This window comes from Cucumis melo, chromosome 2 (genome assembly GCF_025177605.1).
Source record: "Cucumis melo cultivar AY chromosome 2, USDA_Cmelo_AY_1.0, whole genome shotgun sequence".
NCBI lineage: Eukaryota > Viridiplantae > Streptophyta > Magnoliopsida > Cucurbitales > Cucurbitaceae > Cucumis > Cucumis melo.
This window is the reverse complement of record NC_066858.1, coordinates 10,245,574-10,317,662: the sequence shown is the minus strand read 5'-3', so window position 1 is coordinate 10,317,662 and position 72,089 is coordinate 10,245,574. Positions and strand designations below refer to the sequence as shown.

Genomic DNA, 72,089 nt, shown 5'->3' with positions numbered 1-72,089 from the left:
CACTGATAGCTTAATAAATGCGAATTGATCATTGATAAAACACTTTTTGACCATTTTTACCCACAAATCCTAAAACTCTACACATAGTCGCCACGTGGTCATAATACAGTAATTTTATAACTGAAATCACATTTTTAATTACACGATAGGTTTAAACGGTCAGTTAAGATCACACAATAATATAGACAGTTATATAATCAAAACGATATCTATTTGAAATGCAAACAGTCGTTTCGTTAAACCTAAATGACCGTGCTAGTTTATCTAAATGATCCGGTTATATGTATTACGTGATGGTAATATATATGTTAAACGATCGTGTACTTATTTCAAATGATCTTTGAGTACGTTAACCAATCTCGTTATTACAAGTAAACTATAAATGATTAGGTTGTTAGTCTTAAACTATCTTATTGTACTCTATAAACGATCGTTTATGTGACTAAACAATTTGATAATAAACCTTAAAAATCTTCAAAGCATAATTGATGTTCAGGATTAAAAATTTGATCTAACATTCGATTGATAACAACCAAATGATAAAGTTAACTATTATAAACAATTGTTTACAATATACAAGCGATAATGTTAATTTTTTTAAACGACTGTTTGAAAACATCTAATCGCTAACGTTAATTATATTAAATGATCGTTTTACAACATTTAAGCGATGATGTTATACAATTTAAACGATCTCATAGTTAATGCAAAATGATTAAATGTAAATGTTTAATAGGTATAAAACAAAGAAATTCTGAAAAGTTCTTATACATTGATTGTAAACGTTATTACATGTTTTCATTTATGTAAATTTTACAGAACATGTTCATGCACATAATGTGATGAAAATGGAAAAATGTTTAATATAATTGTATCGCCATCCATCATTATTTTTGCAAAGATTTATCCTCAACCATCTGCTTCATAAGTTTTTCATTAATTGCAATAAACATTTTGACATTTTTTCCCTTCTCAAGAAATTCAAAGGCTTCAAAAAGAAGGTATTCGTTGATGCTTGACAAAGTTCGTGCACAACCTTGCAAGAATCGTACACCAAATACCGCGGATATCTTTCTTTTGAATCCTGTCATCTTCCAACTTGGTCCGGAAGAGGCCTCAGAATCTAGGAAGTTGTTAAGAGCATACCATAGTCTTTTGTAGACATTTTTTGAAGCACCTTGCGCGTCTTTTTTTTCCTTGATCTTATCGTTCTTTGTCCAAATAGCAGCATTTTGATTTCTGCATTTAGACTTTTATTTTGTAAGAATGGAGAAAAGTTTGAGAGAATAACTTTGAGGCGAAAACTTAAGAATTTAATTGCTTGTGAGAATGGTTTTAAAGGATGATGAAGATGAATTGATGGAAAAGGAAGCATTTTTTTTTTTTTTTGTGTTATACTTGCTGATAGGTTAATAAACGGGAATTGATAATTTAATGATTTTTAATGAATGAGGAACAATTTGACAGGAAAAGTTGAGAAACTTAAGATCTAGTGGTTTGTGAGAATGATTTTAAAGGAAGATGAAGATGAAGGGACGGAAAATGAAACGTTTTGACCATTTTTACCCACAAACCCTAAAACTCCATACATAGTCGCTACGATCGTGCTAGTTTATCTAAATGATTCGGTTATACGATTTATGTGATGGTAATATATGCTAAACGATTTACGATTTTGATTATTTACAACATGCGTATTGACTATTTTCACCCACAAACTTTAAATTTTATACATGGTCGCTACGTGGTCTTAGTTCCCTAATTTTATAACTGAAATCACTTCATTAATTACACGATAGACGTAAACGATCACTGGTTTTTAACCAAAAGTGTTGTTGTATATTCATGAAGTACATGTTATACGTAAACAATGTTGTTATATATTTTACATGTAAACGATGTTGTTATACAATTTTATATATCAACGATGTTGTTATACAAGTTACGCAATCATGAAGGATATTATTTAAACGATTGTATAGTTATACGATTAAACGATAGTATTGTTGAATGTAAACGATCGTGGTAATAAATGTAATTGATCTCGTTATACGTTATACAGGATAGTGTAGGATATAAAGAGTGAAATGGAATACAAATTTCTCGAGTTTAAAATAAAGAAATTTGCAAAAGTTAAATTTAAAGTTTTGAAGCTTTACAAACATTATAAATCATCTGTAAAATATTGAGAAATTTTTAGGTCGAAGGATGGAGCAGAATCAATGTATTCTTGAGTTGACATTCTTCTTTCGTTTTTCTTCTTTTTTCTTCTTATGTTGAGATTGGTTGTCTCCATATCATTTTTGAAACTTTTGTCTTTTTTTTTTTTGCTCACCACCATTATTATTTTTTTTTTTTTGCTTTTCTTTAATTTCTCTTTTGTTTCCTTTTGTTTCTAGTTCTTAACTGCTATCAATGTCAATTTTTTCTTCAGTTTTGTTATTATCAACCTCATCATCTTCAATTAACTTTTATTTCCCTTTTGCTGTATCATTTTTATTTTCTTCCCCTTGTTTTTATATTTTTTCTTCAACGATTACAATATTTCCCAATTGAATCTAGCCTCATTTTGTTTTGTGTTCCTGCCTCCTATTTTCAGCTTCTTCTTCTTTTTCTCCATCTTTAACTTTAATTGTCTGAAGATAAAAAGAGAATGTGCTGTCAAAATGATTGTGCAAGAAAATGTAGACAGTTGTGCAATATAAAGATCGTTTAAATATGTGTACACTCTTGTGTAAAATATATAAACGATCGTATAACATATATACAAGATCATGAAACCAGTTGAATAGCAAAGAAATTAAAATGTGTGTAAACTAAACGAATAGTCGTGTGAAATATATAAACGATCTTGTAAAATATATATAAATGATCGTCTAACATAAACAAACAATCGTTTAATATAAAGAACCGATCAGTTAACATAATTAAACGATTGTGAAATCAATTGTATATTAAACAAATTAAAACCTGTGTCAACACTTGTGTTTTTGTTGTTTCTAAATTTATGATTTTGTTGTTCTCTTCTTCTTCTTCTTCATCTATCTGCAAGCACACAAAGTAAGAATGTTAAAAGACATCATGAAGAAAACACATCAAGGAAGAGTTAGACGTCTATCTTTATCTATACGATATAAATTATATTTATTGTTTGGAAAAGAATTAAACCTGCAGCAATATTTGAGTTTTAGGTGTTTCTAAATCTGTAGTTTTTATTGTTTCCAAACTACTTTATATTTCCAAAACAACAGTTTTCTGTAAAGAAAAAGAAACAACATAATTGTGTTTTATTTAGAAATCAAGCAACATTAAACAAAACAAAGGAGTACATAATGAATAAGGCACTAACCGTAGAGCAATGTGTTGCATACTTCATTATTGTATTAACTTCTTCATCTTTATCAAGAAGATCAAGGCTACAAGTAGGTGGTCTATTTTGTAACGCCCCGAATTTTCGAGGTAAACTTTTACCGTTTTATGTAATTTTTCGGGAATTTTAAATTTTGGATTTATTTCTGAAATTCTGAAATTAATATTTGTAAATTTATATAATAATAATATAATAGTAATTATATTATTATTATCATTAATATTTATTATAATCTTTATATATAATTTAATATTAATATTTTCTTTTATTATTATTATTATAATTTATTATTGTTATTATTACTATTATTTAATATTATTATTATTGTTATTTAACATTATTATTACATTAGTATTAATTAATATTATTATTTATTATATTATTATTATTATCATTATCATTATTATTATTATTATTATTATTAAATATTATTATTATTATTATTTATTTAACTTAATATATATATATATATATATTCTTTTTAAAAAAAAGAGAAACCCTACTTACCGCGCGCGAGCCCCCCCCCCCATCCATTTTCTTCGTTTCATCTTCCTCGCGCGCCGCAGCCATCTCTCTCTCCTTCCGTTCAGCGCCGCCGTCCACCATCTCTTCTTCCTTCGCCGCCGCCGCCCGTTTTTCTCTTCTTTTTCCTTCCATCGCGCACATCTCCATCTCCGTCTCTGTCCACGTCGTCGAAGCTTTCCAGCTTCGACGTTCAACCGCCACGGCCTCCCCTCTATTCTGTTTTCCTCTCGGGCTCACGACGCCGGCCACCGGCGTGCGCCCCACCTTCCGCCGACGCCCAGTCGCTCTCCGTCGCGTTGAAGCGAAGCTTTTCCGTCGTCGAACGCCGGAGGCTGATGTTCGTGGTCGCCCCAGTTCCAAGCTGACCCGACCCGAGACCCATTTCCAGCCGAGCCGCGAGCCACAAGCAGACCCAGCCGAGCCGCGAGCCACAAGCAGATCCAGCCGAGCCGAACCATAAGTTGACTTGAGCCGAGCCGCGAGCCACAAGCCGAGTCGAGCCGAACTGTAAGCTGACTTGAGTCGAGCTGCAAGCCGAGCCGCAAGCCGAGTTGAGCCGAGCCGAGCAGTGAGCGGAGCCGTGAGCCAAGGCCGAGCCGAGCCGAGCCACCTAAGCCATATTTTCCTCCCTCCACTTCGGGTCACGGTGAGTCTTCGGTGAGGATTATTTTGATGAACTTCCTAATGTTGCTACGTCCGATTCGAATTTGAATATTGGAATAAGATTTGGTCCCACCTTTTCTCCCTTGAAGGTATTAAGGAGTTGACGTTTAAGTTCTCGGGTTCCGCGGCAGGCTTGTTTGGAGATAGTTTTCCTTTCCTCAGGTAAGTCAACGGATGTCGCTTAGGACCATTTAAAATGACTTCTACTAGTGTCATCGATTAAAACCTTCGTGTTTTCGTTTAGGTGGATCCGTTGAGCGTGGACTCGATCGAGGGGCATAACCGAGTTTCAGGTAAGGGTTCTCCTACTACTGGACCTCGGAGCGAGGCTGGAAACGTAGTAGTCCACAGGGGATTACACGTTAGTAATTGTACCGAATAAATATATGTGTGTTTGACTTCTAGACATTGTTGTTATATTCTTGTCTGATGTAAGAGAAATTCGACCACTAGTTGTAACTTGTGCGCTATCGGGTATAAGGAGCTTCTTGTTAGTAGACCCCGACGCTAGATGTCCGGTATAGTGTGGTTATGTTAACGGGCTACGAGGTAGATTGGAATTGCATGTCGATGGACCTTGAAGTTACGGTTACGCGTATGGCAACTGAGGATGTAGTTGTTTAAATCTATACTATCTGACTGGCAAAGCCTATGGTGAAATTGTAATATGAGTGTTGATGGGGTATGACTGTTGTAGACGGTTTAGTATGGACTGAGGGGTAACGGTTAGCTTCATCTATGGGGTAGTGTGCCTTACTGATATGTGCATCCTTCGGGAGCACTAGACTGATATGTGCATCCTTTGGGAGCACTAGACTGATATGTGCATCCTTCGGGAGCACTAGACTGATGTGTGCATCCTTCGGGAGCACTAGACTGATGTGTGCATCCTTCGGGAGCACTAGACTGATGTGTGCATCCTTCGGGAGCACTAGACTGATGTGTGCATCCTTCGGGAGCACTAGACTGATGTGTGCATCCTCCGGGAGCACTAGACTGATATGTGCGTTCTACGGAACCACTAGACTGTTAAGTAGGGTACCCCTGAATAGGAAGTTAACTGTTGTTCCCTAACGGGCCCAGTAGTGGGTCCCTTACTGGGTATGTTTATACTCACCCTTTTCTTTTCTTAAACTTTTCAGGTAAGGGCACAGCGAGGGGCAGACCGACGAGAGGCAGGAAGGACGTGTGAAGGCCATATGGACGCGTCTGGTTTTCTTATTGCTTCCGCTATGTATTTTGTCAGAATATTTGGTTTGTGATTTTGAACTGAGGACTTGAGTTTTTTTTTGTTGAAACTTTTGTGACTGATTTAAAATAGGGCCCGAAACTGTTTTTTTTGTAACGTTTCTAACGTTTTTAATGAATCGTAACTGGTCCGTTTTAAATTTTATGTTGTGTGGTCGAGTTTTGGTATTTAGTAGTGACCTCAGCTTAGTCCGGAAAGTTGGGTCGTTACATATTTACTCCACGACTTTTGTATATGCAATTTCTTTCTCATTCTGTTGTTCTTGAAGTTTGGCTGATGGTGGTGGAACATACAAGCTTCTCATAACCATTGTCGAACATGCTTTTTATTTCTTTTATTCCTTTTCTTAATAATATTTGTTCTTGATTTTCTCTGATTTCACTTATTTCATTTAAGATTTTGTTTATTTCACTATTTTTTTTCCATTTCTTTCTTTTTTTTATGTTGCTCTGCCTTTTCTTTTCTTTCTTGCTTCTCAATATCTTTGAAATATTTTAAAATTGTTTGAGACTCTTCTTCTGATGAGTCTAGAGGTGTCATAGAGAACTACAAATAAAATGATATTAGATTATTAGTGAAAAAGTAGCAAATGTATTGATAAAAAGTGATAGATTTATATCATCATCTATTCAAGATAAACATGGATAGAAATCTTTCATTGTCTATCTAGATAGACATATATAAGACATGCTCTAAATTTACTTACATTCTCATATACAAAAATGTTGATGTTTAGAGTCCTCCAGTCACTTGTTTCCAAACATTCCCATATTACAATTGTTGGTCCTTCAATTGCAAGCTTTCTTCCAAACCCAACATCTAAATTGGAAAGCTTTGGTATTGCCTCAAAAGCCCAATAGACTAAAGCTAGGGGAAACCCTTGAAGGTATACAACATCCTTGTCACTGTAAGATGGTTTTTTCAAGAATTGATATGTTAGGATGTATGATAACCTTTCCCATGGATACTCTTTGAAGATTTTTTCTTTATCTAATATGTCTAGATGTTAGAGATTTATATGGTTGTATTGTTGCTTGGGAATTAAAAATGCTTCTAATATATAGAGGTTAATTAGTTTTTCTTTCAACGAATCTTTCTCATTGCGTAATGCTTTGAAAGTTCTTTCTATATCTCTTCTTGTTATAAAATCATCATGATGGAAAAGGGCATTTTTCAGATCATTTTCTTTTCTTTCTCCATAGAAGTTGTATGACACATTTGTGAAATCTGGGTTAATTGTTGCATTTTTTCCACACTTAAAAGTCTTATCTTATGTAACTTGGCTTAATTCAATGATTTTCTGAAGGCTTCTTCCTATCACACTGATGAATCTCAGTCTATATTAGACGAAGTTGCACTAAGATTCGTTGAATCTGTCTTGAGATTTCGTACACTATTGAGTTTTATAGTTGTTCTCTGTATAAAATTTTAGTGCATATGTAGTTCGGAGTTTCCTTAGTCTTTATACAAAATGAAACTAAAACCCTAATCTTATGGCAAGCCGGTGTAAATGTCTTGAATTCTTTATTAATAATGTTTGATTGCAGTCAAGTTTGCCCTGAGATTTAGGATAATTTTCATATAAATGCTTCTATTTTGTTCTTGTCTTCTGTATTTGATTGTCCTAATTAATAGTCCAACATGCTTTTTATTTTTTTGATCAGATGGCATTGGTAATGGTAACTAAAATCTGCACCTTTGACTACTTTCCATCAAATTTAACTTGTTGTTCACATTTAGGAAAATTTGTAACAAATATTGAGAGCAAGTTAACACCTAGGTAGTTGTACATGTTTAGGCAAATAATTTTTTTTGTCATTTTTAGATGATGTTAAGTTAGAGTTTAATGGGCTTTTGTGTTATTATATTCTCTTCAAGGGTGGTGAAGGAAGATATAGAAGATGCTATTAGTTTTAAATTATTAGGGAAGAAAGTCCCTTTTGGTCATGATGAGTTTGATATGGTGATCGGGTTGAGGTATAGGCTCAAGTGTGTAGTTGAGTTTGAATAGGGTAAAGCTTTTTAGCTTAAGTAGTTCTATTTGCACGATAGGCTGAACATGAATGGAACTAAGTTGGACAAAGATTTTTCGAATCTTGAATTGAAGGGTGATAAGGATGCGTTGAATTAAATGATTGTATTCTATTTTATTGAGTTAGCAATGATGGAAATTAAGGAAAAGAAGGCAACATATGGACTGAACCATGTTGGTGCTCATAAATGACTTGGAGGTTTTATGTAGCCTATTATTGGGAGAAGCGTGGTTTTCTTTAAAAAAAAAAAAACAATGAATAGTTTACAGGCAGCACTTAGCTATAAAATGACGATGTACAAAAAGAAGCTTGCAAATAATAAGTCACCCGAGTCATACGACATATGTGGATTTTTTTTCAATTTCTAAGTTCGTTTCTCTTGTTTTATCATAATTGTTGTTATTACTTTGACTATTATGTGTTGGAATTTATGTCCTAAATACATACTATTTATAAACAATTTATAAATCAATAAATTGTTATTTACTTTTTTTACAAATAAAGTGTTATTATTTAATTTGCATCACTCGAATCCAATACAGTAAGATCCAAGGTCATGTGATGTAACTTAAACAATATGTGGTTGATATACAAATGGATTGTGTTCAAGTATTAACCTAAAAAGTCTATAGTACATGGATAAAGTTGGGTGCCTGATACTATGGATATGACCCTCTTTGTAAATGTTACAAACACTTGTAAGTGCTACAAACTATTTAAGTCAAATCGTTTCTGTATAAACATTAGAGTGAAGGTATCCTATACAATGAGATTGTATAAGAACGAACGATGAAATATATAATCTCTAATTATAACACTACTCACTAAAGAGATCAATATTTCAACGAAAACATGCAATTTTATTTGAATCTTGAGTGAGTTATGAACTCATGCTCATAAGGGTTGTTGGATTTGTATGGGTGAAAGTGACCTTAGTTTCAAACTCAATAAGCCTACCATTTTGGGGCCTATACCAAGTGGAAAGCTAGGAACATAGTGTCATAAGACGACATTCACTTGTTCCCTTTTTAGGATAAGTTGATAGATTATTTCCTTAAGTGCTAACACCGAGAATTGAACAATAAGGCCTCACCTTCTCACTAGCCTGAGAAAGAAATTGTTTATGGTTATACTATAAACAGATTGTTCATTAGAGAATCACTGTTACTTAAGGAGAAAGAAGTAAGTATAAAAGGTAAAACGATAATCTAACTTAGTTGTAGTTGCGAACAACCCGTGGAGGATTGACTTGCAAGAAATGGTAAAAATCAATGGACACATAAATTAGGATTGGAATTATGACCTCAAATTGGTAAGCAAATTAAAGGAATTAATTAAGGTTAACTTTTAATTAATGATCTTAAAGAATAAAATTGTTAATTAAAGTGTTATGTTTAAGGCATTGATTTGGGAATTACATTGCAACCAAGGATTAAATTTTATAATTTGAAGTAAGAGGTTAACTACAGGATCTTCGGCATGAGTAAGAATGGATATGAATTGAGATGGCTCAATGTGCTTTGACAATATGACTGCTAACACTTAAAGCATGATGGTTTATTATGGAATTTCTTAAAACATGATGATTATGTGATTAGAATGAGAATGTCGTCTCTCAGTTTAATTTTACATGATATGTTTATGACTAAACTAGATTGAGATTGATTGAATTAGAATGTTTTTGGACCGATGGTAACTGCTAAGTTTAGCTATTAAGCTAGTACACCTTGTGTACAGTGTCTACAGGATCACCACTTATAGACTATTGACTGTATAGATTGATAAGTTTACAGTTGGGTTCACTTTTACAATTGATGTGTCTGTGAAACCCACGTTCTGAAGTAAGCAGGTTGTGAAGAAAGAAGCTATAAAAATTACTAAGTATAAGTACTACGTGTTCTAGTTAGGTGACACGAGGAAGGGTAGTGCGTGTAATAATGCTAGGCAACACGCAAGATTACGCAAGAAGGAAAGTTCAAAATGCGTTTTGAGTTAGGCGAGGAAGAGCCAAGTGATAAAGAAAGTTAAGAAGGGAAGGCGGCAACGAACACTTAACCAATTTATCAGGTGACAAGCCAGGCAAAGAAGAGTTGGTTAAGTGTTAAACTTGAATGATTAGTCAATTAAACACGTGTTCAGTTTAAGTTAAGCATGATTATAGGAAATACTAATCCTGTATTTGTAAGGCACTAAGTTAGAAGCTGGAGAGCTAAGATCAATGAGTTTAAAGATTGACTAATTCAGTATAGGATTAGTATAAATAGCCCTCATGAGTTCAAAGGAAAATATAAGGAATTCCTACGTATTGAAACTCTACCAAAAGAGCATTAGGTGAGGAGAAGAAGAAGGAAAATCAAGAAGGGGGTTAGGAGAAAACGTTTTAGTTTTTGTGACTGACCCTTCCAAAGAAAAGAATGAAGATTTCTAAAGTTTTTCTTTCAAAGTCATGTTATGTTATGTATAGTATAATGCATGTATGACTTATTTACAATTTATAAGAAAAGCATGATTCTTTGAAAATATGTTTCCAAGTTAAAGTATTCATTTATGTGCTTGAATGAAATCTTATCATGAGCGAGTAAACTGTTAGCTTTATTCGTATCATGAGCTAGCTATTATGTACACATAAGAATTAAGGCAACTATGCGTTGACTGGTCAACATGACGAGAAGGTGGTCAGTTGTGTTGAGAGGTCTGCATTCGAGTTGATCGCCTAAGCAACCTGAATTGAATGTGAATTCTCTAGGGATACTATGTTGGGTTTTATGTCCTAAAACTCGTAGATAGTAAATATAATCCATTGATCGTCATTAATAAAGTGATTATAATTTCAATAAGTGTTATTGATTATATTATTAGTTTTGTCTTAATAACTTAAATCTAATAAACTAACATCCTAAGTTGTTTATGAATCTTGAACAGTATGTAGAGACATACAGGGATCAATGTTCGAGATACAGCTTAAATGGTATATAGTATAGGGATAAAATGGTTACCTTATCCTGGTAACATTATGGATACGACTCACTTTGTATTTGATACAAACGCAATGATTCAACGCGTTTGTGTAGGTAAATGCAAGTGAAGGTATCCTATGAAATGAGTCTGCATAAGATTGGAACACGAAATAGTAACCACTAGATGGATGAGAGTGTATTATGAACTCCTGTTCGCGAGGGATTGTCCATTGATTTGTATGGGTGAGAGTGGCTAGATTGTCAACTCAATATGCTTATCATTTTGGGACAAGACCAAGTGGAGAGCTGGAAACATAATCACACAAGATGGAATTCACTCATTTTCAACTTTAAGGTAAGTAGATAAGTGTTACCTTAAATGGTGTCTTCGAGACTTGAAAAAAAAGGCTCTACCCTCTCTATGACACAAGAGGGGTTTCTATTTAGTAGTTGGACCACAAACAGATTGTTCATTAGAGGAGCACTGATATTTAAGAACTAGAAGTAACCAAAGGGTAAAACGCTAATTTGACCCAATTAGTGTTATGAACACTTTAAAGAACTAACTTACTGTTATTGGTCTATATTGGTGGACACGAAAATATTTCTATAGTGAGAAGAGTTTAAATGTGAATCTTTAGTGGAGTGTACACACAGTTAACAAATATTGATTAATGTGGTAAATGAGTTTAATCAATTAATCTCATATCGTTGTAGCTATTGATATGTAGGTTTATTAGATTCCCTTCCTAGTTTGTAAAGGGTAATGATATTTATTTATAGTTGTTGTAATTTGAAATGTTCAGATTTACTCTAGGAGTTAATATATATGATGATACATTGTAATATAAAGTTTATATTTTGATTAAACTTTATTATGTAAATTTAATTTTGGATCTGATTCAAAATTAATTTATGAGAAAATAAAATATTTGAATGAGTTCAAATATTAATTTAATGTGAATTAGATTCATATTAAAACTATAGATTAAAATTTAATGTGTATATGTACAAAATAAAACTATAGGTTATGAGAGAAATTTATATTTGAATATGATTCAAATTTGGATTAAATTAAATATAAGATATTTTTAATTTAGAAATTAATTATTTGGAGAACTAATTAATAGTTTGGTTTAATTTTATTTAATTAAATTAATTAAATTAAAACTATAGGTTATATGAGAGATATTCATTTAAATATGATTTAAATGAAATATTAATTAAATATGATTTAATTAATTATTAATTTAATTAATTATTTGATTTAAATTTAATTAATCAATTTATTTATTTTATTTTATTTTATTCATTTTAAATTAAATTAATTAATTATTTTAATTTTAATTTAATTTGTTTATTTTAAATTAAATTAATTAAATGAGAAACGTGGGTGGTTATCCCACGTAAGATAGAGATCTCTCAACTCTCTCTTCTTCATCTTGAAGAAGTGGGAGGTAGGAGTACGACTGAAGAGTTCAGTTTTTCTTTGAAAGTTTTTTGTGTACTTTGGAAAAATTCTCTAAAAAATTATTCTATATAAAATTCAAAATTTCCATTCCGATTTTGGTTTCCACAAATCAAAATTTCATTCTTAGATAATAGGAAGGTCTCTAAGTGGTGGTACCTCAATTTGACATTTTACATATGCAGAGTCGTCAATGAGAGTAAGTTTTCTTCTTTGTAATTTATGTTTTTATTTAGAAAGCATGCTTAGTCTTATAGAAATTAGAAATTAGTTTCAGTAATTTGCCAATGTACTAATATTTTTAGATCCCAATTAAATTGATTAATGATTCTATTTAAAATTTATTCTACTGCGTAAGGCTCTTATTCCTACATACTAGTGGTGAAATAAATCACCACAATAGTCTATGCGTGGGAAAGGTTCAATGTAAACCGCGAACCCTTAGGAAAACTTTTGTCTTTTAAAAGATTGAAAGGTTAGGTTTTGAATAGGTTAAGATTTAAAAGTTTACTCAAGGAAGGTCTTAAAAGATGTGTTATGGTTGTTGGAAAGAAGAAAAAATAAGTTAAGGTTGCTAAGGTGAGTTTTATTTTTAGGTTAAAAAATAGGAAATTTTGGCTAAGTGTCAAGGATTTTAGTATTAAGCGTTTAGACGTTATAAGTGTTACGCCTCCCCCAAAAGTCACTCTATGCAATAAGCCAGGGATGTGACCGCCTAGACATTCTACGCGAGTTTCTCTGCGAGATGTAACGCAGAAAGCCTAGTAAGCGAAAATAAACACAACCAACAACTTAAATGTAGAATGTGAACTCAAATGCAATAAGAAACCTTCGTTGATATTTCAAACAACAGAGTACATTCAATACTTAATACAAATTTCTCTCAAAAGAACTTGTAACACCCTAAAAATAAAGGTAATTTTGAATTTAGTTATCTTAATTTTATTTATTTACGTGGGAATTATTGGGTGTTATTTTAAGATATTTGAATTAGTATGGATTGTTTGAAGAATTAGAATTAATTGAATATTTGTTGGATGAATATTTACTTAATTATTAGAATTGGATTTTGGTATTTAAATTTAATTTGATTAAATAATTTTGGGTGTTTATGTAATTAAATTGAAGAGTATGTAACGCTCCGAGTTTAGGAATGGGACATGAATGAATTGATATCACATATGAACGAGAGAGATTTTGAGGACATGAATATAAGGTTAAGAAAGACTTAAAAGAATTAAAAGTTACTACCAACACCAACAAAGTGCACATTCCTTTTTAGCTATACTAGATTAAAGTGGAATCCTAGCGGTGAAGCCAAACTTGCCCGTGACACACTGGAGAGCGTATCAAGTGAAGAATGCACCGTAACAGTCTTATAAAGGTGATTTTGGAATATTCTGTACGAAATATTTTTAATACCATGTCACCTAGATCACTTCCTAGATACATTTAGTCTAGATAAAATTCCCTTATTTCGTCATCAACTAACCATATAGTTACGAGCCAATAAAGTCTTTTTGCAATTGTTTATGTATTTACTTTCGTATTTAATATAATGTGTAATTTACTTAAATGTCCACACTTAGTAATTGAACGTACTTAATACAATTTCATTCAAAATTTTACGTAAACCTGGTCAAGTTTGCATGAGATTACCCGAGTTTGAAAATTTATAATCATTATAATTTAAATCTTTATGTAAGTGTTGCCTAAATGACTCAAGATTTTTAGAAAGCAATGATAACTTGTAGAAATACAAGTTATTATAGCCTTTTAGATAGAATAATAAGCCAAAATGTATAAGAAATGCATCAAAATGCGTAGCTTGTGTTGTAAATTCATAAATATTCGAAAATACAATTCACATAAGTATTTATGCCTGTTTCACCTTGTTATAAGTGTCTTAACGCAGGATTATGAACAAAAGAAGAAGCTAGCGAATCACAGAGGAACTCACCTGAAGACTACGCGAGAAGACCTTATCAGTAGGCGAGAAGAGGCTCGTTAGAAGACAAAAGTGGTAGTTGGAGATGATGTGAATAGAAAGAGGCAGCTTTTGGCCCAAACATGTTCGAAAGACTAGATTTTTCGTCTAAATCTGCCTATAAAAAGGACTCCATCTTTACCAAGAAAGAGAGGCTCGATAGGTCAAGAAAGATGGCTGTGTGAAGAGCCAAATGTGTATACCGGCCAAACCCTAGAAAGTAGTGGAAAGGAATAGCCTTTCCACCGTCTATAAAGTAATGTCATTTCTATTCTTTCCATTCTTTGTATTTCGTTGTAATGTATTTGTTCATATTGTACAGTGGTCGAAAGCCTATATTTTTTAATACTTGCATATTTATACCTTTTCAATCCATTATCTCTTTAATGTTCACCTATCTTTGTGTTATTTGTAGTTTAAGTCATATGATAAGTTCTTGATAAGACGGTTAAGCTTATAACCCTTATCGCGTTAGCTGAGCTATAGTCATCAACTGGTCAATATTTATCGCCAACTACCGAAGAGAGCAAGTAGTAAGGATATGGCTAACGCGTGCAAGGAGAGTTGGTACACAAACTCCACCTTGGCGAGATAACTTCCATCATTTGTGTTTCGAAAAGAGAACAAGTGTGGGTAGATGGCGTCGAGAGGTTGTCACCCTTAAAAGAGAAACTCTATAAGTCTTGTAAGTGAAACATTCTAGATATATCTTTCTTAACTCAGCTTAGTCATTTGGATCCTGAGAGGTGAGCAAGTGTAGCATTTAAAGACACCGAGAGGTGTTCACCTTAATCATAAGCTAGTTAACTAAGTTATATCGCATCATGATTCTTTGATTACTTAGTCACCTAGTAATGCATAGATTTTCCTTCACCAATTATTTTGTGCAAGTTAGTTCACAATCTCATCTCACATCCATCTTAATCCTCCTTTACAGATTTTCTAGTGTCGATAAGTAGATATAGTTTAAACTTACACTCCTTTACACTATATAGTTTATTCTTTTATAGCGTATAAATGAAGAGTGAACCCTAGAACTAAGCTTTAATATCAATTCCTTGTGTTCGACTCTAGATTACCCAAGAAACCTATTGCTTCGCTTATACTTGGGCAAGTAGTAGGAAAGTTTGTACTCAACAAGGACTTAGTAACTACATGAGAACGCGAGACATAGAGAGCATACAGAATGCCATGACCATGTCTCAATGCATAGAATAAAATACACAACACACAACACTGCATGAGGCATACTTAGTCATGAAACTAGCACTCCAAGCAATCTTTTTGTTTTAAATCTCGGTGTTATTAATGGGCCTTGATCGAGCATCCTTCAAAACTGCATTGATACACTATGTGATATTAATGGTCATCTATGTTGGAATTTGTGTCCTAAAACTCGTACTTTGTTATTTGATTCAATAAAATTTATTATTGAATGCTATAAATCTTACACTTGAACTTTATGTAGAGACATAAACATGGATTATGTTCAAGTTAATAGCTCAAATAGTCTATAATGTATGAATAAGGTTAGGCGTCTTATTCTGGAAAAACACTATGGATGCGGCCCGCTCCGTAGTTAGTACAAACGACGTAATCCTAAATCATTCATGTAGAGACAGGGGAGTGGGGGCATCCTATGTAAATAGTTTACATAAGACTGGAACCACGAAATAAGTCACTTTTAGTTATAACACCGTAAACTATAAATTGACTATTTCAATTATGATAACCTAAGATAACTTGATCTTAATCCTGAGCTAACTATGAACTTCTATTCATTTGATAATATCCTTAGATCTGCATAGGTGAGGGCAGCTCATCATCGCTAGCCCAATAAGCCTCCCATTTCAAGGTTAAGACCGAGTAGATAGCTAGTTAGGGACATAGGATGCAAGACGGAATTCACTCCTACCCATTTCTGGGAGAGTAGATAGGTTGTTCCCTTAAGGACTGAATCCAAGTCTTGAACAAGGGGCCCCACCTTCTCATTGGCCCGAGAAGGATTCAGGTTTATAGGTTGGACCTTAAACCAATTGTTCAATAGTGGATCAGTAGGTCTTAAGGAGCAAGATGTAATCTCAGGGGTAAAACGATATTTTGACCCAGCCAAGATTATGAACAACCTGTGAGGGATCAACTTACTCACCATGGTTATATTAAGTGGATAGAAATATATCTATAGTGAGGGGAGTGCAACTAAGAGTCTTTAGTGGAATGACTTTTTAGTTAACGAATGTTGATTAAGTTTGGTCTAAAAAAGTTTAGCCAGTTAATCTCGAATCATTGGAGCCCATGATCTATAGGTCCATTAGGTTCCCCTACTAGCTCATATGGATTCAACTAAGAACAATATGTTGAAGTAACTAGAATTGTTCGAATTGAGAAAAGAGAGAGAAACTGACAAATATATATGATATAAGTCGGTAGATATAAATTTTAAGTTTTGTGTTTAAATATGATTTAAATAAATATAAATATAGATTCATATTTAGAAGCTTGGAAAGTTTTGAAACGGTCAAAGTTGTAAAAGTCAACTTGTTGACTTTTAACTTTGAGAAACAAAACTTTGACCGGATTTATATTCAAATATGATTTGAATTATAGAAAAATGAATGTGGATTCATACTCGGAAGGTTAGAATTAGTCAAGACGAAAAAATAGTAAAAAGTCAAAAAGTTGACTTTTGAGTATGAAAAGTCAATGTTTGACTTTGAATTAATTGGTCAAATGACTAAAATGCCCCTTTGACTAATTACTTAATTAATTAAAAATTAATGGGCATTGTGACAGCCTACTTTGAAATAGAAGCCACTAATTCCATTAAGAGTTAATGGATTAATTAGGTGTTGAGAATATATGAAATAATTTGCATGCAATTTGTATGTAAAAATTTCATATATATAAACTTCTCATTACAGAATGAGAAAGGATGATGTTTTGCTGAAAAAATCACCTAAACAATACACCTTCTTCTTTTCTCTTTAAGTTTTACTTCACAAAACCGAGTCCCACAACTTTGTTCTTGGTCCTGAGGTTAGTAGGTCAACTTAGTGGTTTGTCCTTGCTCGTGATTTTCAGGCAAAAAAGAAGCTTTGGATCGAAGAAGAAGTTCATAACCATAAAAGGTAAGTTCATCGTTTACCTTTTATGCTCTTCATTTAGGTCCTTCGCATAGCACATGCATGTCAACTTCTAAATTGTTTAGATGCATAAAGAGTAAAGCATGATCCTCTTTATTCCGCTGCAACATGTCTCTGGTTTTTATTCCTTCAATCTAATTATATCTCACACCCTTTTGGTATACCTGGGCCTACCTACACAACCTTACCTCAGTAATATATTTCTTAACACCATTGTATAGACCCAAGTTATTTCAATAATATTGGAAGAAAAATTCACGACATACTTTAATTGCTGACATAAAATTTACACATACATTGTCGTTGAACTTCATTTTCAGCTTTAAGCTCAAATGATGGGTACAAAATCCATGAAATGGATTGGAAAGACTAAAGGAATGGACTTTGTAATGCCTTGTGTTAATAATAAGATACAATGAATACTAGTCCATTAACCGCAACAACCGTTGCTTGCTACCTTCTCAAGACCCGCATCATTAAAGCATCATTTTTCTTATCCCTAATGGAAAGCAAAGCAAATATATTTGCATATTAGCATCAATAGATGCTGCTACGAGCGTAGTACCCTTATACTTTTCTTTTATATGTGCAACATCAACCACGATTAATAGCCTGATGAAGTTCAGAAAACTTTTGATCGCAGCCCTAACTGCCATATACATATACTTAAAATGTCCATCAGGATCGATCTCTAACTCATATTGAGTACTAAAATTGAAAATTTTCAGCACTTTCCCATACCATGCTAACAAAACAAAATGATTCTCTAGAAGACCCTCTTATCATTGACAACTCAGCTTCTTGGCCCTTCCACACTCTCTCATAACTAATAACCACCTTGTACTCCATGGAAAGTCTTGAATGATTTTGTTCGGCTTATAATACCACGACTAACACATCCTGATATTTTGTTCAGTTTACTATCACTCAACGGTCATCTATCCAGCCTTGACAATATGTCCAACATCGAATCTAGCGCTATGCTCATTTGTTTTTGTTCATCCATTAAGTCAACATGATCAACATTAACGGTTGCCTAAAATATTTATCAAGCTGTTAGGCACAAGTACACAACTTTTAGTATTTTTAATTATTATGATCCATGCATATTTGTTCTTAATAAAAAAGATCCATTATTATGGAGTATCAAGTGTGTACGTTTTTTATTTAGAAATTTGCCAAAGAAAAAAAATGTCTATATATATATATATATATATATATATATATATATATATTAAATTTATTAAATGAGCACAATTAATAATATTTAATAAAATCAAATATCAATTTTTATAAGAGGTTATAATATTAAAATTTATAACACATGCATGTCATGCAGTAATAAACTAGTTTGAATAAAATGGTGGAAGGTATAATTTGAACTATGCTTTTCAAAAATAGTATTTTATGTAACTAAATATACGTATGAAAAAAAATAATAGTGAAATAAAAAACAATCTAAAATAACCCACATTTATTTCATAAACTGCTATACTTCAGACTACAATAGTATGCACTCAAAAAAACAGACTATAAACCCAAACTATAATATTCTATGCCTAAACAAAGACTATAATAACCTAGATTATAACATTATGCACTTCAAACATACAACACATAGTTTATGATAACCTAAACACTACAATAACTTACTATACATCTCAAACGCTCCTTAATTGAGTGAAATAAACACAACTCAATGATAAATTTTCAAAATAAAAAAGAACAACTTACCCATTATACTAAAAAATAATTTTTTTTAAAAGATCTTTTAAATACAACATGGAAATGGGGGATTTGAACCCTAGATATCATGTTCTTAGAAACATAGATGTCAATTGAATTGAACTTAAATTGGTTAAAAAAAAATTGGTACCTAGAGTTTGAATTTATTTAATTTTAATATATGTGCTTTATTATTTTTCTTTTTCTATACAACTAAAGGTAGAAATTTGAGCCATACCTCAATCCACAACAAATAGATACAAATATTAGTTTGAATTAAAATCAAGTTGGCTGCTGATAAATTTTAAATTTAATTCATCAAAACCATTTTGTATCAAAATTTGTTAAATAATGAAGATAGTTTTCATGTAAAAAAATAAATGTAAATATGTTTTCAAAAGTAAAAATACTAGTAGATAATAACAAGTTTTATAAAGAAAATAAAACAAGTTCGTATATTTTAAGTTTAAGATTCAACAAATTAAAATTAAACAAATTTAAAACTACAAAAACTAAAATTCCGGTATTTTGACCTAAAAGATATCCGCTCATATGACTTAAACAAAACAATGAGTAACTTAATCCAAAAAAACAAAAGAAAGAAAAATCATAAAAAATAGACCTAATACTTGTCTTGATACATTCTTTTTATAGCTCAAAACTAAAGTGGTGTGATAATTCAAATTTCTTATCAAGAGGTTATTGATAAACCATTAGGATCTTGTGTCATTCATTTATTGCAAAATTCTAAAAATTCCCCTTTAAACTCGTAAAGTTTGAAGTTATACATTCATATTTCCTAAACTGCTACTAATACTATATATTGCTATCAAATGTAGGTACATCACTACATGCATTTGCACATACGTATTTTAGTAATATGGTCCTAAAAAATATGGGTTACTGAACAACTGCATCTGGAGGAGCCATTTCCGGTATCTGAACGTATTTACAAAGAAAATGTGAGTTAGATATTAGAAACACTTGAAAAATTATAAAATTAAGGAATGTGTTTTTTTCTTACAAAATGATGATGATAAATTTGAATTACATGTACAATAAAGCTTCTTAATTCTAATTTTGTGTCCGGTCCTCTTTTGTTTTTTAATTCTTTAAGCTTATCATTTAGTTTTCAAATTAACTTTGGTAAGGCATACCCGTGTAGTTACTTTTGAAGATTTTTCTTTTCTTGAAAAAAAATATATAAAAACAATATAATCCAAATAATTATAAAGCCAGCCTAGGCTCAAATAGTCTACATTGCTTGTAAAAGAAAAAAAAAGAAGATTTACACTTCATAAAATAAATTTAAAACGATGAAAAATAGGCATCTCTCATAACTTATCAATTTAAACTTTTATAGCTTATATAAAGATAAAATAGAGATTGTTTTAAATGGCAAAATTGTTATAAATATTTACAAATATAACAATAAACCCAAATAGATATCTATCAATATCTATCACTAAAGTGATAAATATTTATTTGGATCTATCGTGATCTATCATAGATAGAAAATAAAATTTTGCAAACTTTGTAAATAAGTTTTGGTATGCTGCTGTAAAAATTCCTAAATAGACACAAACAAAATATCGTACCTCTCCAGGAACCCATTTCTCTTTCATCCAAATGCCGACGTCCACAGAACTATTTTCTTGCTGTAACTTATTTCTGCATAAACGAGAAGAATAACCCAATTTAAAACATAAATTTCTAACTTCTTTAGTTGTACATTTTTAGTACTAAATGGTCAGTAATAATAAAAGATGGCTTCAACAAACTTACACCAATTGGGCATTTGGTGCAATTTGTCCACTGGCACTTGAATTTGCGTTCATTGGAGGGAGATTTGTTAGGGTTGCTGAAGAGAAAATATTACTTCCAGCATTTGCTATGCCATTGTTATTGAAGCCACTTGGAGTAGAGAGGTTCCCAAATGTTTGGCTACCAACTGCACCTACAAAATTGACAATCACAAGAAACTAAAACCTTATGACACCAATAATAATTAATTAAAATAATCACTACACTACACTGCATAGCTAAACATTAGGAATGCACAGAATCCAGATCAAATAGAAAGCACCGTATCCTTTTATATCTATGTATAGAACTTATCTCTAAAACCAAAATATTTGTGTCACTTGATTATTGTTAGCAAGTATAATGGCGGATGCAGATGTACACCCTTTACTTGAACAAGATCTATTCTATAGGTTCTCTTTATCTGTAGTTGCTAGGGTTTTTGACGGATAATCAATTCAAACGTCAATCAGATACTTTGAGGCCCAATTTTGAAGAAAGGCCGAGAATTATTTGGGAAAACATGTCTAAAGCCCTGTTCACGAAATTTTGGCTTTATTTTGCCTTGTTTTGGTTCTCGACGTACTCTTATTTCTTGTCTTGTGTGTTCTTTGGATATGATTCGGGCGCTAAGGAGAAGTCAACCTAATTGAGATGTCTGGGTGCGTCTCCTGATCCCTTGGTCTCTTTGTTTGTGCTCGTTGTATAACTCTCTTGTACTTTGAGTTTTTATATTATTCATAAAGTCGCCGGTTCTATTTCCAAAAAAAAAAAGAACGAAGAAGAATCTCCACAAAGATAGACGTGGGAGTAATATGCATATCCTACCTTCTGACAACAAAACAAATTGCAGATATGTTAACTAAAGGTCTTCTAAAGTGGCAATTCAACAAATTGATTGACGAGCTGGCAATGACTGCTATCTTCAAAACGACTTCAGGGGGAGTTGATTATTTCCTTTCTTGTATTATATTTTATTTTTTCTTCCATGTAATGGGTAGTCCTTCTATTTAATCTCTCTTTGTGAATATATACAAGAAATATATTATTTTGGCATATACTTCTACAATAACTCAAGAACGCACCTCCAACTGCAACCACACTTGTTGATGGAAAATTGGTCATTCCAAATCCACTCGAGTTTTGCACGGGGCTTGAAAATTGAAATTGCTGGCCAAATACAGTATTAGGTGAATTAGAGGGCCTGTGAAATAAATTCTCAAAATGTAAGTCGCAGAGAGTTTACAAACAGCATAGCATCAAAACAATTTCGTAAACTGCATACAATCACATAGATAAACAATAAAATCAAGCTATTTGTCTTCTTACCTAGCACCAAATCCTGTATTAAGTGATGCACCCAACTGGCTAAAACTTGACAATGAAGGAGTGTTATTTTGAGCACTTGGTAGAATTGAAGGAGAATTAGTTCCTGAAAATGAGCTTTGGTTGCCAGGAGCACGATTTGATGGTGTTACATATGGCTTATGAAGAAGGCCCTCAAACTCGGCTAACTTAGAATTAAGTAAATTTCTCTCTCGTTCAACCTGAACAAAAATAATAGTTAATGAAATACGTAACTGTTACCACATTATTTTTTGTTCTTTATTTTTTGAAATGGAAATGAGCCTCTTTACTAATATTAATAAAATGGACTATAGCTCAAAGTACAAGAGAAATATACCAAGAGCAAAAAGGACTAAAACAACATATATAGCAAAAACCGAGACAATAAAGAACATAATAAAATTACAACAAGCTGGACAAGACCCTCTAGAACCCAAGCAAAACAAAAAGAACTAAATACAAAGCAAAATGAAAAATCTTTCAACGAGGAGCCCAAATCAGCTAAAATCATCTTGATCACAAATTTCTTAAAGAATGAATGAAAAGGAAAAGACCAAGAAAAGGCAACCAGTCGTACTGCTTCAAGCTTGGTTTAAAAATACCATCCTTTACCCTAGAAGACTTGCTGAAACCTTTCATCTCACCAATAAAAACTGCACGTGTACTACTGAAAAAGCCCATCAAAGCTCCAATTCGTTGAACAGAATTCTGAAAGGAAGAAAGAAAGAAATACATAGGATAAAGGCCAAACATGAAATCTCTCACTTTACAAAAACCATTATCTTGCTTCACTAGATTCTCATACAACTTTTAAGATCAAATGTCTGAAGAACCAGAAAACATGTCTACTTTCAGTGCTCAAGCCAAAACTATCCCGCGTTCCTTAACAAAGGACTTTAAATGATCTGGAACAGCACATTGATGAGCTTGTAAGGGAATTCCAAAGGCCTGTTTCTCAAAAATTAAATCTTTCTCAGCCTGAAACAAAGAATTCATATCAGTTTCTAAAGGGTCCTTCATCAATTGATCTTCGTTCTCATCTAATCTTATCAAATGATCATCTTCCTCGCTGCTCACACTAAAAAGAGAGTGAAAATTTGAAACAAGCTTCTTTTTTTATGGGCAGACCGGAGTTTGGCTAGGCGAACCTCACAAGAACTTTACCTTTGAATTAGGTAAAGAAAAAACAAAGTATTTAAAATGTTGATGGAATGTGCTCGTATTTGAAGTAGAATGGGCTTGAAGATGGGCACAGCTTGTCTCTAAATATCAAGATTTTGATCTGAAATCAACTTTGCCTTTCTTCTAACAAAGTGTTCTGGGAATGGTTTAAAGAGGTTTGGGAAAGGCTTTAATTTGAATGCCTTTTAGCCTTTGCTCTTTTCCTAGATCTAGCCGAAGAAGAGAAGGAAGAATATGTTGAAGAGGTTCAAATCAAAGCATGATTACTGATGTGGTATTCAGAACAAAGCAAGCTGAAAAAGCGTATTTATGAAGATGCAAACAGACCGCAATAAAAGAAGATGGATAGCTATGTGGACAAGGTCCAGCCAGAAAAGGAATCCTCTGTTTTGGACTCGACAAAACAGAGCATTCATCATCATTGGATTATCAAGAATTCAAAAGTCGTCAGAACAGATTTTAATACTTTAGGGTTGTCACTTGTCTTTTTGAGTTCAATAGTTGGGTAGAGATTAAAGAAACGTTGCAAACATACTTTCAATCAAGAGTTATCATCAATCCATTGTTTGCAAAGAATGCTCTAATTGAGAAATGGCAGAAATTTGGTGTCTTTCATCTAAAGCTCGAAAAGTGGGATAAGCTAGCACATAACAGACCTCTGTATGCAAAGGGATGGATTTCGATTATGAACCTCCCTTTAAACTACTGGAATAATCATACATTTGAAGTTATTAGGGCTTATTTCAGGGGTTTGGTAGATATCTCCAATGGAAACTTTAAAATCCTTAAATGTATTAGAAGCCAAAATTCAAGTTGAAGAAAACCTTTATGGGTTTTGTTTGATAGCATGGGATTCCATCTCAAAACCAATTGGCTATGAGAGGAGTAGCCCATCTACCTTTATAAAGAATGTGAGTCTCCTTGGTTTTTCCAATGTGGAACTCTCAGCATCTCAACATGCCCCATCAAGATGGTGCCTCTTTGGGTTCACCTATCTTGGACCGAACACCCGTTTGGGCTTAATGGGATTTGATATCATGTTTGATAGTGTGAGGTTACATCTCAAAACCAATTGGCTATGAGAAGAGTAGTCCATCTATCTTTATAAAGAGTGTGAGTCTCCTTGGTTTTCCCAATGTGGAACTCTCAATTCTCAAGCGGTTCATACCAGCAACAATAGAAATCAATGATAAGAAGAGAGGAAACATTTTCTTTAATTTTGGTGATATCTCATCGATCACTCCACTAAGTAAAGTCAAAGGAAATTTATTTGTTTGTGATTTTTCAAACCCAGTTAGTTTTGAAGGATGAAGAGGTTGAAAGTGATCTAGTAGGTTTTAAGTTTGAATTCCCTTCGCCAGAAAAGTTGCTTCCACAATTTGCCAGAAGCCCATTTGTCAAATCAGTAAATTTCAGCAAGTTCAAGCTTCAGAATCAACCGGAGAACACTCCAAAGTTGCTGGCCGGTCAGTCCTTGATTTATCTAGTCAATCCTTGGTTCCTACGAATTGAAAAATTGAAACATTGCTCAGAGAGAAGCCAGAAGTCCTTGAGTTCCCCACCTTTTTTAAATATTGCAGCAATGAATTAAATTCAAAAGGAAAAAGGTAGTTCCTCTCTCCTCTCTCCTCCTATTTCCCTCCAACCTTCTTTCTTCCGTCGTCCAGTAGTTTGAGCATCTGGTTCTTCAACCTTACTCCATTCAGTCGACATCTTTTTGCTTCAGAAATTGCTTCGGCCTCCTCTTCTTCTTTCCTCCTTTTCCCGTTCAGCCTGCAGTTGACTCGCTTCCTGGTTTTTAGATCATGGAAGATGAAAGTTGCAAAGTTAAGCTAATATGGTGAAGTTTAAATGTAATATTGGTTCCTCAGTTTAGGAGTTGGTAGAACAGAGCATCTCTTCCCTTGTTCCGGTTTCAACAAAACAAGGTGCAATTCAACAATGGGTGATAAAAAATCCGGAATTTATCAAAGAAAATTTTGATAATCAATGGATGATATGAAGATTATTTGCATTTGATGATTGGAAAAAAATTTGAATAAAGTTTAGAGGATCTTCTTCAAACAAAAATAATCATTAACCCTTTGTTTACATAGAATACTCTAACTAAAGTGGCAGAAGGATCTTTAGAAGAGTTTGTTGGCAAGGAAGTGTCCTTTTCATTTAAAGTTCGAAAAATGGAGCAGAAGTAAACATAGCCACCCTGCAGTTATTTAAGAATATGGAGGATGGGTTAAAATTAAAAACCTCTCCCTAGATTATTGGAGCAAAAAGATGTTTGAAGCTGTAAGGGAGCAATTCGGAGGTCTGGAGAATATCACAACTGAAACACTCAACCTTCTAAACATCTCTGAAGCAAAAATTCTAGTAAAACATAACCTATGTGGTTTCATGCTAGCTACTTTAGAAATAATGGATTTCAACAGATGAAATTTTTTCTTAGGAGATATTGAATCGTTAGATCCTCCTTCGATAACCAAGGGCTGTTTATCACTTGAAGATTTTTCAAACTCTTACGACTTGCAGAGATTAAACCAAGTTATGAAAGATGAAGGAGTAGTTGAGGGTTCTTTCTTTTCGGCTGGCGTGGAATTTGTAAATTCAATACAAGAAACGCCTTCTTTCATAAGATACCCTTTCGAAGCAGTAGAACAGGGTGTTTGTCCAAAGCATAACTTTAATATTGTTTACTGGATCACAAGAAGTTGTTTCTGGCAGTTCGGAGCATTGGTGTTTTTTTCTTTTTTTGTTTGTTTTCATCATGTCTCGTCGGGCACAAGAATGGTTTCCTCTTGAAGGAGAAATTATAGTTATTTTGTTGTTGGGTTGAAAGTTGTTAGCAAGTTTTCTTGGAAGATTGCTTTTTACCCTTTCTTGTCGTCCTCTCTCCTTTCTTTTTGAAGCTTTTAGTGTGGAATTTTGTCGCTGCAACTGGGTTTCTTATTGAAAATCCACTACCTTTGTTTTGTAGTTTTTTCTCTCCTTTTTGGCTCGAGTCCCAAAGGAGTTTGGCTTGTTTGTTCTGTTGTTTTTATAGAATATTAGTCACTTTACACCTTTTTGCTCCTAGTTTAAAAAAATTAAATTCAAAAGAAGTGCAAAGGTCATCCAATTTAGCTTCCCCAGGTTGTTTTGTATTGTCAGGTTGTATTGATTAGGAGAGAGATTTTAAATATGGTTTTAATGAAAAAGGTTTTACAATTAGCTTGCCCCACCTTTGGAAATTCAATAGAGAAAATAGCTGAAGAGTCCCTTTTAAATGAGAGAAAAAGAAATTGAAACATGGAAGGAATAGAGTCATAGAAGTTGGAGAGGAGCAATTAGGGAGGAAAGAGAAAGATCGAGCTGAGCCTCCTTTATTGCTCATGGAAAATCCAAGGGCCAATCATGATTCAAACAAGTCTTTATTTCCTTCTCAGGCCATTTGTTCCGGTCCAGTTGTGAAGACTTTTCAAGGGGAGGAAGGTTCTTTTGTCGTTCCAAAATCCCTCCATTAGCAGGTCACCTTCCCTTACCTCTTCTAAGTCTTTAGCTCCCATCGTCAATGCAGTTTCATTGCCTCCTGAAATTTCCTCCGGTAAAGTTCCAAGGTTCAACCCATCAGCCAATTGGTTTTCATTAAGAAATATTTCCATCCCAGTTTATCCTCACCCGATAGAATATGTATGAATGATTTCCTCCTGTTTAGGGCCAAAAGTTACATCTTAGCACCCAACCTTTCTCTAATCTGAATCTTGAGACTTCCGTTATGCCATTGTCTATTCTTTCTTTCTAGTAGAAATATGAATTCTCAGCATTCTGACAGAGTTCCTCACGGTCACTTGACACCAGTAGAGTTGAGAGCTTGATAATGAAAGGATTTTATTCACCTCCGTATCTTTAACTTGGAATAAACCATGCTTGTGCCATAAGCAGTAGGGAGAGCCGCTTGGAGCTTTCTACTTCCATGCCTTGTTTTCTTTGTTACCACATTACTTTTTTTGGAAGCAATTTCATCAGTATTATGAAACTATACCAGTGCGAGTAAATCACATCCAAAGATGTTAACAAAGCTTTCTCCAATTGGAAAGAAGAGAGCTCATGCTATAGTTGCTAAAAGGAAGAACAGTTTTACACTAAGATAATGCCAGAAAATAAAAATTTAATCAGGGAAAAGTTTCAATATCAAAAGAGTTCACAAAGGGAAAATCTTATATGATCAAAGATTACAGCACTGCTGTAACTAACATATATTTGATATTAAGGGCCCGGGAGAAGTGCCAATTGAGAGAACCAAGTCTTACTCCTACATGCCAAACACTACAATCTTATTCCCAAGTTATCATTCACAAGCTCATTTTGAATACCAAACAGCCTTATAGTTAATTTTTCAATTCTCTTTTATTCTTTTAATTTGTAAGTGTCGGGGTCAACTTACGCACACCTCGACAAATCTCACAGGACAACCCGCCTGACCCTACAACATTTGAGTGTCAAGGAAACTCGTAGGAAATTAGTTCCTAGGTAAGTGGTCACCACACCATGGATTGAAGCGACCTTTTAGTTAGTTATTGAGACTATGTCATCCTTTTTATCACTAGGCCAACCCATGATGGTTGGTAATTATTCTATTCTCAATCTCATCCTATCAAATCTTAAATGTCACTGAGATCCTTTTCCTTTCTTTCATCAAATTTTTGTAGACAACAAAGATAAAAATTTGATAGAATCAATGGGAATGGAAACTATTATTGTGACTCGTGTGACCAAAATACATAAGAATCCAATACAATCTATACAGTTCAATATATTCAAGCATAGATGAAAGCCTTGAACTAAGAATAGTAAAATGACAATACATATTTTCATATTTTTCTTGAACAAGGATACAACACTTTTCAATAAGAAAATGCGGAAGAAACTAAAACTAAAGAAAACCAAACTTCGAAAGAAGAAATAAAAGAAACAAAAGACGAAACAATCAACAATCAAAGCAAAAAGCAATGAGAAAACAAGAGAACTAGACAATCTGGGGAATTCAGGTTAAGTTACTCTCAAGAAAATTTATTGTTATATATTTATTCTAGTTATTTGTTTCAATAACAAGTAATCAAAGATTGAAAATATATTAAAATTATATTTTTTTAATAACAAAACTAGACATTATAGTATTTGTTGATTTAAAAATTGATATACTAATATATTTAAAAATTGAATCCATTACGATCAATCATGAGACTTTTGCTATTCCTTTCGATGAGTGTTTCCATGGGCGTACTTCATCACATTCCCTTTCCCTCACATGGAAGACTCTCAATTGGCTATTTGAATCCATCAATTTAATAGCCAATTAATTGGACTACTACAAGTTCTTTAAGGAATTCTCTTTGCCATTATTAAAGGAGATGCTATGCATTAGTATCATTCATCCTTCTTTGGATGAAACCTGTATGTTGTCCAATCCCAGAAAAGTTGGAAACAAAATTTGTTCACGTGCTTATAAAATTATTGTGCAGGCATTATCTAATCAATTGAAAGTTGTTTTTTGCCTACTACCGTTGCTGAAAATCATATGGCTTTTGTGCTAATAGACCGATTTCGGATGCTTTGTTGATCACTAATGAATTATACGATGATTGGAAAACAATCCAGCAAAAAAAACAGCTCCTAAGATTGCTTGACATGATAGATCTTCCTCCGTAACAGCGGGCAGATTCTTATAGAATAAAACATAAGTTAGTGAAAAAGAGCTCGCCGGTCGCTGTCTGAAAAGCCAGCCGCCATTTTCGACTACACTACGGAATCTTTTACGATTGAAAGATGATAATGATGGAAGTTAAAAGTTGCTGGATCAATAATTTATGTTTCTGTCTCTGGCATGAAGATGCTGTTTTTCAAGAGGAAGATGTCGAAGCAAGTTTAATTCTACAAATCTCAAACTCGCAACTTAGTTGGTTCATTGCCACCATGTCTGATCTGAATCTAAGATGAGAGGATTTCCTACTTCTACAAGAAAGAAAAGTTAGAAGGTGGCAGGGCTGAAGTCTCCAAGTTCAAAACTAATTTCAGTTGGGTGACGAAGTGCAACGTTTGGCCTCACACAGGGGAGGAAGATCATACATACATTCATATTCCAGCTCATTTAAGTCCTTTTTAATGGAGACAAGCGTCTTAAATTATTGTTAATAAAAGAGCCTTAAGCTCAAAGTACAAAAGTATTATACTAAGACCAAGAGAAAAGAGAAAATTCAGTCTACCTCTACAACAAAAGCTACAAAACAAATTCCAAATAGAAGAGATCAAGCTAAACAAAACCATATCCGAAGAAATCTAAATGCAAAGCGTAATGCAAAATCATCTTATAAAGAACTAATTTGAAACTAAAAAATTGCAAGAAGATGCAACTGGCTGCCTCAAAACTGCTTGGCCAAATTAATCCATAATCCAACAGAAGCTCAAAAAAGTCTTCCACTATTCAGCATCAAAGTGAAGGATTTACTTGCCACCCATATAAAGGAAAATCCAAGAAAGACTGAAGTTGGTCTAACATTAAGGAGAAATACATTAAACTACTAAAGAATCAAATTAAGATAATTCCACAATTAGAAACTATTGATTTTAAATGATCTGGTATTTCCCAAGACCGGGGACATGAATGTGTAGTAGAAGGCAACTTTGCAAATCTTGGCTCTTCCTTTCATTGAAACAGGGCATTGAGATTTGTTTCTAGAGGCTCAAAATGTTTCGGACTTTCAAGTTTGGTCGACATATCCAAATGCTCCAATTCCTCACTATTAACGTTGAAAGGGGAGTCGAAAAAAGGCTCACCCTTCTTGTTGGATTGATTGAGAGGGGTTTTGCTTCGAGAGCCCTTCAAAAATTTTACCTTGGAGTTGGACAAAGAGAACTCAGAGTACTTTAACTGAGTAAAGTGAGGATGATGAGAAAATGACTTAGAAGAACGGGTTGGGGCTTGAATTTCAGTGCAACTAACTACCAATAAATCAGGATTAGACTCTACAAACAGCTTGGAGCTACTGGAATAAGCTAATGAAAGAGAATGGGCAGTATTTTTCTTTGAGCAAAATGAGTACTTGATCATCTAAAATTTGGGTTTTAAGGAACGTTTTGCCATAATCTTCTTTGATTTTTTCATCCGAATAAAACGGAAATGACTTGAGGTAATGTGGGAAGATCTTGGAAAAATTCTTTCTTCTCAAATTTCCTCAGGAGCCTTTTGATGAGGAAAAAAGAGAAGAGGAGATGGGAGCTGAAAATGAAGGGATGAAAGGAGGGGCAGCAGCTGATGGTTTCATTTGGAAAATAGCAGCCGATGGTTTCATTTGGAAAATAGCAGCTGAAATACTTTCAGCTTTTAGCTCTTTGTTCATAGGACTGGAGGAAAGAGGATCACCAAAAAGAGGGCTGCTGGCTAGTTGAGGGGACTTTCCAGCTGTAAAAGAAAACACATCTGTATTTTTCTCTTTCTTCGTTAAAAGCGACTCTTCAACATCTTCTTTCTTGTTCCTTTCAAAACAAAATTTCTTCCTTTCAAAACAAAATTTCTTTTTCTCTCTCCTTCTTAAGTGTGGCTCTTCGAATCCAACCAAGTTCACGCTACTTTCCTTGGAGTCCAAATTTAAAAACACCATCACTTCACGGGAGGTAGTAGGCACCAGCGAGGCTAAAATCTGGCGAGCTCTCTGTTTCAAAGCTTCAAAAGGATTCCCTGTATGTAAAGGAATTTTTTGGATTGATCTTAGATATTCCACCCGCTTTGGGAAGAATGAATCCTCAACAACTCCTTCATCTTTTAAAGTCTGGTTTAATCTCTGCAAGTAAAATGAGTTTGAAAAACCTAAAATGATAATGGCCCTTGGTTAATGGAGGAGGCTCAATATGTTCAAAATCACCGAAGTGTAAAAAAATTCTCTCAATTAAAATCTGTAATTTCTAATGTAGCTGGTACAAGACTACATTGGTTTCTTTTAACTTGAACTTTGCTTCGGAAACATTTAGAAGGTTGAGCGTTTTAGAAGTGATATTTTCCAGACCTCCAAAATGATCTCCTATAACTTTGAACGTTTGATTGCTCTAATAATCAAGAGGGAGGTTTTTTATTTTAATCCATCCTCCATAGCCGTCAATAAAAGATAGTCTTCTATGTTTATTTTTACTCCATTTATCAAACTTTAAATGAAAAGGATCCATTACTTGCCACACCTCTTATTTTCCAACAAACTCTTCTAGGGATCCTTCAACCAATTTATTCAAAGCTGCAAACAATGGATTAATGATTATTTTCTATTGAAAAAGATCTTCCAAGGTTTATCTAATTTCCTTCCGATCATCAAACACAAAAAATCTTGAAATAATCCATAATTATCAAAGGCTTATTTTAAAACTTTTAGATTTTTAATGACCCAGTGCTAAGTTGGACTCTGAAAATCTAAGGTTAGAAAAGGAGAAGAAATGCTCTGTGCTACCAATTCTTGAACAGAGGGTCCATTAAGCATCAACTTTTCAACAGAACTTGCTCTTAACAACTCAAGAGGTTGCAAGGAGGCCTGAAGATGATTTCTATACCAAATCGTATAATTGTGCTTCATCAAAAATCTTTCCAACATTTTGTGAAAGGATTTCCAACCCTGTCAAGAGACACTAGAACGAATATGGATGAAGAATAAATTTTTGTTCCTCTTCCAAACTACACACCTCATAACCCAATCTACTTTTGACCTAAATTTTAAGAGTCTTGTACTTCTAAAATCATCAAAACCGTTTCGAAGAAGAAAACCATTCTCGGGGCCACGCAAGAATTCAAAATTTTCCTTCAAGAACCATTTGAATTGAGTGTCTGATAATGACAAGATCTTTCGAGCTTCCACGTCTTCCATATGGAAGTAATCTTTGTCGAATCAATTCGCTACTTTGCATCTTTCTACTTCCATTTTCACCAAAATCAGACTACCATTGAAACAGGATGGACAAGAAAATTTAGACTCCAGGGAACTTACCGGAGAAGAAGGATGACAAACGCCGGAGGAGACAAAGGGAGCCAGAGTGTGGTTAGGGACAAAAGGGAGGAGAGAGGAGGGAGGAGGGAGTCATCTCATTTGAAATCCTTTGTTGAGGAATGGGGGATAGTTTTGGCTTAAGCACTGAAAGTAGACATGTTTCTGGTTGAAAAAGCTACGGGAATTCAATGATTCTCGGGGCGCATTGGGAGGACGGTTGAAGCAAGATAATGGTTTTTGTAAAATGAGAGATTTCAAATTGAGTGGTCGACACCTGTCTTGAAGAAGAAAGACCTGAAAAAAGGTAAGTCCTCTCTTCTCTCATTCTCTCCTTCCTCCCCCTCCGTCCTTTCCTTCCATCTCCTCTACACCAACCTCCAACATATAAGATCGGCGTCACCAGCTCCTACCTTTCGTCCGTTTCTCTAGCGTTTCTACAGGGAGAGGCATTATAAGCAATGGAAGTAACAAGCTATTGTATTTGGTTTGAAGATGACAAGTTTCAAGTAGAAGATGTGGAAGCTCAAAGAAGTTTGTCAGGTATAGAGGCATAATTGAACTGGGTCATGGAATTTATAACGACCTTCCTAAGAGGTCTTGAAAATGGCTTTAAGGAGCTGGATCGAGGAAGATTGAAAGTGTCGAAAATCAGGACTAAAGATAGATGGGTGCTAAGCAGTGACATTTGGCCATTGTCAGGTGGTAACTCCAAGATTCAAGTGTGTTCACGGGTGGACAAGAAGGGCTGGTTAGATTCCTATAAAATGTGGAAGAGCTCCCTGACAAAGGCTAATCATATAAGATGGTTTGCAAATAAAAGCCCCACGTCTAAACCTCCATCAGAGAGTAAGAGTTTAAGCTACGCTAATAGTGTAATATCGGGAGGAGACAGCATGAAATCAAAAGAAAGGAAATAAAAGGATCAAAGGAAAGCAAAGGGCCAACTTTGCGGTATTCAAAGCTGAAGAAGATAGATTTTGGGACTCCTTTGTTTTGAAGGCACCAAAACAAAGCCAATGGGTGATAAAGAATACGGAAGTCATCGGGGCAAAATTCGACCACCTTTGGATTGTCACAAGGCTTTGTGCCTTTGATGATTGGAGGGATGTAAGGAAAATGTTGGAAACATATTTTGGAACAAGCATCATTATTAATCCTCTATTTGATGAAAATGCCCTCATTAGTATCGATCAAGGCAATTGAGGATTTTATCCTTGAAGCATAAAGATGGCAGGCAGGGTCCTTCTCATCTCAAGTTTGAACATTGAGACAAATTCAAGCATAGCAAACCTCTGGTAGTAAAAGGATTTGGTGGCTGGTTGAGAATTCGAACTTTGTCATTGGATTAGTAGTGAAGGAAAACTTTTGAAGTAATCGGAGATCACTTTAGGGGTTGGAAGACATAGCCATAGAAACACTCAACCTGACAAACTGCAATGAGGCTCTATGTGGTTTCATGCCAACAACTATTGAAATTACAGACTTCAATAGGAGAAATATTTTTTGTTTAACTTAAGCAACATTGAGCCCATGGATCCCCCAAGCATCACCAAAGGAAGGCTGGTTGTTAAAGACTTCAAAAACCCAATCGATCAGTTAAGACTTTAGGCAAGTTATGAAGGATGAAGAAGTTGACGTGTCTATCTTCTCCTTTGCTCTAGATGATTTTAAAGCCATGAAAATGACTCCCTCTTTCTCACAGAACCCCTTTAAGCCATTGAACCTCATCCACGACCCACCTTCGATGCCAGAGAAGAAGCCTGACGGTGGTGCTCTAGTCGGCAGCATCCTAGTGCTGCCAAAATGCGAAAAGTCGGGTCTAAACAAGAGAGAGAATGTAGTCACAGATAACTGCGATTTAATGATGTGGGCTCCAAACTCCCTCCAATCAACCATATTTTATATAACTCGGAATGTGAAAAGGCAAAGGAAGAAAACCAAAAGGCATCTAGCAGTAACTCAGATAAGAAATGCGTTTTACATTATGGAATTAATTGCACCGTGCCATCTGGCGTTTTTGGTTCCTCTTCCTCTGGCAATGCAAAAGAGGTTAATATCCACCCCTTCAATTTCTGAATCTAATTTAAGGTCAAACGCTCTGAGAACACCGACTGATTCTTCACTACTAACACTGAATGGAGAGGAAATATCAAGCTGGTTCTTGAAAGAATAATCAGCTTTGCAGAGGGAGCCTCACAAAGTAGAAGCCTTTGTGTTAGTGATGGTGGATTTAGAAAAATTGAAAAGCTCAGATGTAGAACTGCATTTACTGACTTAATGAATGATGTAGAATCTGCATTTACTGACTTAATGAAGCATTCATAAGCCTAAACTTTAGAGTTGTATAATTCCAAAAGATCTGGGTTTTTATCGGAAATGGAGTACTTGATGGGATGAATCCAAAGAGAGTCCAAAGGGGGAACTTTAAGGTCACAAACCCCATTTAATTCTGATTTTAGTAGGGCAGTCCGAACATGGTTGAAGGAGGTTTGCTTGCGGACATAATGTTTGAGAATTTTTGGAGCATGAGAGGATTTACTCACTTTGGCACATACGAAACGATGGGAAATTCCATAATCTGGAGAAAGACAGGCCCCTTCACTAACAAAATCTGAATTTTCCATCTCTGAGGCAATCTGAAACATTTTTTGCATTAAAAGTGTTGAGCTGTCAACAGAAACTTTTGGACAAAATTCATAGTTACTCTTATTGGAAATAAAGTGGCCTTTTTATCATTAATCCATACTTAATGACTCATTTAATGACTCTTCGGCTACCAGAATTTTAAAAGCTGGATTAATAGAAGTGGACCCCACTCCCTTTTTGCAACAGTTGTCAGTCTTGGTTTCGGGAAAATTCAAATTAGGAGCCTGTTCAGTTTCCCATGCAATTAATTCCCTTTCAAACTGAATGCCGGCCACTGTCTTCTTCTCCAGCGCCGATGGGATGGCCAGAAACTTCTTAAGAATTTCAAATGGATTTCTACCTTGGGGAAAAACTGCAAACACAGATTTCGGGACTTTCAGTACTGATGGGAAGGAAGAAGGATAAATATCTTCATCAACCAAAACATCTCTAACTCTCAAACAATCAATAGAGTTTTTAAAATCATCCTATAAGGAAGGAACTTTGGAGGGACCGGTAGGATTTAGGAATTCAAAATCTCCAAAATGAAGGTAGATATTTCCCCTTCTTAGGTCAATAATTTCAATCGTGGACGGCACAAAACCACATAAATTCTTCTTAACTTGAATCTGGGCTTCACTAACGTTGGTTAAGTTTAGAGTTTCAAAGGCTATATTTGTGAGACCTCCAAAGTGATCCCCAATAACTGATGTAATACCAAATTTGTTTTCTCTGAAATTTATCTTATCTTCCCAATGTGGTGAAGATGTTTATTTATACTAGAATTTTACAGCTATGTAACTATTTAGTTGTAACAACTTTAACAGTTTTTAGTTAGTTATCTAGGCGGCCTATTTAGTTACATCAAATCCACCCCACCCAAAATCAACTCGTCCAAGAGTTGAACTAGTCAGCAAGCTGGAATCACCTGGAGCGTGGTAGGTCTTCAAGTCTGCTACGTTAAAAACAGGACTAATATGTAGGTCGTCGGGCAGTTCAATTCTATAGGCATTATCACCATATTTTGCTAGTACTTTACAAGGCCCAAGCTGTCTACGTTTTAGTTTATTATACGTCCCTGTTGGAAATCTGTTCTTCAAATGAATCATCACTAGACCTCCCTCTTTGAACTTTACTTCCCTTCTTTTCTTATCTTTATCTTGTTTATAAGATAAAGTAGTATTCTGTAGGTGTTCATGAACTTCCTTGTGCAAACTTTGTATTCTTTCAATCATATTTTCTGCTTCTATGTGGATATCTGCATCAGATGGCATATTGGTAAGGTCAAATGTAAGTCTAGGACTTTTAGTGTAAACAATTTCAAAGGGGCACCTCCTGGTTGATTTGTTTTTCATGTAATTGAATGCAAAGTCAGCTTGAGCTAGTGCTAGATCCCACTGTTTTGGCTTAGAACCACTTAGACAATGAATTAAATTCTCCAAGGTTCTGTTAGTGACTTCAGTTCGGCCGTCTGTTTGTGGGTGGGTTGTAGTACTGAATTTAAGTGTGGTGTCTAGTTTCTTCCACAGGATTCGCCGAAAGTGGCTTAAGAATTTCACATCCCTATCTGACACAATAGATTTAGGTATGCCATGTAATCGTATTATCTCTCGAGAAAAGAGATTAGCAATATAGACAGCATCATTAGTCTTCTTGCAGGGTAGAAAATAGGCCATTTTGTTGAATCTGTCTACAACTACCATTACCGCATCATTCTGTCTTTGGATCTTAGGTAGCCCCAGTACAAAATCTACTGATAAGTCCTCCCATATAGACATAGGAATTGGCAAAGGGTTGTATAGGTCAGCATTGGTACTAGTCCCTTTAGTTGTTTGGCATATGGCACATTGCTTCACAAAATTATTTGTCTTTTCACAATTGTGGCTAATAATATCAGGAGGAGAGTATTTCAAGTGTCTTGTCATGTCCGAAGTGACCACCCATTCATCCTAAGTGTGCTTCCTTTAGTAAGGCTTCTCTTAAGGACGTATGGGGTATGCACAGTTTTTCTCCTTTGAAAAGAAATCCATCAACGATGTGAAACTATCTAGCTTCGAGGTGATGGACGCATTTGTACCATATTCTGCTTAAGTCAGCATCATCTTCATATAGGTCTGGCAAATGTTTGAATGCTATCATCTCGAATGATAATGTAGAAAATAAGGAATGCTTTCTACTCGGTGCATCGGCTACTTTGTTTTCTTTCCCACTTTTGTGCTTGATAACAAAATCAAATCTCTGTAGAAAGGAGATCCATCTAGCGTTCATCTTGTTGATAGATTTATGTGCTTGGAGATATTTTAAGGAGTAGTGATCTGTCAATAGGAGAAACTCTTTAGATAGTAGGTAATGCTCCCACTGTTTTAGTGCTCGAATGAGTACATACATTTCTTGCTCATAAGTGCTCCACACCTGTCTTGATTGGCTAAGTTTTTCACTGAAGTACTCAATGGGATGACCTGATTGAGATAAGACAGCTCCAATGCCGGTCCCGGAGGTATCAACAGCTACTTCAAATGGCTGTGTAAAGTCGAGGAGTTTTAGGACTGGTTTATCACTCAGCTTTTTCTTCAATGCTTCAAAGCTGTCTTTTGTTCCTTTCTCATAGGAAGCCTCCCTACTTTAGGCAGTCTGTAATTGGGGCGGCAATGATAGTCACATATGAACTTCTGGTAGAATGATGCCAAGCCTAGGAATGCTTGTACTTCTTTTGTTGAGTTCGGTACCGGCCAGTTTCTAATTGACTCGACTTTCTTTTCATCCATTAGGATATGATTCTTCCTGATAATAAATCCCAAGAATGTTATTTCTTCTACACAAAAGGTGTATTTCTTGAGATTGATGTATAGTTCATTTTTGGCCAGCACTTCAAACACTTGGTATAGATGTGTATTATGCTCTTCTAGACATATGCTAAAAACCAAGATATCATCAAAATAAACAATGACAAATTTATTAAGGAAAGGATGAAGTACTTGGTTCATGAGTCTCATGAAGGTGCTAGGAGCGTTGGAAAGCCCAAATGGCATCACAAGCCATTCAAAGAGGCCTTCATTAGTTTTGAATGTTGTCTTCTATTCATTTCCGGGCCTGATTCTGATCTGGTGATAGCCACTCCTTAGGTCAATTTTAGAAAAAATCCATGCTCCTCCAAGTTGGTCAAGTAGCTCATTTATTCTTGGAATAGGAACCTGTATTTCACTGTGATTTTGTTGATTGCTCTGCTGTCAACGCACATCCTCCAACTTCCATCTTTCTTTGGTGTTAGTAAGGCTGGGACTGCACATGGGCTTATGCTTGGTTGGATATGTCCTTTTTTCAGCAATTCTTCAATTGTCTGATGTAAACAGCGTATTCTTTTAGGCTCATTCCAAGATGTGGCAGAAGTGTAACTCCTGGTATTAGTTCGATATTGTGCCAAATGTCTCTCAAGGGAGGGAATTCTGATGGTTCTTTGATGATGTTCGGAAATTCATCAAATAGCTCCTTCGCTCTTTTAGGGATTTCAGCAATCTGTTCTTCCCTGATTTGATTAGTCAATACTAGCCCCAAAATATCACCTTCTCGTTCTTTAATTAACTTCTTTCCACTAGTTGTTATGAAGAGGCTGGAGCTTTTCTTGTTCATTTCTTCTTCTTCTTCTTCAAGGGTAGGAGGATTACCTTTTTATTCATCCAGTGGAATTCATATGTATTTTCTCTCCCCTTATGCAAGGCTCGAGTATCATACTGCCATGGTCTTCCTAAGAGTATATGGCATACATCCATTTCGAGGACGTCACATACAACTTGGTCTTTATAAGTATTGTCAATGGATAATGGAACAAAACATATTTATGATATTTGAGCTTCTCCTCCTTTCTTTATCCAACAAATTTTATAAGCGTTAGGGTGAGCTTCTCCTCCTTTCTTTATCCAACAAATTTTATAAGCGTTAGGGTGAGCTTCACTTTTAAGATTCAAGGCTGTCACTAACTTTCTTGAAACAAAGTTTTCACTGCTGCCACTGTCTATTATAACATTGCAAATTTTCCCTTGAACGTGCATCTTGTCTTAAATAGACTATGCCTCTGTGGTTGCTGCTCTTCTTTTGGGGTGATCAGTATCTTCTGTAGCACACATGACAGGCTGTCTCCTTCATCAACCTCAATTAATTATGCTTCTTCTTCCTCTTCTTCATGACTTCTTTGATTTACATCTTCATCAGCATCTATTACTGCCACTGTCTTACGTTGAGGACAGGAATTTGAGGACTGACCGGCTTGTCCATAATTATAGCAGGTTCCTGAGAAAGGTCTGTTATAGGGATTTATGGGCCCTCTACTAGCTTCAGCTGTCTCTCTTTTGTTGTTCTGTTCTTCCTTCTTTTCTGGTTCTTTATTCTTTTCTGCCACATTCACTTTATTAGTTACCTGAGGTACTAAAAGTGTTTTTGGATGTGGAATTTTCCCACAATCCTTTCTATCATTTCTTCTACTGACTCAGCGTATGCTATGGCCTCTGATAACCATTGGAAGCGTTGGAGCTTTACTTTCTCCCTTAGGTCCATCCGTAATCCTCCTGTGAATCTGAAAATTAGATGCCGTTCATTTTCCATTAGATTCGTTCAAGCTCCTAACCGGTGAAACTCCTCAATGTACTCTGTTGTTTTCCGGGATCCCTGTCAGCAATTTTGTTATTGAGTATATAAGGTCTACTCCTAGTTGGGAGGTAAAAATCTATGCTTCATTAGTTTCTTCATTTTCACCCATGATCGAATTGGATTCTTTCCCTCTTTTTGCCAATTGACTGCTATTTGATCCCACCACGCTGATGCTCCCTCCGCCTTTTAACTTCAATGTCACCAAATGAACCTTCTTGTGTTCAGCTGTTTCCATGTAACTGAAAAAGATTTAGTATTTTTAATCCAATCAAGAAAAGTCAATATTTCGTTTACCGTTGTATAGAGAGGTCAATTTTCATCTTATATTCATGTACTTATGCTCTTCTTTGTCTGATTGGCGCAAATCGACGTCCTCTTTCATTGATGGCGTCATCACTATCTTCTTCTTCGCTTGAGGAACTCTGATCTTGATTTTTTGGCCACTGTTCTTCACGTCTATCTCTTCCTTGCAACTGGTTCAATCTCCTTTCTTGGTAATTTTCTTGATTTCTGTAGCCTCCCGAATATTCTGCACCTCTTCTTCTTTGAGCACCCAATTGTCGTAGGTTTGGCCATCCCTCTACCGATTGAATTTGATGTCCAGCCTTCTGACCACCGCCTCCAAAGTCTCACAAATTCCCTCCAAAGTGTTCTGAAGTGACAGCAAGCGTCTGATTGTCGTTCTTGGAGAGAGGATGGGTGTTTCTCCCACCTCTTGTTGTTCCTCCGCCGTCGGAGCTCCACCGCGCCGATTGGCCATCGGTCCGAAGTCCAATGATGCTTTGATACCAATTTGATGTAATACCAAATTTTTTTTCTCTGAATTTTATCTTATCTTCCCAATGTGGTAAAGATGTTTATTTATACTAGAATTTTACAGCTGTGTAACTGTTTAGTTGTAACAACTTTAACAGTTTTAAGTTAGTTATTTAGTTAGCCTATTTAGTTACATCAATAACCTCAAAGGTACTTCTACACCAATAATCCAAAGGGAGGTTTTTAATCTTGAGCCGACCACCGTAGCCTTTTTGCACAAGTGGCCGGCTGTGTTTGAGGTTATCCCATCTTTCAAATTTGAGGTGAAAGTTCCCCGTCTACATTTACCTTCCTCACGGAAGTCTAATATTGACCCTTGGTCAATGCTAATGAGGGCATTCTCATCATAAAGAAGATTTATAACAATTTTCGTCTGGAAAAAACTTCCAACCTCTTACGGATCAGTCTTCAGTCGTCTGAGACAAATAATTTTGATATAATCCATAGATTTTCAAAATTGACCTTCACAACTTCATGGTTCTTAATCAACCACTGCTTCTGATTAGGAGAGGGAGAATGGTTGGGCACTTGAAGCTTCTTGTTTTGACTGGGAATCTGACTGATTTCCTTGGTTTTGGACCTTGGAGTAGAGGAGTTAGAAAGACTAGATTTTGTCATTTCAACATAACTTATTTTTCCTCTGATATTCAAAGAAGGGATCTTGGAGATATTATCAGAGTACCATCTATCGTAATCCAATTTTTCGACAAATTTTCCCTACATCTACGGAACAACTTCCAACCTTATCCACCTTTTCCAAAGCACACTCTGATATTGAAAAGACCTGAATATGGCCAGTGATTGCAACTTAGAATCTATTCAGACTTGGCTTGAAACTTCGAAATTCTCAATCTTCCTATGTCGATGTCCCCGAATTTCTTAAAATGGCTATCCACCGGAATCTGAGTAAATCAGCTATTACTAACTGGGTCCATCTAAGTTGGCTATCAGAAAGAAAGATGCTTCTGTCGGCTTCTACATCTTCGATAAAGCAAACATCTTCCTCTTTCCAAATGCAATAGTGTGGCTGATCGATTTTGCAACTAACAACCTCCATGTTGTGCTTTGAGAATTAACGGAGAGATCTGCTGAGAAACCTGGCTGTTGGAGAGGGGAGGAGTCTTTCAAGTAGTTTATTTATAGCTAAAGGGTATCTTTTAAGTTTTATCTTCAACATAATTGCCTTTTACAAGAGGGATAACATTGCCTGTTATGTGATGTTCAACCATCACAGGCAGAATGGTCCGGTGGGTCAGAAACAAAGGAGGAAATACTTTTCAAGATTCAGCAACAAAAGCAGTTGTAAGACAGGAGCGGGCTATGGCTTATGCATTCTCTCATCAGGTATGCTTCATGCCTTCATCAATCCCATCACCACCAATCAATGTTAGCAGTGAGGAATTTGAGGGTTTGATAGGTGGCTATGATGAAGAAATTATTCAGGATATTAATGGCAGGGATCTCAATTCCCTGTTTGTAGCATAATCTGATCATAGTAGCTCAACATTGGTAGCCCCATGGTCTTCCCCAAAAAACTTTCAGATGTGTTGGCTCATTTGATGTCTATCGTAAAGGATTGTGGGTTAATTTTGGCTTGATTCTTTTACCAAATTTTCTAGGTAATTGTTAATAATTGTTAATCTTGGAATACAATGGGCTTGAAGGATCACGTCTGAGCACTTAGCCCTTGAGAACCTTGTGGAAAAAAAAAATTAATCCAAACGTGGTTTGATTCTAATTCAGGAATCCAAGATGGAGAGTTTGGATGTTACTTCATCAAATCTATCTAGAGTTCCAAGGAAATTGGATGGGTTTTTGTGGCTTCAATTGGTTTCTCCAAAGGACTCGTGACAATGTGGGATATAAGTAAGGTACCAGTAGTCGAAACTATTAAAGGAAGGTATTTTTTTGTCGGTTAAATGGTCCAGTCTGCAAAAAAACATGTTGGATCACCAATGTGTATGGGCCTTGTGAATAAAGGGAAAGAAGACTAGTGTGGCCAAAACTTCTCTCACTTTTGGATTACTGTTCAATGCTTGGTGCATGGGGGGAGATTTCAATATCACCCATTGGACAACAAGAGACTTCTGTTCATTGATATGGCAAACCTCATGTCAATCCCCCTCCAAAACAGAAGATGTACTTGGTCTAGAGAAGGTAATTCGGTTGCTAGATCCCTATTGGATCGTTTCTTCATCAATAAGGAGTGAGACAATGTCTTTGACAACAAATGAACCAACAGACAAGTACGAACCTTTTCTGAGCATTTCCCATTGGTGTTGGAGGCAAGCGCAGTTTTATGGGACCCCTCGCCATTTAAACAAAGAATGTAATAAACTAATTGATGAAGTTTTAAGACTCTTTCTGCAATAGATGGGCTGGCTTTGCCCTTCACGAACAGTTGCGAAAAGTGAAGGTAGCATCGAAAGCCCGACGATCTGCCTTCCAAGCCACTCTCAAACAGAAATAAGAGTTGTTACAAAGTTTGGCCTCTCGTAATGCACTCACCGCAATCGATGGCCTAAACTCTGAAGAAATTGTGTATAGGAACTCCTTGCAAGCTGAGTTGTTGAGTATATGCAGGATTGAAGAAAGAAACCAAATCCAGAAAAGCAAGCTTGACTGACTGAAAGTGGGGGATGAGAACTCAGGTTTCTTCCATCATTTCCTGTATATAAAAACAGAGAAGGAATCTTATATCACAACTGGGTGGATGGGGCAATAAATAGATCTTTCCATGATATTGAAGGGTTGATTTTGAGTTTTTATAACTTATATAAAAGGATACCAGGTGAACAATTTTTCTCTCTCAAATTGGATTGGCCTCGGGTCACACTAGGGGAGAATTCTATTCTCATAGGACTTTTTGCAGATGCTGAAATTTCAAGGGCAGTCAAAGTCCTGGGGAAAAATAAAGCCTCGGCCCGAACGGATCCACTGCTGAACTCTTCATTAAACATTGGGCACACCTTAAGACCAGCTTCAAAAATCTTGTTGATGAGTTTACATAAACTCAATTATAAGTCCTTTTCAGGGTGCTTTTATTGGGGGAAGACAGATTTTAGACCCAATTTTAACGGCAAATGAGGCTGTAGAAGACTAGCCATTAAACGACTTTTAAAGAAAGTAAATACAGACATAATTATGATTCGAGAGACCAAAAGAGAAGTGATTTATAGTCAGTATTATAAAGGCACTATGGAGTTAAGAAGAAATTGGAGGCCTGTTGATTATGTGGGATGAAAGTAAGGTGTCGGTTATCGAAGTCTTGAAAAGAGGCTACTCCCTTTCAATTAATAAGTGTAGTACGATTAATAAGAAAATATGCTGGATTTCAAATATTTACGGTCCAACGCTTAACATAGAAAGAAATCATTTTTGGCCGGAGCTGTCTTTCCTTTCGAGTTTCCTTTTTTCTGATTAAGATCAGTAAATCCAAAGGACTTAACTCTATCTGCATAAGACCAACTCTGAAGTTGTGTTGAATGTTGAGCTGGAGGACGATGGCTCAAAAACGATTTCTTGTACTCCAAATTCAATAAGAATCTTTACAACATTAGGAGAAAAGACCACCCCTTTTTGACTTCTCTTGAAAACACCCAAATGGTTAAGCGTCCACCTAAAGCAAGCCAGAAGTCGCAACATAAAACCCATCCATTATCGGATTTGAACTTTGAGAGCTTTGTTCTGACTTCTCCTCAAAACACCCAAACGGTTGAGGGTACAACAGAAAGAAACGATCCTCAGGGCCTCTGACTAACTCTGCACAGCGAGGAACAAATTCAAATGGACTTCTAAAACAACTAGAGATTAGTGCGCTTCCACATCCTCCACGTGAAAGTGGTCATTTCCATCCAAACACAAAAATGCGATTGAAGGATTTTACAACCTGCTATTTCCATTACACTTGGAATAAGCCAAAGAAATCATCGGAGAAGTCTAAAGATGATGCCGAAGACTAAATGATAGAGTGTTTAGAGGGAGAGAAAAGGACCCTTGAATGTTTGATGTTTGGTGAGATTTCATGTTTTCCTTTGGGATTCGGTTTCTTTGGGAAACATTTCCCTTAGTTGGGTCCCCTTCTTTTAGTTGGGGGGTTTTGGTTGGGTCCCCTTCTTTTAGTTGGGGGGTTTTGGTAGGCTAGCTACTTTTTTGTATGTCCTTAAATTCTTTCATTTTTTCCTCAATAAAGACAGTTGTTTCAATAATTAAGAAAAAAATGAAAAAGTACTATTATATAACAAATGGAAGTAACACAAGAACCTTTTAAACCTATTTCTCAAAACTCAAAAACCTAAAGTATACATTTTACCACCTCAAGGACCAATCGTGAACCTATTCCTAAGAACTCAAGGACTATAAAGGTAATTCGCTTTTTAATTTTAGTAGTTAAGGTTTCTGTTATTAAACCTGTCTTTCTTAGTTAAATAATGTCATGTCATATTAATTTAATATATATTTATGACATGTCAACTTAAACATAAAAAAACAATCAGCACACCAAATAACAAAAAATTAACAGTGAATAATAAGATCGTCAATGTTTTCTAAAGCTCAATGCACAATAAAGCACAATAGTCTTCTAGGGCTTAAGCGCAAGGCGTAAAAAAAAATGCAGGCTTTCTTTTTCTTGTGAGGCACAATATATATAAAAGTATTACATAAAGAAGAGGGCAAGATACAAAAAAGGTATTACATAAAGAAGAGAAAGCATAGTTGATGTGAAAATATGCAGGAAAATAAACCAATACACAAGAAATAATTTGGATTTAGGCTTAGTAAATTTAATTCTTTTAGTTAATAAAGAAGGAAAATCCCCAAGGCCCCAGGCTCTGAGCCTTAGGGCTTCACAAAAGGTGTGCACCTGAGGCACGCCTTAAGTCACACCTTTCCAAGGTGAGGAGTCAGACTTGTGCTTTGAGCCTAGGCACGCGCTCTGTAGGGATTTTTAAAACATTAGAAGTGTTGACAGTAGGAACAAAATGAAATTATTCAAAACCTCACAAGGTTAAAATGCCAACATTGGAAAAGACCCAAATGCAACCTAATTCAAACCTTAGGAAAAAGTGTATTTTTTTTTCAAGGAGAATTTATTTGGAAAATGTAATCACTATGAAAGCTCAACCAAAATGTAAAACAAGGAAAATTATGCTCAACCAAAATGTAAAACAAGGAACAATATGCTCAACCAAAATGTAAAACAAGGAACATTATGCTCAACCAAAATGTAAAACAAGGAACATTATGCAGTTTTAGGAAGTCAAAAGCAGTCGACTTGTTTCCTTACAATTGATTGCAAACTTATTCCTCGTTTGGCTTCATCATAAGCAATTGTCCGTAGTTCTTCGTAACTAACATCACCGACAATGTCACAAGGTTCACTGCAAACAAAAAAGGTGAACTGATATCAAATTAGTTAAAGAAGCACATTAAAAGTGTAAAACATGGATATGGGAGGATCCAGTACTCAGTATTCGAAAAATACTTGGATTCTATTTTAAATTAGAGGATCAATGGAGAAGACGGTGGTAGAATGTATAATTATAATAAAAGACAACTATATGCAGCATGCTAGATTTTAACACTCCTCACAGATCCTTGCAAAGGGGAAGAAAAGAATATTATTGTATTCCTACTTACTTCTAAGGAGAAAGTAGACGTTATTCTTATATAGGAGAAAGACCACCAACAAACAAGGAAAGAAATATTAAAAATTAAAATAATAAATTTAAACATAATACACAATGAATATTATAAAAGATGTAATGAAATCCAACACAAACAAATACCTTGGATGGAAAATTTCCCAAAGAGCTTGGAAACAGAGAACTAGGTAGAGGCATTCCGGGGTGAGTGCAATCCTTTTAGGTCTTGTGGGGTGAGCGGAATAGTAGGATGTTTAGGAGAGTTGAAAGGGATCCTAAGCATATTTGGTCCCTTGTTCATTACTATGTTTCTTTGTGGGCGACGATATCGAAGATCTTTTGCAACAAATCGATAGGTGTTATCTCTTATCGTTGGAGTCCCTTCTTACAGAGGGAGCTCCCTTTTTGTGGCCTTTTCTTTTTAAAGAAGACAGGCCACTTATTAATAATTCTTCTGTGTATTTTTTCCAATTTTTTTCTCAATGAAAGATGTGGTTTTCCTTTTTTTTTTCTTTTTTTTTGTATTGTTGGAGTCACAAGTAGGAGGGTTTGCTTTGTGAGATAAGTCAAGTGGTGTGTAACTTGGCACAGACAATCACAGATACAAAAAAAACAAAAAACAGAAAGTGAAAAAATAATAAAAATAATGAAAGAAAAACCCTCCTTAATTCCAATTAACAAAGAAAACGCCACTTTTACAACATATGAAACTTTAAGCAAACTCCCATCCCATAAGGATCAAAATACCTCCGGATGCCTCACTTTTTTTTAACAAGAATCAAGCCTCTTCATTAAGATAATGATATCAGACTAATGTTCAAAGTACATTGAAAACAAGCACAAAGCTACAGATCAAAAGGTACATATGGGCATCTCAACTAGATTAACACTCCCTTGACACCATCATCACCTCCAAAAAGAAATTTACAAATTACATAATAAAGACTTAAACAATTACAATCTTAGCCAAGAACATTTAAAAATAACAAACAAGACTATGAAGTGTAGTAGAGGAAGAGAGCCATCTTTTCCACTGTTGCTGTTAACAGTTTAATTCATGGAGATGAGAGCACTCCATTTTAAATTAAATCTTGACTTGAATAATCAGCAGAAGCCTTGGAGAGAGAGGACCAAAGGGATGCGTTCAATCGAGCTGCTTCAAATCTAGTAAACCAAGGAGTTTCATTACCACGGATGCCTCACTTTAACTCCAAACCCACCCATTGAACATTCTTTTCATCCCACGAGGTCCTAATAAAAGAGTGCTTATACGCCTCTTTCTTAGTTTCCACAAGAACGCCTATATTTGAACGCTCCCACAAAAGCAACTATTTTCCTTTTCTTTGTAGTGATGATTGATGCCAAGAAAATGTGCCCTCAGCCAAAAGGCCTCCAGGCCCAACTTCCGTTCAAAGAACAAAAGAAACTCATTAAGTCGTCGAATAAATGACACCAAACGTGAATTCTAAGTTTCTGTTTTCCACAAAAAATAACTGAACATCTAGCAAGATTCACTGATGCAAAAATAATAATAATAATAATAATTGTTCAGAACAGCAGGAAATAGAATAAAATTTTAGCATAATGATAAGAGTCAAAAATAATAATAATAATAATTGTTCAGAACAGCAGGAAATAGAATAAAATTTTAGCATAATGAGAAGAGTCCACAACGTTAACATACTTTTTATTGTGGCCATAACAAGTTAATTTCCATAATGGCCTCTCGTTTTGAAAATCTTCAGCAATTTGGCGCTTGCAAGACTCTCCATCTGTGCATCTTCATATAACAAATTTGCATTTCCCTTTAAGTGATCGACATTTATGACTAACAGCAGCAAACAGAGGAAAGCATAATCTGATGAAAAGGATTGAACACACACTTGTGATTAGAGGACGGGAGATGATTGTCTGGTTTTCGAGACTGAGCATTTCCCGTAGGGGTGGAAGGACGAGTCCACTTGTTTTCAAATGGCTATTGGAAAAAGAGTAGCAAGTTAAAATTAGGAATGTCAGACCAGGAAAAATTAAGAAAAAACATAAAACAAGAAAGCTATAGAATAATTATCTTCCAAGGCCACAAGAAAAGGAGCAATTTCGAAAGGTATCTCCATAGGAGATTTAGTTAGTAGTTCTTGTTGGGTCATGGCCTGGTTAAAAAATTTATTGGTAATGGTTGCAGCGTAAACTTTTTCTTTCATGAGAAACAAAATTATTGGAAATGCTGGATTTCCTTTATAATTTTGAAATATTAGATATTTATTACGTGTATATTGTTCATTCCATATTTGTAAGAATTTTTCTTCCCTGGTAATTGGGCTTTTGTCAATATTTGATTCATAATATATAAAAATTCCCAATTCAACTGGGAAAAATGAAAGAATATAAGAAGAAAAAAGAAAACCAAACAGAAGGTGCCAAAATAGAACTAACTATGAATAAATCAAAAAGAACAAGGCCAAGCAAATAACAACAATGAATGTAATAATTATAGTAAACCTCATAATTAGATCATTGGTTTGTACTCTCAAGATTGAAAACAACTTCTCTCTAAAAGGTAAGTTCTCTCTTCTTTCTCCTCTCTCCTCTCTCCTATCTTCTGTCTTCTTTCTTCTCTCGGGAGTGACAAGAATGTCAAAATTCAGAGCTACCTTTGGTTGGATTCTGAGATGTTTCATTTGGCCGGTCACTAGGAGTCAACAATATATCCATGTTCCTGTGCGTACTTCTTAGCAAGGCTGGCATTCCTTCCTTCAATTGCTTAATGTTTTTTAAACAAAGATGTTACACTTGTTAGATAACCATGGAGGCAACTGATTTCGAAAGCTTCAAATTTTCAACACGGTCTGCCCCGAGTGTTCTTCTCCTCGTTGAGACACAACTTGATCTTTGGGGATATAGTAAAGGAAAATCAAAGCTCTCCATCCTCTGCTTCATCAACGAATACACAGACCACAATTAAAGTGTTGGAAAAGCCTCATGCGCAGTCCCCTGTTCCAGAGATGTAAAGAAAAGGCCTCAAGTGCAGTCCCCTATTCTAGCAAAGGAAAAACAGACCAATACCTCCTACCAGATACAAAAGAATTTTGACGTATTTAAGGAAGATGTCAGCGATCTATGGATTGTATCAAAGCTGTTTGTGTCTGGTGATTGGAACGAGATCACCAAATCACTTGAAGACTTCTTCCAAATGTTTTTTTTTTTTTTTAAACGGAGACAAACTTCTTTATTAATAATAAAACTCAAAGTACAAGAGAACTATACAATGAGTAATAAAGAAGCCTATAAGAGGAATCCTGGGGATCAGAAGGAACATCCGGACATCTCAACTAAGTTGACACCCCTTTAGCGCCAAACATCATATCCCAAAGAAATGAAACTGTAGGTGATATATAATTAAATTTGCTTTCAACCACCAACTTAAACTTCTGGGTGAATTGGTGGTTTAATATGGTATCAAAGCAGGTGGTCCAAGGAGGTCCTGTGTTCAAGCCCCTGCTTTGTCGTTTCCTCCCCAATTAAAATTAATTTCCACTTTTTGGGCCTTTCAAATACTTCAGCCCGTAAGTGAGGTAAAATTGATTTTCACTTGTTTGGGTCTTTCAGGTATTTCAAGCCTACAAGTGAGGGGGAGTGTTGGTGATATATAATTAAATTTGTCTTCGACCACTAGCTTAAGCTTTTGGGTAAAAAACCAAATTAAAAATAATCAATGTCCAGCTTAATACAATAGGCCGAGACAAAGGAAACTATCAAAAATAAGGCAGCAATACAAACCAGAAAATAAGTCAAACGCCTGTGAAGGCCAAAACATGAAAATACTATGGCTAAGGTAGGGAGAAAATGAAGCAATACACCAAGACTTCAAAAAGCTCGGAACTAAAAAAGAGGCCTGCTATAAGAAACTTTCAAAATCGAGTATTCTCCAATCGAAATCACCAACTATAGGTTGAGAGAGAAAAAGTTCCCAATTGAGGCAAATGTCTTGAATGGAGTAATTCTAAAACTTCTTATTTAAAGAGCACCAAGCTACTGCGTTGTGTTATGCAGAGCAAACAATTTCTGACCTTGGTCTAGCCTTATATTAAAAAAGTCCGTTGGTTACTCTCGAACCAAATTTCTGCAAGGAGAGCTTTGGACATGTTTACCCATATTAACCGTGGTTTCTTAGATATAAACAGACCAGCCAAAAGCAGAAATACATTTGAGCTTAGGGACCCATCAAAAACCCAATCAATTCTAAAGATAGAGAATATACTACTCCAGCAAAAGGATGAAAAGGGACGGATCATAAAGAGATGAAGAAGGTCCTCATTAGCCTTCATACAAAGAGGACAGACCGAAGGAAGAAGGCACTTATTAGGGGATTTCCTTTGCAAGATTTCTGAACAGTTAAGGGCCTCAAAAACCATAATCCAGATCAGAATATTAATTCTCCGAGGGCTGCTTGATTTCCACATAACTTTAAATAAGTGTTTGGCCCATGAGAGAGGCAGTTTGTAGGTGAACCAAATGAACAGTGTAACGACCTTAATGGTCAATGGACCAATGTCCATAATCTTCCAAATCTCACTTTTTCAAACGAAAGAAGGTATAATAAGGATTGAAATTCTGCAATTTCATCTTCTTTCGAACATCTTCTAAAAGATAAGGACCAAGATAAAGTTTCAATATCCCAATGTGCTGCAACCGAGCCATTGGGCAACAAAGCAATTCTAAAAAGCTTGGAAAATTGATCCTTGAGAGGGATGGCACCAACCCAAATATCTGTCCAGAATCCGATTCTACAACCATTGCCAAGTTTAGATAAAGCTATTGATTCCACCGACCTCCACACTCTTGAAATACTTACCCATGGACTCCTTAGGCTATTACCGGACTTTCCCATTGCAAACCAGTCAAATGCCTCTTTGCCATGGATGCTTCTTATTATTTGCTCCATAAAGCTGTCTCTTCCTTTGAAAATCTCCACCCCCACTAAGCAAGCAAAGCAGTGTTATGTACTTTAATGCCACCTAAGCCGAGACCCCATCCTTTATCGACAGAATAACCTTGCTCCAATTCACAAGGTGATTGATTTTCCTGCCAACATAACCTTCCCAAAAGAAATTCCTCATAATTTTCTCCAAACAGAGGATTAATAATCTTCCAATGTTATTATTAATCCTTTGTTTGCCGACAATGTGTTTGTTAAATTAAATCAAGGTAAGTTGGATGATTTATGCCAAAATAATATGATGGGAGAGAGGGCATATTTGCCTGGAGTTTATCTTGTTAGTCATGATAAGGCCACATGACAGATTTCCACCGGGTAGAATGACGAGAGGAATGAGAAGATTTAACAGTTTATAGAAGAAAGTAGCTTGCTGGAGATTCCTTTAGCCAATGGAAGGTTCTCGTGGGTTAGAGATGGTAACACAAATTCAAGATCTCTCATTGATAGATTCTTAATCCAAAAGATTGGGATGAAAGATTTGACAAAAAGAGTTAAATTCTTTCAAGCTTCGAAAATCCTCAAGCACTACATCCGGAGGCAAACTTCATTCAACAACTTATGGACAGTCTTATTAAAATCTAAATTGATTGGAGGATGTGCTTTCAAAGCTCCAACTTTAGCCCCTTCTCGAATTCACCGTTCTGAGCAATCCATTTTAGAAAGAAAAAAAATCCATATCTCTTGGAGGTATGCAGCACTAAAATTCAGACCTCTGCTTACTTCAACAGGTCAGTAAATTCAGTCTCTTCTACCAAGCATTTCAACTACTCGGAACTTCCCAACTCTAACACTAAAGTAACTTTGTTGCAAGGCTCCCTCTGTCATGTTACCATTTCCTCTAAGAAGCTATTTACGAAGGCTTTGGATTCGCTCTTCAGTGTCAGCAGTGAGAAGACGATGGGTATCCTTAATGGTTTTGAACCCAAGAGTGATGCAGAAATTGAAGGGGCAGACCTTATTGCCTCTTAATTGATGAAGATGTCACCCATCCTATCAAAGTCTTCCCGGAATTGCCTAAGGATCTATTGTCCTTAGTCAATGATTGTGGTATCATATTGGTTTAAAGAGACAGCCTAGTCTTAAAAAAACAATGACTCTCTCCTCCCTCCTCTCTCCTCCTTTCCTTCCTTCCTTTCGTCCCTAACCACACTCCCGGCTCCCTTTTTCTCCTCCGACATTTGTCATCCTTCTTCTCCAGTAAGTTCCATAGAGTCTGAATCTTCTTGCCCATCCTATTTCATTGGTTGTCTAATTTTGGTGAAAATAAAAGTAGAAAGATGCAAAGTAGTGAATGCCCCATACTGTATTTGGTTCGACAAAGATTACTTCCATATAGAAGACGTGGAAGCTTGGAAGATCTTGTCATTATCAGACACTCAAATCAGACGGTTCTTGAAGGAAATTTTTGAATTATTGCGTGCCTCGAGAATGGTTTTTTCTTCGAAACGGTTTTGACGATTTTGGAAGCACAAGGCTCTTAAAATTTAGGTCAAAAGTAGCTCTGGTTATGAGGTGTGTAGCTTGGAAGAGGAACAAAAATTTATTCTTCATCCATATTCGTTCTAGTGTCTCTCGACAGGGTTGGAAATTCTTTCACAAAATGTTGGAAAGATTCTTGATGAAGCACGATTACTCGATTTGGTACAGAAATCATCTTCAGGCCTCCTTGCAGCCTCCTTCTGAGTCGCTAAGAGCAAGTTATGCTGAAAAGGTGATGCTTAATGGACCCTCTGTTCAACAATTGATAAAACAAAGCATTTCTTCCCCTCTTCTGACCGGAACTCAACACTGGGTCATTAAAAATCCAAAAGTTTTAAAATAAGACTTTGATAATCTATGGATTATTTCAAGATTATTTGTGTTTGATGATTGGAAGGAAATTAGAAAAACATTGGAAGATCTTTTTCAATAGAAAATATTCATTAATCCATTGTTCGCAGAGAATGCTTTGATTAAATTGGTTGAAGGATCTCTAGAAGAGTTTGTTGGAAAAGAAGAGGTGTGGCAAGTAATGGGTCCTTTTCATTTAAAGTTTGAGAAATGGAGTAAAAATAAACATAGCAGACCATGTTTTATTGAAGGCTATGGAGGATGGATTAAAATAAAAAACCTCTCTCTTGATTATTAAAGCAATCAAACGTTCAAAGTTATAGGAGATCACTTTGGAGGTCTGGAAAATATCACTTCTAAAACGCTCAACCTTCTAAATGTTTCCGAAGCAAAGTTCAAGTTAAAAGAAACCAACGTGGTCTTGTACCAGCTACATTAGAAATAAAAGACTTTAGCCGAGGGAATTTTTTCTTACACTTCAGTGATTTTGAGCAAATTGAGCCTCCTCCATTAACCAAGGGCCATTTATCATTTGAGGATTTTTCAAACCCATTTTACTTGCAAAGAATAAACCAGACTTTAAAAGTTGAAGGAGTTCATTGATGATTCATTCTTCCCAAAGCGGGTGGAATATCTAAGATCAATCCAAAAAATTCCTTCATATACAGGGAATCCTTTTGAAGCTTTGAAACAGGGAGCTCGCCAGATTTTAGCCTCGCTGACACCAACTACCTCCCCTAAAGTGGCGGTGTTTTTAAATTTGGACTCCAAGGAAAGTAGTGTGAACTTGGTTGGATTCGAAGAGTCACACTTAAGAAGGAGAGAGAATAAGAAATTTTGTTTTGAAAGAAACAAGAAAGAAGATGTTGAAGAGTCACTTTTAATGAAGAAAGAGAAAAATACTGATGGATTTTCTTTTACAGCTGGAAAGTCCCCTCAACCATCTAGCAGCCCTCTTTTTGTTTCAGCTGCTATTTTCCAGATGAAAACATCGGTTGCTGCCCCTCCTTTCAACCCTTCATCTTCAGCTCCCATCTCCTGTTCTTCTCTTTTTTCCTAATCAAAAGGCTCCCGAGGAAATTTGAGAAGAAATAATTTTTCCAAGATCTTCCCACATTACCTCAAGCCATTTCCGAAGTATTTTATTCGGAAGAAAAAATCAAAAAAGATTATGGCAAAACGTTCCTTAAAAGCCCAGATTTTAGATGATCAAGTGCTCGTTTTGCTTTAGGAAAATATTGCCCATTCTCTTTCATCAGCTTATTCCACAGCTCCAAGTTGTTCGTAGAGGCTAATCCTGATTTATTGGAAGTTAGTTGCACCAAAATTCAAGCCCCAACCCGTTCTTCTAAGTCGTTTTCTCATCATCCTCACTCTACCCAGTTTAAGTACTTTGAGTTCTCTTTGCCCAACTCACAAGGTAATTTCTGAAGGGCTCTCCAAGAAAAACCCCTCTCAATCAATCCAACAAGAAGGGTGAGCTTCTTTCGACTCCCCTTTCAGTGTTAATAGTGAGGAATTGGAGCATTTGGATAGGTCAATCGAACTTGAAAGTTAGAAATATTTTAAGACTCTAGAAACAGATCTCAATGCCCTGTTTCAATGAGAGGAAGAGTCAAGATTCGCAAAGTTGCCTTCTGCTACTCGTTCATGTCCCCAGTCTTGTAAAATACCAGATCATTTAAAATCAATAGTGGCTGATTGTGGAATTATCCTAATTTGATTCTTCAGCAGTTTAATGTATTTCTCCTCAATGCTAGACCAACTTTAGTCTTTCTTGGATTTCCCTTTATATGGGTGGCAAGTAAATCCTTCACCTCGATGCTTAATAGTAGAAGACTTTTTCGAGCTTCCTTTGGATTCTAGATTAATTTGGCTATGCAATTTCGAGGCAGCCAGTTGCATCTTCTTGCAATTTTTTAGTTTCAGATTAGTTCTTTATGAGATGATTTTGCATTATCTTTGCATTTAGATTTCTTCGGATATGGTTTTATTTAGTTTGGTCTCTTATATGTTTAGCTTTATCTCTTCTATTTGGAATTTGTTTTGTAGCTTTTTTTTGTAGAGGTAAACTGGATTTTCTCTTTTCTCTTGCTCTTAGTACAATACTCTTGTACTATGAGCTTAAGACTCGTAATAATTTAAGAGGCTTGTCTCCGTTTCAAAAAAAAAAAAAAAAGAGACGGCCTAGTTTTAATTTCTCTCATCCAGCCCCATGAAGATAGTTTCTTGGAACACAAGGGGCCTAAAGACATCTTAAAACGAGCAGCCCTAAAAAAAATCATGAAAATTGTAATCCGAACATTGTCATGATTCAAGAATCAAAAATGGCAGATATCAATTCTGTTTTCATAAAATCACTATGGAGCTTTAGAGACATCGGTTGGGAATTTGTGAAATCAGTTGGCTCTTTTGGAGGGATTTTGACTGTGGTATAGCAGTTTGATTTCAGTTATTGAGGTAATCGAAGGGCGTTTTTCCTTATCAATAAAATGTCTTTCCTTATGTAAGCAGAAATTTTGGACTACTAATGCGTATGGGCCCTCCGGGTATAGAGAAAGAAAGTTGATTTCGCCCGAATTGTCCTCCCTTACAATATGTTCGGCTAAGGCATGGTTTTCAGGTGGTGACTTTAACATCACTAGATGGGCTCATGAAAGATTTCCTCTCGGCAGAAGCACAAGAGGTATATCTCTGTTTAACAAATTCATTGATGCAGCCAACGTCACGGCATTACCTTTACAAAATAGGAGGTACAATTGGTCTAGGGATGGTGACTCCCCTTCCAGATCTTTGCTAGATAGATTCTTGAAAATTCCCGGGTTACCTGCAAAGCTTGCATTTTCCCCAACAATTTCCCACTATTATTGGAGGCCGGTGCAATCATTTGGGGTCCCTCTCCCTTTCGTTTTTGTAACAGTTGGTTGATGTCCAATGATTGTAATCAATTAATTGAAGCTACAGTCTCCAATTTCACTCATCAAAGCTGGGCTGGTTTCATATTATACGACCAATGGAGAAAGATTAAGATGGCTGTTAAAGCTTGGCGTTTCTCTATGCAAGCCAAGTTAAAAGAAAAAGAAAAACCCTTACTGTCGGAGCTGGAAATTTGTAATGCTACAGCAGATTTGCTTGGTCTAAATGAGGAGGAGTGTGTTTTCAGATCAGCTTCGTAAGCTGAACTCCTCGGTATTTACCAACATCAAGAGCGTAATCTCATTCAGAAAAGTAAGCTCAATTGGCTGTCAGTTGAGGATGAAAATTCTGGTTTTTTCCACTGTTTTTTGATGCAAAGAAAAGGGAAAACCTAATATCAGAAATGAAGGATGATAATAGGGTGGTTACAAGTTCTTCCTGAGACATAGAAAGGATTGTCCTGGGCTTCTTTGAGAATCTTTACAATAAAATCCCCAGCGATAGATTCATTCCCCTCATCGATGAATGGCCTTATGTTGCAGCAAATCAGAATGCAGCCCTAGTTTCCCATTTTTCAGTACAGGAAATCTTTATGGCAAAAGCTCTTGCCGGAAACAAAACCCCAGGCCCTGGTAGTTTCACACACACCAAAAATAAAAAACAAAAATCATTGGTCTATTTTGAAGAACACTCGAGGCTTTGCTGGAGGACTTTCACAGAAATGGTAAGCTAAATGCCTGTGTCCACAAGAACTTTATATGTCTTGTGCAGAAAAAAGAAAATGCCTCAATTATGAAAGATTTTCGCCAATCAGCCTCACCACCTTATCTTATAAGGTAGTAACTAAAGTCCTAGCAGAACGAGTGAAATTAGTCATGGATTCAATCATCAGCCCCTTCCAAAGTGCTTTTATTGAAGAAGACAGATTCTTGACCTAGTCTTGATTGCTAACGAGGCTGTTGAAGACTATAGAGCTAAAGGAAAAAGGGTTGGATCTTAAAGCTCGATCTTGAAAAGGTCTTTGACCGAGTGGATTGGAGCTTCCTTGAGAAGGTTTTACTCCATAAAAAATTTAGTTCCAAATGGACAGCATGGATGATGGGTTGCTTGAAGAACCTTAAATTCTCCGTTTTCATTAATGAGAAGCCAAGGGGCCGAATCATAGCTTCTAGAGGAATCTATCAAGGGGACCCCCTTTCGCCCTTCTTATTCCTCCTTGTAAGTGAGAGGTATTAGTAGCCATCATCAACAAACTCCACATAAATAGGCAATATGAGGGTTTCCTTGTTAGTAAGGATTTGATCCACCTTCCCTTGCTCCATTTCGCCAATGACACCTCCTTTTCTGCAAATATGATGAATGGATGCTTCTCAAGCTAAAGGAAGCCATTAGGCTCTTTGAATGGTGTTCAGAGGAGAGTTAATTGGGAAAAATCAGCTCTTAGTGGTGTAAATGTGAGTGAGGATGTCTTGTTCCAAACAGCAGCCCGACTTGGTTGCAAGGCAAAAAAAACTACTCAGCTTATACTTAGGTCTCCCTTTAGGAGGCTACCCAAGGCGAAAGGAGTTTTGGCAACCAGTCATAGATAGAGTTCATAAGAAATTAGATAGATGGAAGTGTTTTAACATCTCGAAGGTAGACACACCCTATGCAATGTTATTTTGGCTAGCCTACCTACATACTATCTATCTTTGTTCTCTATCCCCGGGAATGTGGCAATTTCTTGAGAAAAAATTATGAGGAACTTCTTTTGGAAAGGCTTTGCTGGTGGCAAGCTCAATCATCTTGTGAAATGGAGTTTGGTTCCTTTCCATTAAAGGATGGGGGCCTTGGCTTAGGGGCATTAAAATTCACAATTTAGCTTTGCTTGCTAAGAGGGGATGGAGATATTCAAAGGAGGAAACAGCCTTTTGGAGGAAAATTATTAGTAGCATCCACGGCAAATAGGCTTTTGACTGGTTTACTTTGGGAAAGGCTGGAAATAGCCTAAGGAGTAAGGGGTTAGTATCTCTAGAGTGTGGTCGGTGGAACCACTAGCTCTATTTAAACTCGACAATGGCAATAGAATCGACTTTTGGACAGATATTTGGGTTGGCTCCTCTTCTCTTGAGGACTTTTTTCATTGCTTTACAAAATTGCCTTATTACCCCACAGCTCGGTTGTTGATCATTGGGATTTTGATACCCTATCTTGGTCCCTTTCGTTTAGAAGAAGCTTGAAAGAAGAGGAAATTGCAGAATTCAGCTCCTTATTAGCTCTCCTCTCGCCTAAAAAGGTGGACTATAAAATTTGGTCAATTGGCCAGCATGGCAGTTTCACGGTCAAATCTCTCTCGACCTTATTTCTGCCTCCCCAATGGATAAAGATTATTTAAAGCCTTATAGAAGTCAAACAGCCCACGGAGAGTTAATATTCTGATTTGGATCATGCTTTTCGAGTCTCTTAATTGTGCAAATATTCTCCAAAAGAAGTCCCCCAACAAGTGCCTCCTGCCATCGATTTCCCCTCTTTATTTGAAGGCCAACGAGTCGTTACTCCACCTCTTTATGCTTTGTCCCTTTACTTCCTTTTGCTGGAACAGTCACTGCTCCATCTTTGATATTGCTTGGGTCTTTGAAGGTTCCCTTGGCTCCTCGGTGTCTCAACTTCTGGAGAGTCCATCTTTACCAAAGAAGCCTTGGTTTATGTGGTTAAATTTTGCCTATTCACAATAAAAGCACTTTGCATCTCAGAAATCATAGTAAGGACTTTTTCAACCCTATAACCTTAGCTAATATTTTATAGACACCGATAATGAAACTAATAAACCTATAGTCCTTAACCTCGTTGATCTTATTTTTTTTCTAGAAAGGAAACGACCTTGTTATTGATAATAATAAAGGTCAAAGTACAAAAGGTTTATAGAAAGAGCAAAACAAAAAGAGACCATATGATCAATAAACACACTCGAATATCTCAACTAGGTTGACACCCCCTTAGCATTCTCATCATATCCAAATAAAAACAGCCCACCTTGTTGATCTTATCCTTCATTAGGATAAGGCAAATAATGATTTCAAAATAGAAAGGGTCAAAATGCCCCTCTTAGAAAATTCCTTTAAAAAAATTTCCAGCTCCCCCCTTAAGGAGATCATAAATATCTTGAAAGAAGGCCATCAAGAAACTATCTAAACCAGGAGACTTACTTCTATCATAACTAAAGACAGCATTTCTGATTTCTTCCAAAGAAAACGAACGAACCAAATCTTGCCATCCCTTTTGTAAATGGAACTCCAGTCAAAACCTTGAATGGAGTGTTCCAGAGTAACCCTCAACACCAACACCATTAAACTTGGAAAAAACAGGAAATAACCTCTTCCTCAATCCCTCTCTCATAAAAAACATCCCCTTCATCGTCCACTACTACAAGCACATTTTTTCTCTTGCATTTACATATGTTTTCTATTTTCAAGTTCTTTCAAGTATGGATATAATTAAATTGACTATAACCTATCAATTGAAAGTCTTTGGGATGATTGGTGGTTTAAAATAGTATCGAGGCAAAAGGTTTTATGTTCAAACCCTTCTAATTTTATTTCCTTTTACTTAATATTGATTTTGATATAAGCCTTTTCCTTGGATTGCACATTTTGTTTCAGCTCAGGTTCAAGCCTCTTCATGTTTGATCTGGATTAGTTTTTTTTTCTCTTGCACCCTTCTCTTTTCTGTGTATTTGTTTTGGTATTTTTGTATTTCAATTTCATTTCCTTGTATTTTGAGCATTAGTCTCTTCTTCTTTTATTAATGAAAAACTTAATTTCACATTCAAGAAAAAAAATGGTTTGAAATAATTTAATTTACTATAACCTACCAGCCTAATTTATGATATGACAAAAGTAGTAAATCTATCAGTAGATATACATATATTTTTATAAAACGATGCATCCCCAACATATTTGTGTCCAACTCCTACTTTATTATGTTGTATTGTCATATTTGTGTTGCCTCGTATGCATGCCCCATATTGACATATTTGTGTTATGTCATATCCAAGTCCCATATCTTTGCTTGTGCTACTTATGCTAATACAGGTCCACATCCAACATAATTAAGTCTTTCAATGGGTCTAGTGTTGTGTATGATATATAGTGGTAGTGGCATTCTTTCATGGGATCTAATGATATTTATGTGAATGAACTCCAACTCCTTATATAGACATTCGTGTACGTGTATAATTAAAAAAGTAATGTTGCTAGTCATAACTTCAACCATCTGTTATCATAAGGTTGCAAAAATGAGAAGACCTTAAATTGGTTTTGTTTGGATCCAAAATCAGCAACCGCTTTAGATTGACCGTTGTTAGGAACTCCAAATCCAAAGGGATTAGGTTTTTGTTGTGGTGCTTGCTGAGTGGCGTGGAGAAATTTGCACCCTTCACCATACTGACAACTGAAATATAAAAGATTAGGCAGTAAGTATAAAGCAGCACATAGATATAAATAAGTGGCACCAGTAACTCAACTTGGATAAATCCTAAAACAAAATATGATTTATTTGAGGGCGTGAAACAAGAGAAGAAAGAATGAGCCAAGAAAGAAAAAAAAGGTGTGATCCTAATGGCAAGTCATTTAAAAAATTCTTCTAATCTAATGGATAATTTAAATCTCTTCGTTTAGCTAGGCCATCAAGGTCTCATATTATAATTGTCAAAACTTGATAGTATATAAGAAGATGTTTCTTCTTCAATTAAAGAACTAACAACATGATTCCATCACGATCCAACAAAAGGGTTTCACATGTAAAGCCCATAAGGAAAAGGTTCTTTATGAAAATTGCAGTTAATTTATTAACATAAGAAAATACAACTTACAAAAAAAAACTCCGAGGAATAAGTATTTTTCCACCTGAGATGGAAATAACAAGATTACTGACCTAAGGGCTAACTATTGAATTCTACATCAGCTTTTAGACAATAATGATGCAATGTGTTCCTAAAACTAAGAATTTCAATTAAATAACTGACATGATACTTGATCGAATGATGTAAACCAAAATCTTGAAGACTCATCTTGAAGAAAAAACCCCTGTTTTATTATATCCATACGAAAGAAAGAAGGAGCTTTATATATAGGCTCAACTCCATCGGTCATTATTTACATATTAAGGAAAAAACCGGCAGCCGGTCAATTAAAAGACTAAAGAGCTAATTTTGAGTTTTAATTTTAGAATAGACTAATTTTCTTTTTCTTTCTTTTATATCCGTGGTGTTCGGACCAGCTTATGAGCACCTCGACCAGTCACACAGAACAATCCGCCCAACCCTACAATATTTTGGTGTCAAGAAAACTCGTATGAAATTAATTTCTAGGTAGGTGGCAACCATGGAATGAATTCATGATCTCTTAGTTAGTCATTGAAACTATGTCTCCATTTTTACCAGCAAGCCAACTCATGACAGTTTGTAACAGACTAATAATAACCAAGCTTTTAAATATTTTTCTTACTACAGTAATTACATCAACAAACTACCAATTTTAAGAATCTCTTAGATGTTGTTTGAGTGGATGAGTTGAGTTATACAATGTGAAATTAATATGTCAATGGAGTTAATAATTATGTGGAGTTACAAACTCTATGTTTAGAGTGCATACGTGAGTCATTATGCTAGGGGTAAATGGTGCAGCTTTTTGTAATTTAAAAAGGTATGATTTTCTTGTGGTTATTTTTGCTTACCTAACCTATTTTTGCTTACTTAACTTTTCATTTAATCCTTAAATTGTGAATATATTTTTTCAATGGCTTAGCTCTTAGTTGAGATGTTAACCTAAAACCATCACATATCATATCTTTTACAATTTTTTATATGTAACCATTGTACTTGAGGTAGACAAAACATTCTGGTTTCATTCAAACAACAAAACTACAATAAACTTTCACATAAGTGGAATGTACGAGTGTATTGTACACACCCACCAAAAATAAAAAACAAAAATCAAAAAAGAAAAGGTGAACAAGGGGTTAGGGTCTTTTATGACATTTTATATCAAATTGTAGTTAGGATTTATTATGATGTATGTTAGGTGTTGACAATGTGATCAAAGCCCCGTATTAGCTAGATAAAGAGATGATCATGGTATACAAGAGATAACAACTATCACCAATCATATGAGGCATTTTGGGTAAAACCAAAAGTAAAGCCACGAGGCTACATACTACTATACAAAACGACTAATAAACACCCAAAACACCATGAACGGATAATTTAAATTTGGTATTTAAAAACACTTTCACTGACCAAAGTTTCTTTTAGTCTATGAATAGTTGAATCGATAGTTAGAGTTAGTTGTTGGAGATATCAATGTAGGTCATTGAAGGTGATCATCAAAGTTAGTCACCAGAGGTGGTAGTACATGAAGTTGAATGTCAAAGGTGATCGCTGGAGATGATTGAAGTAACTCATCCCAACAATTCTTAAATGAAAAAGATATAAACACTATTGTTGAACAACCTGCACGTCCCCAGCCATTGAAAAAGCTTAAGCTATATCAACGAACATGGATGAATTATCCTAGAGAGATTATTGGATTTATATGCATAGTGCATTAAATTTGCACGTGCTGCAAAAGCATAATAAACATGCAGCATAAAAATGTAGCTTCAACGAACCTTTAACTCAAATTCCATTTACTCTCACATTTTATAATCAAATCAAAAAACTTGGGAAGCCTTAGAAGTATCTTACTTCCCTGAATGGATCAAATTTCAAACGCTGGTAGAATCAACTAAATCTCAGAGAGAACGTAACCCACCTAGTTCATTGCAGCTCGGTTCAAATTATCAAAAGTCTTAGTCTTCAGTACATTCGTAAAGGAAATAGATTCGGTGTTTGAAAGTCTCGGCACAAATGAGCAACTATAAACAATCGAGGAAGGGGAAAATAGGCTGAAATTGTCGAATATAGCGGTGGAAAAGCAATAAATAGACGAAAATATGAAGGAAATACACCGTACCTGCCACGCTGAAAATTTCTGCAATGTTGTTTCTTGTAATGCATAATTACTCTTTGCCCCTAGATTCCAGATTTCCTTGGCGATGAGTATTTCGAAAACGTTTTCATGAGAACTCTCTTTCAAGCTTCCATGTACGGCGCTATGGCGCGCCGCTATCACGTGTTTGTGCGCGTTCTAGTGGAGAAAAAACATGGATTCGAAACCCAATATAAAAAATAACTCTAATTAAAAAAAATGGAGGACAAAGACACATTCTCAGGAATAGCCACTTTTAGTTTTTTCCTTTTGAAAATAGAACGCTTTTTGTAAACTCGTTCATATATTTTTTTCTCGGTCCTTCTCGATCGAGATTATCATTGAGATTGTATTGTAAATGTTTGAAATTCAAATTGCTCTATCTTGAGAAATGACGAAACTACCCCTAATTTAAATAACCCTTCGTCTTCATGTTTACACAAATCGAATAATAATACTTTCTGTCCATGATGCAACTCGCGTTTACGGATTAGGTCATTGTGTCATGCCTTCATCTTCTCTTTATATATCTTAGCATTCTTGTAAGCTTGAGAACCCACCCATTGAGCTCGTGCAACTGTAGTTGCCTTGCCTCTCCTGCAGCATTATAGTCAAAATTCAACTTTTTGCACAACCACATCGCCCTGTACTCCAACTTCAGTGGTAGATGACAAGCTTTCCTGAAGACTGACATGTAAGGAAACATATCGATAAGTATCTTATAAGCAATCTTGTATGCCCATAACGCCGATTCCAGGTGATTGGCCCAGTCTTTTCAGGAAGTATTTCCCACCTTCTCCAATGTTGTCTTTATTTCCATATGAGAGACTTCTGTCGGACATTAACTTGTGGATGGTAAGTTGTGGCAGCCTTGTGGTTGGTTATATTTTGACACCAATTTGGCAATTATGCAATTATTGGAATTTATGTTCTAAAACTAGTTATTTGTAGTTTAAGATTATATTATATTCAATAAAGTGGTTATTGAGGACTTATTAGTGAAAATTGAATATTATAATCTTGAATTCAATAAACTAAGGTCCTAAAGCTACCTAATGTAGACTTGAACTTTATGTAAAGACATAAACATCGATCAAGTTCGAGTATATAACCTAAACGGTCTATAGTATATGAATGAGGTTGTGGACCTTATTCTTAGGACACTATGGATGCGGCCCACTTTAGGGTTAATAGATAGGTTGTTCCCTTAAGGACTGAATCCAAGTCTTGAACAAGAGACCCCACCCTCTCAATGAGAGGGATTCAGTTTATAGATTGAACCTAAAATCAATTGTTCAATAATGGATCAATAGGACTTAAGGAGTAAGATGTAGTATCAGGGGTAAAACGGTATTTTGACCAAATCGAGATTACGAACAATATGTAGAGGATTAACTTACTGATTATGGTTATATCAGATGGACACAAATATATCTATAGTGAGGGAATTGCAACTACGAAACTTTAGTGAAATGACCCGTTAGTTAACAAATGTTGATTAGCTCAGTTTAAAAGGGTTTAGTTAGCTAATCTCACATCGTTGAAGCACATGATCTATAGGTCTATTAGGTTCCCTTTTAGCTCATATGAAATTAATTTAGAACAATATGTTGGGTCTATTTGAAAAGTTTGAATTAGGTAAAGAGAGAGAACTGACAATATATATGTGATATAGTCGTCGATTCTCAGTAAAAAATAGAGTTTTATGTTTAAATGTGATTTAAATATTAAAAATATGAATGCAAATTCATATTCGAAAGCTCAAAATGAAGAAATAAAATTTCCATAGCGGAAGCGTATGAACGTTGTGCAAATGAAATTCAATTTGAAAAACAAAAATAATTTAGAGAAAACAAAAAGAAAAGCATAAACACGCTTCTATGAAGGAAAAGGCAAAAAATTCTAACCTTTCTAGAATCTTAAAAACACCTTGAATCTCCTAAGAATACCATGATGTCTTTCTTGTTATCCTCAAAGCGAAAATCAACAAAGAGTATTGGGCTTCTATGTGATTTGGTTCGGTGAAAAGAAAAACTTCTTTAGAGAATATTTTTTTTAGAATAAAGAGATCCTAAAGCACACACAAAGAGGAGGAAGATTGTATCTTAACCATAATAACAAAAAGAGAGAGGAGGGAAGTTATCGAATAACTCCCTCCTCCTCCCTCACAAGAATAACTCTATTAATTAAAAATATATTAACTAAAATAAAATAAAATAAATATAAACTTAAACCATATTATATATAATATAATATAACCAATTGTTTAGATCTCTCATATGACTTATAGTTCTAATATCACTCAAATCCATATTAATTTTAACCTATACTTTATTTATGAATCTTATTCATATGATTATTATTATTGAATCTTATTCGTAAACAGATCAGCAACGTTGTGCGTCAAAGCTATCTGTGTAACAATTACGTCCCTTTGATGCACTATATATCTCTTAGATCAAGTGATACTTACATTTAATATGCTTTCCACACTTGTGGCTTTTGGGCTCCATAGAATTAGTCACAACCCCACTGTTATCACAATAAAGAGTAATTGGCTTTGACATGTTTTTAACAACTTCCAAATTAGTCAAAAATTTCTTAAGCCAAACAACCGCTTTAGCAGCTTCACAAGTTTCGACATACTCGGCCTCCATAGTGGAGTCAGCAATACATCCTTACATGATACTTTTCCAAACTATAGCTCCTCCGTTAAGAGTGAACACTAAACCTAAAGTAGATTTCTTAGAATCTTTATTAGTTTAAAAGTCAGAGTTTGTGTATCATGTAAGAATCAAATCCTTAAAACCATACACAAGCATGTAGTCTCTAGTTCTTCTAAGATACTTGAGGATAGTTTAACGGCAGTTCAGTGAGCTAATCTTGTATTAGATTGATATCTACTAGCTATCTCCCACCACATAACAGATGTCAAGTTTAGTACATAACATTGCATACATCAAGCTGCCAACAGTTGATGCATAGGGGATCTGTCTCATTACATAACTTCTTGTGGTTTCATAGGACATTGTTCCTTAGACAAAGTAACTTCATGCCTGAAAGGTAGTAAGCCTCTCTTAAAGTTTTGCATTGAATATTTAACAACGATCTTGTCATTTTATGATGCTTAAGACAGAGCTAGCGTTTTGTTCTTACGATCTCTAAAGATCTGAATGCCCATAACAAATTGTGTCTCTCCCAAATCTTTCATTTGAAATTGGGTCGTCAACTATTGTTTGATATCAGTTAGTACACCTACATTATTCTAAATGGGTAAGATATCATTTACGTACATAACTAATAAAGCTATTGAACTGTTGATGATTCTTTTGTAGATACAAGATTCATCAACGATTTGTACTTCAACTTACAACCTATAGGTTTTAGTCCATCAGGTTGATCTACAAGATCTTGGACTGAGTTGAAGTACATAGACTCAATTCAAGATCCATAGCTTTGATCCATTCATTTTTATACACATCGTCCTTTATTACCTTCTTAAATGTCAATGGATCCTTAATTTCACTATCTGATGTGACAATTAAGGTTTCAATTAAACTCATATAACAAATGCGTAAGTTCATAACCCTCCCACTTAGTCGAGGTTCCCTTAACGATTGAGGTTGATGTGACCTAGTAGATGAACCGACACGAACAACTCTTGTTAATGCACTAGGCTTTTCGACAATCCTTGTTGAAGGTTTAGTAGTTTCATTGGCAAGTTTATTTAGTACTATCTTACTATGCGATTTGTGCTCCCTTATGTGATCCTCTTCTAAAAATGTAGCTTTTGTTGATACAAACACTTTATTATCTTTATGGTCATAGAAGTAACCACCTCTGGTTCCTTTGGGGTAGCCTACAAATAAACATAATTTTGAACGAGATTTTAATTTCTTATGATTAGTATTAAGGACGTGTGTTGAACAACCCCAAATTCCGAAATGACATAAGCTACCTTTACAACCATTCCATAATTCCAAAAATGTTTCAAAAACACTTTTAGATGGAACACAATTCAAAATATAGATTGCAGTTTGCACTGCATAACCCTAAAATGAATTAGGTAAGTGAGCATAACTCATCATAGATCGAACCATGTACAACAATGTTCGATTTCTCCTTTCTGATCCACCATTCCATTGAGGTGTACCTGATGCTGAGTTGGAATACAATTCCACATTCCATCAAATGGTATTAGAATTTTAAATCCATATACTCTCTACCTTGGTTAGATCAATGTTTTAATAGTTTTACTTAATGCATTTTTAATTTTAGCCTTGTATTCTTGAACTTTTCAAGGGCTTCAAACTTATGTTGCATTAAATAAACATACCCATATCTTGAATAATCATCAGTAAAAGCGATGAAATATTGAAACCCTTCTCTTGTCTTAACATTCATTGAACCAAATAGGTTTGAATGTAAAGTTCCAAGGGTTCTTTGCCCCTATGTTTTCCCCTATGACCTTTTCTAGTAAAAAGCCTTTTGGTCATCTTACCTTCAAGGCATGACTCACATATAGGAAAAGAATTTTCTTCTAACTCAATTTTAGATCTGAATGCAAATTTTCTTCTACCAATCCTATTGAGATTTATGTGCCATAAACTTAGGTGCCAAAGATGAGCATTTTCTTTTGGAGAAATTTTAAGTCTTCTATTTTGAGTCATTGCAGTTTTGAACATTTCAGTACTAAGGAGGACTTTAGATGTCAACGATCTTAACACATAAATATTATTTTGCAGAACAAATCTCAACACCATTATTGCAAATAAACACTTTATTTACATTGAAATTTATAAAGTAAGAATGTTCTAATAAGCATTTTACATAAATCAAGTTCCTTTTCAAATCAAGAACAACATATACATCTTCTAATAAAAGAAAGAATTTATGTAAAAACAAAGTCGAAGGCTCCCATTGCAATCGTTGAGATGACATGTCCAGTTCTAACCGCATCATCATCTCTCGAGTCTCCTACTACCGCTAGGAACTAATTTCTTGAAATGAAGAACAAACATGGTTAGTGGCGCCTGAATCTATTATCCAAGTCGAATAATCTTTTTCCACTAAACAAGTCTTTAGCACTAGTAAATCACATTTACCTTATTTGACCTTCTTCTTTTCTACCAAGTACTTGGGACAATTTCTCTTCTAATGTCCCTCCTGGTTGCAATGGAAACATATTCTCTTTGCAACATTGGTTTTCTTACTCGTTTTAGCAGCAACAGGGTTAGCTTTATTCCTTTGACCACCCTTCTTCTTCTTCCACTTCTAAGTTCCAGATGAAGAAGGCACAAACTTAGTTCCAGGGGTCGAACCTCTATGGAACTTTCTTGTGGAAGTAACAACATTTGACTCTCCTGTCTGTCCCTTGATTTTCATTAGAGACTTGAAAGTCTGTAGCTCATTAAGAAGGGTGGTAAGGGTATAAGCAATCTTGTTCATAACAACATTGCTTTTAAATTGCAGGAAACTCTTTGATAGAGATGCCAAAATAGAGCTAACCTGACTAGAATCATCGATGACAGCCTCATTGATTTATGCCACGTTAAAATGAACCATCATATTAGGAACATGTTTTCGCAGTGAAGCTCCCTTGTTCATTCAGACATTATAAATGTATTTCATAGCATCATGCTTGATCTGATAAGAGGCCAGACCTAACATCTTCTACAAGGAGTCTGTGATTTTATGAGCAGTGAGCATTGATGCATGTTCTGTGATTTTACGAGCAGTGAGCATTGATGCATGTTTCTTGGCCAATACTTTGGATAAGTTTGCCAAAATGTATGCTCGGGCTTTTTCATTTGCCTTGGCCTAGTGCTCATGTGCTTCTCGAACAGTTTAAGTTGCATTATAAGCTGAGACTTGAGGATACTCCTTAATTAGGATAAATCATAGGTCATCGATGATTAACACACTGTTGATAGTATTTTTTCAAGATGCATAATTATTGTCATTAAGTTTATCAGTAGATAGCATATTCAAAGTAACACTCGTCATTATCAAATTGCTAAAAAATATATAATTTATTTATATTAGTTATACTAGCATTTCAAATAGAAAACTAATCAATTTAGTAAAATTTTAATATATCCTAAGTGATAGATTTTGCAATGATGCTTCAGTGAGGTAAGATAAAAACCTCTGTAGGGTGATTAATTATCCCTTCACTAAATCGAGACAATCTCAATTAAACATTACACCAGAATAACTTTTATTCTTATAATAGTCAGTAATCATTGTTTAGTCAAGAAATGATTAACTTACTTTAAAATATCTTGTAAGTGTAACCCTTCATTTTATATTCTAGAGTTCTGCCCCAATAAGTAATTCGTAGGAAAAAAATCGATTGGAGCAAAAACTAAAGAAATCATATTCATTTCTAGAGTTTGAGTAAAATCTCATGCAAACACCTTTTGTAGGGGGACACAAGCAGAGGTGCCTTGAGGCCGAGCATGAGAATTTACTAGAAACTAATGAAAGAGACCGATGGATGTGTCATCTCTCTACTACTTACTATAAACACTATCTCCATTCACCTTGTTATTGACTTATGCAAACACCACCCGTAGGGGACACAAGCAAAGATGCTTCGAGGCCAAGCATAAGTCTCACGGTATGAATGTTTAAGGAGAAACGTGAAAAGAAAAATAAAGTATCATATACCTCATTTCCTCTCATTTAGTGTTTTACTTAAAATTAATTAACTTAAAAAGCACTGCTAATTATTTATCTATGTCCATTGTACCAGAAACAAAACCACATTACATTGAATGCGTGCATAAGCAATATATTTGCTTCCAATTTTCTTTTTTCTTTTTAATCACACGCTGCTACAACTCTCGGTACATATTTGAATCTATATAGAACTGGAATAGATACTCCGAAAATCGCCATCTTCACAACAACACTTACCATCGAACGATACAGACTTACAAACTCAATTACAGAATTAAAATGTCAAACGCTAGGCCCTTACATGAATAAATTAATGAAAAACTGTAATCTAAGGTGCCAAAATCGAAAACATCTATTTTGCAAACTCATATTCACAATGCAGGGAAAAAAATACCTACATTTTCTCTGATTATTTTTAATTTTTTTTTCAAAAACTGAAACCAAATCAGAGAAAACAAAAGAAAAGCCTAAACATGCTTCTAAGGAGGAAAGGGAAAAAAATTCTAACCTTTCTAGAATCTAAAAACTCCTCGAATCTCTCAAGAACACCACAAAGTCTTCCTTGTTATTCTCAAGGTGAAAATCAACAGAGAGTTGTGGGCTTCTGTGATTTGGTTTGATGAAAGGGAAAACCTTTTTAGAAATGATTTTTTTTAGAACATAGAGATCGTAAAGCACACACAGAGAGGAGGAAGATTGTATCTTAACCATAATAATAAAGAGAGATGAAGGGGAAGTTATCAAATAACTCCCTCCCTCTCCCTTACATAGAATAACCAATGGTTTATATTTCTCATATGACATATAGTTATAATATGAATCGAATCCATATTTATTTTAATCTATACTTTATTTATGAATCTTATTCGTATTATTATTTGAATCATATTCAAATATTGACTTCTCTCATAAAAACTTTATATTATAATGTATCAAATACATTATATTAATTGTATCATATACAATTATTCCCTTTAATCAATTTGAACAATTCAAATTAAACCAAAATAAATCTGATTCTCATTTATCCTTGATTTATTACCTAGACATCATAAGTTAAAATCTGGTATAATGATTATGCTCGGATGTTTCTCTTAGACTTAAGATATGTTCAAATTAACATAAATATGATCCTAATTTTGTGATTACCCTTAAAAACCATCATTGAGCACTTCAGCAAGAGAAAAATAGCATACTTTTAGCTCTAGCGTCCCTAAGAGTTCACATTATACTTTTAGGGTGAGCAACTTCTCGGTGCCTTTACCATACTTGCTCGCCTTTGGGACAAATACTCAAAGTTACTAGATGATTTATAACTAATCCATTTGGCTGCATTATATGCAACTCATCTCATATTAAGGAGAGCAACCTCTTGGTGCCTTTTCACTACACACAGTCTCGTTTTTCTCATATGTATATTAAGAGGAATTCAGTGACAAGAATGTATTACTACATTCTTTTCGTTACTTGTTTTGTTAAAGTACAAGTCATCATTCTGTCGAATGACAACATTCATTACTTCATTCTTTGTCTTATTGATTGCAACATTTGACTAACAAGACAAATAATACAAACATTTAGATACTCTAGTATTAATTACACCTTATATTCTTATCATGCTTACCGAGAAGTAATAACATGGAGTGATAAAGAAATGAGAGAAGAAAATAGAATGAAAGGGCATTAATAACTAAAACTTTAGGCCCTTAGGCCATGAGGTTCAAATTATAGATACAACATAAAAAATTACAATTAGAAGTATAAGGAATAGCGTCGAGCCTTTGAGTATAATTTGTTATACTCATCGACTCTGTTTTTCGCCTATTACACTGAGGGGAAGCGTGGATAAGGATTTCTCTCAACTATGTTTCAAGCTCTCACCTAAAACACAGAAGGAAGATAGGGGATGAAGTAAACTTGTTCTCTAAAGATTCACACACTTTGTTCTAAAGAGACAACCTTCTATTTATAGGCGAGGACGGATGGGACTTAATATTGTCTGAGCTTCTTTAATTCTATGTAAAGTTGTTCAGAGCCATAAACGTCCCTTTCGTCTTTTTTGACATTCATGCAAATCATTTTTGTTTCTTAGCGATGTAAATCGGCTAGCTTCATTTCTTTTATCGCTTGGTATTGCGTGTCTCCTCGCCTGACATTTGTTGCTTGCCTATGTTGGAATTTATGTCCTAAAGCTTGTAGTTTGTAGTTTAAATTACATTCTATTCAATAAAGTTGTTATTGAGTACTTATTAGTGAAAATATAATACTATAATCTTGAATCCAACAAATTAAGGTCAGAATTAATGGAAATAGTTAAAGTTGTAAAATACTTTTGACTTTAAAAAGTCAAACTTTGACCAATCAATATATTTAAATGTGATTTGAATTTCAGAAAAATGAATGCGAATTCTTGCTCGAGAGTTTGAAATTAGTCAAGACGGACAACTGATAAAAGTCAAAATATTGACTTTTGACTTAAAAAAG

General features: G+C 35.2%; 1 protein-coding gene across 3 annotated transcripts; it reads right to left on the bottom strand.

Moving 5' to 3' along the window:
• Window positions 1-19,792: 19,792 nt before the first annotated feature.
• On the bottom strand, window positions 19,793-63,175 carry LOC103487214 (zinc finger CCCH domain-containing protein 16). Of its 3 annotated transcripts, none has more exons than XM_008445445.3 (10): window positions 62,907-63,175; window positions 60,201-60,345; window positions 48,059-48,150; window positions 47,860-47,955; window positions 45,818-45,911; window positions 22,253-22,470; window positions 22,009-22,127; window positions 20,906-21,077; window positions 20,719-20,791; window positions 19,793-20,059 (listed from the first exon to the last, which is right to left on the bottom strand). In XM_008445445.3, exons 1-10 carry the CDS (start codon window positions 62,948-62,950, stop codon window positions 20,021-20,023), a joined length of 1,092 nt encoding a protein of 363 aa, XP_008443667.1. In that variant the 5' UTR covers window positions 62,951-63,175; the 3' UTR covers window positions 19,793-20,020. The 3 variants fall into 3 exon arrangements, with proteins under 3 accessions (XP_008443667.1, XP_008443668.1, XP_050937619.1); XM_008445446.3 differs by having other exon boundaries at window positions 20,906-21,071; window positions 62,907-63,130; XM_051081662.1 differs by lacking the exons at window positions 60,201-60,345; window positions 62,907-63,175 and adding an exon at window positions 48,827-49,361.
• Between the last annotated feature and the right edge of the window lie 8,914 nt (window positions 63,176-72,089).

What these genes read in the sequence shown, in the direction of transcription:
- LOC103487214 (XM_008445445.3), bottom strand. Translation starts at nt 62,950, where the DNA reads ATGCATTACAAGAAACAACATTGCAGAAATTTTCAGCGTGGCAG. An exon ending in AGAAATTTTCAGCGTGGCAG is followed by an intron (nt 60,346 to 62,906) that starts GTACGGTGTATT and finishes TTTATATTTCAG; the next exon opens with TTGTCAGTATGGTGAAGGGT. An exon ending in GAATAAGTTTGCAATCAATT is followed by an intron (nt 22,471 to 45,817) that starts GTAAGGAAACAA and finishes ATTTTTGTTCAG; the next exon opens with GTTGAACGAGAGAGAAATTT.